The sequence below is a fragment of the Artemia sp. Qi Xiang Cuo genome, chromosome 15, assembly GCF_049724085.1.
Source record: "Artemia sp. Qi Xiang Cuo chromosome 15, ASM4972408v1, whole genome shotgun sequence".
Classification (NCBI taxonomy): domain Eukaryota; kingdom Metazoa; phylum Arthropoda; class Branchiopoda; order Anostraca; family Artemiidae; genus Artemia; species Artemia sp. Qi Xiang Cuo.
Genome location: NC_142808.1, coordinates 47021876 through 47082627, shown reverse-complemented (window position 1 = coordinate 47082627; position 60752 = coordinate 47021876). Strand labels below are relative to the sequence as shown.

The 60752-nt window shown below is 35.6% G+C and overlaps 1 protein-coding gene across 1 annotated transcript; it reads right to left on the bottom strand.

Moving 5' to 3' along the window:
* Positions 1-10798: 10798 nt before the first annotated feature.
* Positions 10799-43086, bottom strand: LOC148943746 (zinc finger MYM-type protein 1-like). The gene is made up of 5 exons (XM_089101225.1): positions 42985-43086; positions 12454-12988; positions 11932-12269; positions 11500-11884; positions 10799-11439 (listed from the first exon to the last, which is right to left on the bottom strand). The coding sequence occupies exons 1-5, from the start codon at positions 43084-43086 to the stop codon at positions 10799-10801; spliced, it is 2001 nt and encodes a 666-aa protein (XP_088957351.1).
* Positions 43087-60752: the final 17666 nt, after the last annotated feature.

Here is a 60752-nt window from a genome sequence, read left to right as displayed (position 1 = left end):
AATCCCTCAGGATTTTAAATTTTAATTTTACAAGAATTTATTCTTATAACAAGCACAAAAATTTTAAACTTGACTTGAATGTTTGATTGAATTTAGGTTTCATTGCAATAGCAATATTAATTTCTCTCTGTTTAAATTTGGTTTATCGTATCAATTAATTACTGCTTATTTCAAGTTATTAGCCCCTCTTTGCTTTTCATTTAAAACATATCAAAAATTCATGTATTTAATCAATCATGTATAATCATGTAATAAAACTAACAACAAATGGACGGACACAAATGAATTTAAGCACTCATAATGTCAATAATTTTCCTACATATTAATTGAAAGCAAAAATAAGTATGTCTCTTGTATATATATCAATTTATATTTTTCTTCAGATTACACACCTAATATATCTTTCTTCAGATTACACACTATGAAACACTTTTAAAATAATCTAAAAGGTTTCACCTGAAATACTATAAGACGTAATTGTGTACGAATTCATCCTCATCTAAGAAAAGGTCTTAGTTGTAAGTTCTTTAACCGAAATTTCATGTTCATTCATTGGGTTATGGAAACAATCTACATATTTACCAATTGAAAAATCGCTGTAGATTTATCAATTTAAATATTTACCTTTCCAAAAAATTACCAAAAATTTACCAATTCAAAAATTGCAACCTAAATGTATTGCTTCAACATTCACCAATTGGCATTTTATAGTTCCATTTAGAAGTTAATTTTGAATAATTTTCAATGAAATACGGCCAAAGGGAGAACAATGGCATAAAAGAGTCGAAGTAATAAAACTTAGGTTGAAAGTCTAAAATGTTTTTAGTGTAAACAAATTTTTGTTCCCTTCGTGTAAACTTTAGCAGTGTCTTATGTTTTTTTTTTACTAAATTTAAAATAAAAATCACCACTCAACGAATTTATTGTATTCAGTGAAGTGTAAGTGACACGCTTGCCTTTAGAGATTTTGAAGGAAAGCCACCGACCAATTTTAGTTTCGTAATTTTTATTCGTTTTAGGTTTAACTTGAAAATTCAATCGAATTTTGTTCGTTTTGGGTTTCATTTATTGATTTGTAGTTCTATCCTTTTTAGCTTTCATGTATTCGTTAATAGTAATTTCTATTTTTTTAAAATCTAAATTATAATATTAATTTACTTCTGCTCATTTTTTGGCATGAAAATTGCTCTTACTTTTTTTGGAATAAATTAAATAATTACCGGAATTTTTTAGTGCTTAAGTTTTCATCAGAAATCCCTTTTTATAGTTTTGATTATTTTCGGAACGAGTCACTCTTTACTTAAATTTCGTTACAACTAACTATTTGATAAAAAGTATATAAAAAATTAAGTGTTATAGACATGATAAATTTTGTCATTGAAACTGATGCCCGGCTCTTAACAGTACCATTAAACTTTCCATCAACTGTATTCCATATATCCAACAGCTTAGTATAAACAAGATCAAACTGTTAATAATTATAAACAGTGATTAAAAAAAAGCTCTTTTCAGTAGTTACCGAAACCCTGAAAAAACATGGAAGCTCCAAAACAATAAGTGCGTCAAGAGAATTCAAATTTGAACCGAATTCAAGTTCGTATGATTCAATATGTTTAAAAGTGCCTTTTAAGAGATGTCAGCACAAAAAAATTCTAATGGTTTTGGAAATGGGAGGATAATATACCCCACTAGGATTAGACTTTCATCAAAATTTTACCATTAAAGTCAGGAAGATGTTCGTAATATTTGAAATTTATCAAAATCATTGACTGAGAAGACACTGGACATTTTAATTTCGTTTGAGATTAGTTGTGGATTCGTCAAGGAGAACTGCTTAAAACATTTTGGTGCAGATTAGCACTATAATTTCGGCCTGTTAAATTCAATGATTTCACTGAATGACTTCACATGACTTCGCAAGAGCCAAAAACTTACATGTTTAAAAAGAAAATGGGTACTTGTATGATATACCCCCGACCTAATATTCTTCTAATATGTGTCTCTGGCGCTAAATCCTAATGAAATATACCTAAGCATGATAAAAATATAATACTTTAGAAAAAAAATTGGGCCATTTATTTGCGCATTAGGGGGATAGGGATAAAGTATGGCGGGTCTGCAGGCCTAATTTGGTGGGTACAATTATTATGTATATTATGTAATACAAATTGTTTTTTAACTTCACACTGTTCAAATACTTCACCCCACACCCACCCCCTAATGTGCAAATATATAGCCCGAATTAAATATTTTCCATCTATTCTGTCACTTCTTTTTGTCTTGTCTCACGCTAAGCTGAAATAAATTAACGAAAAAACCGGTTCTACAATGCCTCAATGAATGAACAACTTGAGTGGTCTGGAGTATATCATACAAGCACGAGAAAATGTAAATGATAACATGCAGTTTTGTAATTTTGTCAATGAGAGCTACTTAAGACCTTTCAGTGTAAAGTAGCAATATAGTTTTAGACCGTTATATTCGCCGACTTCACATGACTTCATTGGAGCCAACGACTGACATGATCAAAGAGAAAATATGAATAATTAGGATGCAATTTTGTCTGAATATTCAGCTTTTTATGAAACAAAATTGAAATATTTTAGAAATTTTTGTTAATTTTTTTGACTTGAAGATTATAATTTTAAGGATTACTAACAGAGCTTAAGTAACTCAATAAAATCTCTGATAATTTAATAACTCGAAATAAAAGAATCAAATAGAAAGGAAAACACGTTTATTTTATTTATTTATTTATTTTATTCAATAAAGGAGGAAGTCATAGGCTTGTCGCATAAAACAAGAAGCCTCAATTTAGAGCGACCGGCGTTAACTGGATCTAAGTATTGAGGCTATTCAAAAATTGTTCAATTTTCAGATCATTAAGTGTCAGATCAAAATGTGGTTATAGACCACATTTTTGAATCGAAAATTAGATTAGCAGAGAAACTTTATTTCCTGTAATTTTTTGTAGCTATTATAAAATATAAAAGAACATATTACGGATGAATAATCAACATGCAATTTTTTTCTGTATATTCAGCTTTTTATGAAACAAAATGAAAATATTTTAGAAATTTTTGTTAAGTTATTTGACTTGAAGATTATGATTTTAGGGATTACTAGCCGAGCTTAAGTAAATCAATCAAATCTCTGATAACTTAATAAGTCGAAATAAAACGATCAAATGAAAGTAAGAATATGTTAAAAGAGCCGATTTGTGAATCGAAAATATGATTCGCAGAGGAACTTGATTTCCTGTAATTTTTATAGTTATTAAAACGTATAGAAAAACGTATTAAATCATGCTATGTAATTATTTTCTGGATAAAAAAAAAAAAAAATCTGCCAAAAACAAAAGAAAAGGAATAGAAAAAGATAATAAAATTGCTATTGACTAAACTTGATTTTAATCACCAAAAGAACAAAAAACTCACCAATAATTGTATTCATTGTTCCAATGACTATTAGGACGTGAAAAGCCATTTATATTGTCCCAGCCTTCAAATTGAACACAAGTCTTGTCACTGGATTGGTATTGAACATGGGTTTCAGTTTCGCAGCACATCCATTCCTCACTAAACTACTGGTACATACCCGTATTTCTTGAATTAACATTAAAAGAGGATTCATAGTCAGATAAAACAAGATGATCAAAATTGGGGAAGCTTGAATCGGGTAAAATTAATTCACCTTTGCTGGCACTTATCTGCCCATGTGCTGTGTCAAAACATTGCCTGATAGAGCCATCTACGTATAAGTTATGTGTATTCCAGTTACTACTTGAGGAACTTATTGTGGAAGCTTCGATTTTGTCAGTAGGTTTAATAGGTGCTGTGATACAAGAAGAATCCGGTATTTCAGCTGGCTCAGAAGCTTCTGACGACATATCTTGGATTAGTTGTCTTTTGTGTTTCATTATTTGATTTTGAAACCAGACTTTTACTTGACGTTCAGTGAGAATTAAACTTGTTGCTATTTCAATTCTTTTTGGCCTGCATAAATATTTATGGAAATGGAATTCTTTTTCTAACTCAAGAAGCTGACTGTTGGTGTAAGCTGTGTGAAGTCTTCGAGGAATTCCGATGCCAATTATACCTGAAAATTTAAACCTTCACTTCTTCTCAAAAAGTAAACTATAGTTGTGCAAAAAAGCTGCATTCAATTATTTTAGACATTATTGAATTACGGGAAAGGACTTAAATCCCCCCTCAAGTGTTTAAAACTTATTATAATTTGGTTTTACCATTTGTTTATTTCTTTTTATTTTTCCTTAAAGATTTCTACTACATACCCATATATAAGGTACCAATTAAATAATAGGTATAAGCCTAGAATTGGAGCTATTGAGATGGAACCATGTTAAGAAAACAATCTTACTTCATAATATGCAAGAAATTGTAGTTAACACATTTTGAAGATGCTCCCACTGTAGTTTACCCAACCCCTAACTCACTAATAAGCACATATGCAACCCAAATTGTATATTTCATGTACTTTTCGTTTTCTTGATTTTGTCAACGTTTATTCAATTTACTGGTATACGAGTTGAAACAAAAATGAAGTATGGCGAAATAAATGGGGAAGACATAATTGGGGCTATATGTTTGCACATTGGGGGGGGGAGTATAGGGGAAGCACGTTCAAAGTGTGTTAACTGCAGTTTTTCTCCTTATTAGGCAGTAAGAATTGTATTATTAACATGTTTCCTTCTTAATATCTCCAATTCTAGGCTTACGCCCAATAATATATAAGGAACTTCCCTTTAACCTGTTGAAGTTGTAAAATTACCCATTCTTGTGCAATATACGTATAACACATATTATCCTTATTCAGACATTATAATTGCAATCTTTTTAAATATCTTCAAATGACAGGAAAGGGCTTAAATTCAATTCCAAGTTATCATTATTGCGCTTTGATTGAACCGTTTGTTTATTTACTTAATTTTCCCTTCAACATATTTACTATATGCCCTTATCTATAAGTTAGTATTTAAATAATATGTATATGTAAAGATATGTATCTTTTATCATGCCTAATATATGAAATTATCCATGATTGCATAATGTGTATAACGCATATTTTTTATATTAAGGTGACAAGTCTCAGCACCATGAGCAGTTGTCTATGTTTTGTTTTTACGCTTGTGAGCAACAATTTGTACCTCAAGAACATTTTGATACATGTTGGACATGTGATTTTCATAGTGCTAAATTAGTTGCCATAATTTAAGTTTGTAATTTAGCTAATAATTAATTTCAAACATATTTCATTTCTTTTCAAAAATTTTTTGTATTCTTCTTTGTCGATCTTCTTTTTCCCGGTTTAATACATGTAGCTCCATTTACTACAATTATTCATACAAAAGTAGATTTACGTTGGTTTCCACTGATGCGATTTCACGCAAAACCGGCCGTTTTGCCGGGATCCGTAATTTTTTTCCCATTTTTGCAGCAAGTTCGCGCGTCAAATTGGTTCAACGGCTGCTTTGGAATGTTTCAATGGACCGTTGAAAATCGCATCTGCTATTCTGAACTGAAATCTTTTGAGCCACAATTATATATAACTGAGAAATTAATCATTGTTTATCAAAATCTTTCTATTAATATTTATTAAAGAACAATAGGGTCATTTTCTTTTAATCCAAGAATTTAATCGGTACTGGTATGAAATACTCCCTACCGCTCAAGTTGTTCATTCATTTGCGCATTGCAGAACCGGTTTTTTGTTAGTTTTTTTCCGCTTAGCATGAGACAAGATAAAGAGAAGTGATAGAATAAATGAAAAATATGTAATTTGGGCTTTATATTTGCACAACAGGGGGGTGGGGGTGAGGGGAAAGTACTTGGACAGTGTGAAGTTAGAAAATAATTCTTATTAGACCCCGGCGCCGCGCCGGCGGATCGACCGAACGCCGCCGACGAGAGGCCCGGTCGAACGCCGCCGAAGTGTCGCAACGACACCGGTGCGCAGCAGGCGCACCACCGCCGGCAAAGGTGGCGGCGCTCGGTCGAATTTAAATTAATTTTGCGGCAATTCTTTATTGTGTCAACCGCAAAGTCAGAGCTTTTCTTTCTCGCGTGGGTTAGTATTTCGATTTTCCTGATTAGAAATCAAGCAGGGCTTACAATATTCCCGAATTTTTGAGTATTTCCCCGAAAATCTATACGTCACCCCGAAAAATAATTTGGTTCCCCGAGTCCCCAAAAATTATGCAATCACGGTGCCACCCCTAGCGATTTATCACCAGTGACTTTCCCCAATATGCCAAATACTGCTTTGCATACCATAATTCTTCACTACTTTCTGGTTCGTTAATTTTCGTCTCTTTTGTTACTTTGCATAAAAACCAGACAGATGCGTTGTCTGGTTTTTATGTTGACAAAAAAGTATCGTCTTTATGAAATGAGTTTAAATCATTTCGAATCCAATTTCCCACTTGCAATTCCTTACATCATTCGTAGTCACGAGTTTTATTTTCAAGTTGAATAAAATTATAGAATGCATTCACTACATTCTACATTCACTACAGTTGGATTTTGAGATTGATAGCAGAAAGACCGTTTCTACAATTGAATTGTAAGTTTGCTGATTTTTTTTTTCCTTTTGCTGTTTTTAGATAAAATTTTCTTAATGTTTAATACTCAATTTTTAATACTCAAATGTTTAATACTCAATTGTTGAACACCTGATAGATTAAAGAAAATACAATCTTCTGCCTGAACATATTTTACCCCCACCCCCCAAAAATAACCTCTATTGAGACAAGATTTATCTAGATAATAAGCTATGAACAAGGCTGGGTAATTAAAGATTGAGACAGAAGTTACCCCAAAAACAAGATTCATAAATAAGTTGTAAATTATTACCTAGAGGGGGGAGGGATAGGGGGCACCCATTTTTAAATGATAATATAAAGATATTTATTTTTTTCATTTAAAGCGGAGATGGAAGAACATACTATCAAATTCCCTGGGAAACCATTGAAATATTTTGATAGACCCAGGGCCCCCATTGGTACTTGTTCATTGTCTTGGGTATTTTGCAATTTCTCATAGGCTACTGGCCTAATTTGGCTTTTGTGTGTGCTCCCATTTAATTAGATTCTTTGGATCTTATTGAATGCCATGGTGAATCTATGACTCAGTTCTCCAATAATATTAGGTATATCTGAATAATTACGACATTTTTGTTGTTGTTATTGTGCCCCTTTACTCATACCCTCAATTGTTTTTCCAATGAAAACTAAGCTGTTTAACGTTATTTCGCGTGTTTGATTGAACCATATAGTTACCTAGTTAATTACTAAGTAAATTATTTTTAAATATAAAGCTGAGACGGTATCTTATCAAGGTGGTATCCAGGGGGGGGGTAGGGAGGAATTACATTTAAATGATAATATCTCGAAATTTTTTTATTGAAAGCAGGGATGCCAAAAAGTTATTTATTTTAATTTAAAACAGAGACGGCATCCTATCAAGGTGGTATCCAGAAGGGGGGGTAGCGAGCTATCATATTTAAGTGATAGTACCTTGATTTTTTTTTATTGAAAGCAGGGATGCCAAAAAGTAATTTTTTTTAATTTAAGGCAGAAACGGTATCCTATCAAGGTGGTATCCAGAGGGGGGGGGGGGGCTAGGGAATTATTATATTTAATTAATAATATATTGAATTTTTTTATTGAAAGCAGGGATGCCAAAAAGTTAATTATTTTTTTTTTAACTTAAAGCAGAGACGGATGTTATAGAACATTATATGGCAGCTTTAAAAAAAATATAAAAGGGAGTGTGAAGGGAGGTGAGATACTTTTACAAGAATATGACAGTTTGATGGCTACCAGTAGATACTAGTTGAAGTATCCTATGAAAGCGTACTGTCAATGAGTAGAGAAAGTTAGCCAAAGCCAACAGTTCTTGTGTATTTATGTTTATTCTATTTTGTCTCATTTATAAGACATCTGTCTTCTATTCTAGCAGCAAACTACCCTAAAATTTCTTATTCTAGGAGCAAAGCATGAAAATTAAAGTATAGAGTAATCATGCCTCTAATCAGAAATATGGTCAGCAGTTAAGGTATTTCTCTTCTCTGTGCTTATTCTACATAACTCCTTAGGGAGAAATTGGCTGTGTCTGTTTATTATCTATTTTGCAGCTCCAGACTACTCGTATCATGTCGTTCTTGAAGAACTATGGTGATACTCTGTGCGAAGAGCTAGCTGTGGACACCAAACAACGATTAAAGCTGAAGCAGTCAAGTACAGTGTGGAAGTTTTTTGGTATCCTATCAAAAGGATCATTAGCACTTGACACAGAAAATAGGTAATGCAAGCTCTGTTTTGCAACACTGGACAGAAAAAAAAACTCCGCTGTGTGTTTTCTTCAATGAAGAAATACTCGTCGTCTAGCACTACAAACCTGAGGATACATTTGACTACATATCATGCTGGGAATGATGAGGTCAAGTCTCTATTCTTGCAAAGGGTCCAGTCAGAGCAGTTGGTTGCTAGCTTTTTCTCCACTTCAGCAGCTGGAAGAGGAAATTTCTCTCTTAGCCACAAGAATAAACATTGCTTTGTCAGAGACGTAGCCCTTTTGTGTGCCAGAGACTGTCTGCCATTTTCGTTCGTCGAAGGACCAGGTTTTGGGGACTTTGCAGTCAAGTATGACATGGTTGCTGACAAAAAGGACCTTCCTAATTCTCGAAATGTTGCCAAGGGTGGTATCGATGACGTGTACACTTCATTGCATTGTGTTTTCCTTGAGGATATAAAAAACAACATGGGGAGGCATGGTAATCTAGCGTTTGACAATTTGACAGATCAGTACCGAAAGTTTTCATATCAAGGACATAGACTACTGTTTTTGACAACTGAGTTTGAGATGAAAGTCTAAACTCTTTCAACTAGATGTTTTGGAACTTACAGGCCTGCAGCTGAAAATATCAGGAAAGAATACAGGCAGGTAATAAAGGCATTCAATCTCTCCAGCAAGACCATTGAGGTGGTCCGAGACAAAGGAGCAAATGTGAAGAAAGCTTGGCAGCTTGAAAGGGTTTCTTCTAGGGACTGTTTAGGCCATGGTTTACACAACCTGCTGATGGTTGACGGCTTTCCAAATGTACAGGAGATTGATTGTTTGATCTCAAGATGCCGTCAGATTACAAGCGTACTGAGATATAGAGGACCAGAACTGGCAAGGGAGTATGAACTCGAGAAAGAAAGATTAGAAGAACAAAACTCTCTGAATGAAATGATAGATGTGGCCACTGAAGTCAATGAGTATCTCAGGGTGGGTTCCGAGCTACCAATTCCGAGCTACCCGTCACTACGAAAGGATATGCCCACCCGCTGGAGTGCGCCTGAAGCTCTCCTGGATAGTGTTATTACCAATAAAGTTGGAATATGCAGAGTTCTGAAAAGAATGGATAAAAGACTGTTGGTCCTAGATGACTCGGAATGGGAGTTGCTTGGTGAACTTACCACATTTCTAAGCGTTTTCAGAGAGACCGTGGAGGTTATGGAAGGGGAACTGTACCCCACACTTGGAGTAGCTCTGCTTTGTAGAGCAGAAATTGAAGAACATCTTGTGGGCAAAGTGTCAGATTCAGCAGCGATCAAGATCCTTAAGCAAAACCTCAAAGAGAAGCTAAACTTCAGGTTTCCTATTGACGATTACATGATCGGTGCTGCATTACTTGACTGTGAAAAATTTCAGTTCACAGCTATTACTCAGTACCTGGAAAAAGAAGGTTACACAGATGGGAATTCAAGAGAATTTTTGGTCAAGCTTATCCAGCTTCATGTCAATAAAAAAGATTCTTTAGTTTTCATGCAACAGCAAGCAAACAGCAATGAAAACTGTGAACTGGAGACCTCCAGTTTGTGTATAACTCCGACAGAAGAGCAACCACATGCTGATATGTACATGAAAGCTGTTGAGACGACTACAACTGATTCAAAGGTTAGTTTTGCCAATATTGAAGTTCTTTTTTCCCGCTCCTAAAGTATTAGCGTAAAAAACCATCATTCTCGATTTACCAACCGCTTTTGTTTTGATTGCTTTCAAAACAAAGCACAACAATCGAAGGGATCCCATGCAGTGGCGTAAATTCAGAAAAAATCTGGGGGGGGGGCAAACTTCAAAGATTTTTGCCACCACACGGAAGAAAATTTGCAAATTTTCACTTTTACTTTGTGAGGAAAGTACAAAACTATGCTGATTATATTCTGTTAAAAAAAAAAGTAAAAAAAGAAAAAAGTTTGAATTGGTGAAAGTTTCTAATTCAGAGCGAGTGGATGGCTTGGAAAGAGCATTTCCTGCCGCTAAGTAGCGGATATTTCTGACACATTATTAAAAACTGTATTATCCCTTATATTGGACCTCTTGGACTCCTTTTTAGGGAAGCAAATTACTTAAAAGCAAATATTGTGCTGTGAAGGGTCTAAGCCAAAAAAGAAAATTTAGAATTAGGAAATGTCATTTTGTTTTGTTAAGAATTGAATTGAGTGAAGGCCTAGAACAGGGTTTTCTGGCGCGAAGCGCAGTGGTGGAAATGAAATAAAAACCTGGGGAGGGGCAAATTCCATGTCTCAATAGGCAGCCTCAAGTGGGTTGAATTAGCAAAAATCCAAGGGAGGGGGAAATCAAGCCAAATTAAGCGGTAGCCAACTTAAAATTCTTTGGATAACAAAGTTTAGAACACAATTAGATATACAAAAACTCAAGTACATAAACATAATGAAGCAAATAAATCTTAAATTTGTTTGCATCACGACTGAAGTATTCAGAGAGAGCCACTATTCTAATGGGAAACGTCGTTGCTTCAGGGAAGCAAACTTGTCGACGGCAATGTTATAATCTATCTTTTTCGCTTTTTCCAGCTGGGTTGCTATAACTAACAAATTGCTAAGTCGCTCATTAGTTATGGTTGTTCTGAGATATGTCTTAACCCTCTTAAGCGTTGAAAAAAATCTCTCGTTAGAGGCAGTTGAAACGGGGAGCGTCAAAGCAGTTTTGAAAGCTTCCGAGATGACAGCAAAGGCGTCTTTGTTCATGTAGAGGTAGGCAAGAGCTTTTGATGGGCATTCTGGTTTCATCCTTTGTAAATAAGATTTTGCCAAGGCTATCTCCGACTCAAACTTCAACTCGTTTACTAATAATGTAGGAAAGTCACGTACAAAGTCTTGTATTAGACGTGCATCCAGGAACTTCGGTGAACTTGGCTCAAACGCTTCTAAGCCTTGGATTACTGAGGAGTTTTCACACAACCTTTGTCTCAGCTCCGAAGTTACTCGGTCGACTATGAAGTATAAAATGTCCGACCTATAAGTTTGAAAAATGTCACGATCCTCTTCTGTTCGATTTCTGGCACCGACAGTGGTCTCAACGTAAAAATCGAGAAGGCCTCTGCTTATAGCAACCGAGCGTCTAGGCTTTTCTATTTAGATTGAGTGCTGCTTGAATAAGATTTTCGTTGCTTCGACCATCTTAAACCAACGCTCTTCAGATCGGAGCTCTAGAACCTGGTGTTGAACTGCTTGAAGCAGAGAATTTACGCCTGAAAGAACGAGGCTCTTGGACTGGAGTTGTCTGGATGCAATATCTATCCGACCAAGGATACTGCTCATTATTTCAAGAATGAGCAAGAATTTGGCATCAATTGTTGCCAGCAACCCAGAAGCTTCAGAACGGTCCTCTGTTGAATTGTCTTCATCCGAAATAATCCTTAGTGTTTCGAGAATAGCACCTAAACGTATCCGGATCTTCTGAATTGAGGAAAACCAATAGCACCATCGAGTGTCGGCTAGCCGCTCGAGCTCAATCTTCTTTTCTCCGCATTCTTGTTGGGTTCGAAGGAAAATTCGTGACGTGGCGCACTTCGGCTGAGAAAGACATATAATGCCTGAATGCAAGAAAAGAAGTTTCTAACCTCCGGACTAGAAGCTATTGACTGCACAAGCACAAGATTTAGGCGATGGGCGTGACAATGAATATACCTAGCTTGTGGTGCAAATCCTTTAAGAATAGCCTGAACACCATTACATGCGCCGCTCATGACGCTTGCACCATCGTAGCATTCAGCCACACAGGTGCTCCAATCCAGTCCGTGCTTTTCAACAAGATCCTTGATTGCATTAGCAAGGGATGCTGCATCTAATTGTTCAAGATGTGTACTTCCGAATGTCTCCTCGCGGATGATAGCATTACTATCAATAAACCGAATAATTAAACCAAGCTGCTCTTTCTTCGACAGATCTTTCGTTTCATCTGCGTAGATTGCCCAATGTCTCTTAATAGAGCATCTTGTTTTGTTCTCGCAAGAGGTCAGCCAGTATGCTTATAAGACTATTTTGGTAGTCGGGACTCAAATAGCTTCCATACTGACGTTTTAGTTTTTGCTGAAAATCCGGGTCTTCCTCTGTCATCATTTCTAGTATTTCTATAAAATTACCTCGATTGTGTGAGTCGTCGTGTTCATCATGACCTCGAAATGGGAGCCCTTGGCGTGCTAGGGCACATGCCACTTTCACAAGTGTGACTATATGCAGGCTATTTTTCGCTATGGCTTCCTTCCGATTTGAATAGAGAGTTGTAGCTATTGACTTAGATGTGCCACACTCAATTGCTTTATATTTGGTCCAGCTGCGATTTGCTTCGTTATGAGCTTCTGAAGCCTCGTGTTTTTCAATCCTTTCAAATAGGTTTTTCCAGTTATTCATTCCTGTGTCGACAAACACTACATTATCAGAAGTATTTCCATGACTTCTTGTTAAGGAAAAGTGCCGACAGCAAAAGCAGTAAATGCCGTCTTCTTTAATAGAATATTCTACCCATGGTTTTTTATCATAGGCTTTAACAGAAAAACGGCGACCGTTTGTTTTGGGGTATTCGGCTGGCTTTGGCTGGTTGGGTGCCTCCCTTTTATGGTCGGAGATGTCAAGATTGCCCCTCAATATCGTATCCGATGCATCGGCTGCACTTCCACCCTAGAAAAAATCCAGTGCTTTCGCTTTTAAACGTTTTAACTTTATTCAGAGACCAATAGCTCTGAAAGAGTTGTTCTCTTAAATAGGTGTCTAGGAGACATAAGGAATAATAGACCTTCTTAGTGAAATATTTCTAGAATTTTCAACGCTCCCCAGCAAAAAATGCTGTTTTCAAGCCATTTACTTCCATTTATACAGAAACTTTCGCCACTCTAAACCTTTTTTCCGTCGGTAGAGTTTTGGTTTTGTTGGAAAACTTTCGTCGTGCTCGCCCCCCCCCCCTATAAAAGAGTGATAGTGACACCCCTGCTCCTAGTTTCTGTTTAGCTTTTCTGCTACCGTTTAGTGTTACGTATTGTAATTTTGCCCTTAATAGTTTTTCGTTTTTGTTATTTCATGATTAATAACGTGGCGGTCTCTTAAGTATGGTGCCTTTTTTCTCACTTATATTAATAGCTTTATTTCCGCCAAAACTGACGATAGCATACAAATATCTTTCGACTGATCATTTAACACGCTCTAGCATCTTCTGCATGTTTAAGCGCCTCCAAATGCTTAAATTCTCAGTTTTTAGAATTCGGTAAAATAGTCTAAGCTAGTCAACTGAAATTTAAAAGGGTTAAAACATATATATCGTTTTTTGTCAGTTTAACTACGAGTAGAATTTCGTAAATTAAACGATAACGTAAATTAAACGATTCGTAAATTAATCCGAATGAGAAACTTAGCAACTCAATACAACAAAATTCTCGTAGTTATCTAGCTTATCAGCAAAATGTAGGAGGGCAAGTCGTAAATTTTGTTTTGGATGAAGCACACTGACGTGAAGCGAATGCCAGTAGGGTGTATCTTTTGAATTCTACAACGCCCCCGTACCAACAGGTTTTTCTGGTAGAACCTTATACTTTGCGTACGCCCCCGTACCAAACAGGTTGGGTATAATCTGTTTTGGTTCAAGTTTTCCTGACACAATTAACTGAATTTCTGGTTCATGATATACAAGTTTTTTTTTTAGGTTAAATCCATGGTCATTCATCTGTAAGTTGATTAGTAGGTTTTTTTTTTTTAAACTTGGCTAATAGGTTTTTAAACCTATTACTACGAACGCTACATGCATTCCATTTTTGGAACTAGGAGCGAGATTGTGTGATGCTATCAGACTGGTTTCGTTTCATGGGTTCATTAATAGAAGGACTAATGTTTTTAAAAAGGGTAATTACATCTTTAGTTTACGAGATTTGCGAATTTTTTGCGAAAAAGTATTTGCGTAAAGGTATTGCGATGGTTAAGAATGCCTCACGGGTAATTAAAGAATGGGATGCTTGCATCAACAATACAAAGAATATGCTCAGATGCTTAATAGATTTGACGCCTACAAGAGACATTGGTAGAATGTATTCAATAGCTTAATTGAAAAGTAACGATAGAATGACATTGTGACTTGACCTAGCTTTACCTCGCCGATGTGGTCTGTATAATACACAAGTGATGATTTGCACAGTGTTGTCAATTTTAAATAGTTTAGAAATACAAAAAAATTAACAAGAAATGGCTGAAAAGTGTTTTGAGGGAGTTGAGTTGCACGAGGGTTCAGTTACATGCGGATTCAATTACACGGGGATTAGTTAAATGGGGTCGAGTAGCACGGAGGTTCAGTTGTACAGGGTTTCGGTTATACAGGGAGTTCAGTTACATGGGGGGTTCAGTTGTACGGGGTTTCGGTTATACAGGGGTTCAGTTACATGGGGGGTTCAGTTATTTTTTCTGATTTTGTGTGTTTTCGGAAGAAAATAACTGGTCTTTTAGCAAACTTAGCCATAGCTACCTGAAACTCTGCATAAATATCTTCATTTTTAATCTAATTGCATAGCTACTAAAGGAACATTGAACATTTTTTCTGATTTTGTGTGACCACCCGGCACCCCAAAGACTCCTGAGCCTCCATTATAATACTTTTTAAGGCTTGATTATATCTTTTCAGAACAAATTATTATTTTAGGGAATTATTTCGGTGAAACAATTAGAGACATTTGAACGGTGTTGTGAGGTCCCTTACCACAACCCCAAAGGGCTCCGATCCCCCCCCCCCCCCCCCCCACGAACCCCCCCGCCCGCAAAGGTTCTCTGGCCCCTCAAAGGACCCCCGGCGCCCCGAGGTCCCGTACCACAACCCTAAAGGGCTCCGATCCCCCCACCCCAACCCCGAAGGAAGCCCCAAGACAGCAAAGGTTCTCTGGACCCCCAAAGGACCCCCGGCACCCCAAAGACTCCTGAACCTCCATTATAATACTTTTTAAGGCTTTATTATATCTTTTCAGAACAAATTATTATTTTAGGGAATTATTTCGGTGAAACAGTTAGAGACATTTTAAGAGGGTTGTGAGGTCCCTTACCACAACCCCAAAGGGCTCCGATCCCCCCACCCCAACCCCGAAGGAAGCCTCCGGACAGCAAAGGTTCTCTTGACCCACAAAGGACCCCCGGCTCCCCGATGCCTCCTGAGTCCCCCATTATAATACTTTTTAAGGCTTTATTATATCTTTTCAGAACAAATTATTATTTTAGGCAATTATTTCGGTGAAACAGTTAGAGACATTTTAAGAGATGATTTTATAAAAGGACATGAGGGTGAAACTCTGTGGTCGTTATAATACACAAGTTCCATTTGAACGGTGTTGTGAGGTCCCTTACCACAACCCCAAAGGGCTCCGATCCCCCCACCCCAACCCCGAAGGAAGCCCCGGACAGCAAAGGTTCTCTGGACCCCCAAAGGACCCCCGGTGCCCCGATGCCTCCTGAGTCCCCCATTATAATACTTTTTAAGGCTTTATTATATCTTTTCAGAACAAATTATTATTTTAGGCAATTATTTCGGTGAAACAGTTAGAGACATTTTAAGAGATGATTTTAGAAAAGGACTTGAGGGTGATACTCTGTGGTCGTTATAATACACAAGTTCCATTTGAACGGTGTTGTGAGGTCCCTTACCACAACCCCAAAGGGCTCCGATCCCCCCACCCCAACCCCGAAGGAAGCTCCCGGACAGCAAAGGTTCTCTGGACCCCCAAAGGACCCCCCGCGCCCCGATGCCTCCTGAGTCCCCCATTATAATACTTTTTAAGGCTTTATTATATCTTTTCAGAACAAATTATTATTTTAGGCAATTATTTCGGTGAAACAGTTAGAGACATTTTAAGAGATGATTTTAGAAAAGGACTTGAGGGTGAAACTCTGTGGTCGTTATAATACACAAGTTCCATTTGAATGATGTTGTGAGGTCCCTTACCAGAACCCTAGCTCTGTTTTTCTAAGCCGTTTGATTTTTTTTTTACATGGTATTCGTTCAAAAAGCGAGGATTTCTGTTAAATAAATAATTCTTATATTTTTTCCGTTCAATTGAAAGCGAGGATTTCTGTTAGATAAATAATTCTTATATTTTTTCCGTTCAATTGAAGGCGAGAATTTCTGTTAAATAAATAATTGTTATACCTTTTAAAATGGCTTTACGGGGTTTGAGGGTCTCTGTTGTTTTAAGCCAGTGTGATTTTTTCTTTACATGGTGTTCGTTCAAAAAGCGAGGATTTCTGTTAAATAAATAATTGTTATACCTTTTAAAATGGCTTTACGGGGTTTGAGGGACTCTGTTGTTTTAAGCCTTGTGATTTTTTCTTTACATGATGTTCGTTCAAAAAGCGAGGATTTCTGTTAAATAAATAATTGTAATACCTTTTAAAATGGCTTTACGGGGTTTGAAGGACTCTGTTGTTTTAAGCCAGTGTGATTTTTTTTTTACATGGTGTTCGTTCAAAAAAGCGAGAATTTCTGTTAAATAAATAATTCTTATATTTTTTCCGTTCAATTGAAGGCGAGGATTTCTGTTAAATAAATAATTGTTATACCTTTTAAAATGACTTTACGGGGTTTGAGGGGGCTCTGTTGTTTTAAGCCGTTTGATTTTTTCTTTACATGGTGTTCGTTCAAAAAGCGAGGATATTCCGGGTGATTTTTTTGGGAAGTTTAATGAATTTATTAGTTACCGAGAGTTCAATGACTCCTCCTCTCAATGAATTCCAGGGGTTTTATGACTCCTCCTCACAATGAATTCAGATGGTTTTAGGACTCATCCCCCTAGTCATAACTCCATTCAACCTTGAGCGAAGATATAAAAGTTTGATGAAGTATTTTTCTGCTTAACAACTACATTAATAACTTCCAAGATGATAGGACTGTATGACACAGAATTTATCAGTTTGAAAAAATCATCTTGTGGTGTTATATTTGAATGTGCACTTTTATTATTGTCTATGGAACTCGAAGAAATTGATTGTTATCATTGGATAGTGAACTATAACATGTTTGAGTATGATAAAAGCTTGTGGAGTACTACAATACGTCATATAAACAGACTGGGATTTTACGATAGAGTAATTACACCATTTAATAATGCTGGTCGGGAACTGAGATATGTTCAGGAGGAAGTCAGTGAAATTTGCAGCTTTTTCGGGGTTGAAGCGCTCTACGTAAAGGGCAATGTACCTACAGATAAAGTTTTAATTCAAAAGTGTGACCCTAGGATTCCACTTTTCAATCTAGAAGAGTTTAAGTGTCCTAAATTTGAAGGGCGTTATCACCGTCCTGAAGACGAGGTTAGGTTTTTCGCACAGTGGATACCTAAGAACATACCTGATCGTGATAAATCCATAAGACATGGTAAAAACTATTCTATATCATGGGACCATCGTTTGTGGATGTTTAAGAGTGAACTCTAAGTACTATTTTTTTTTTATGTAAACATTTGTTGTTGTGTTTTTTTTTTCTCAAAAAAAAATCTGTTAATACGTTTAAGCAATAAATATCCTTAAGCTTAACCCGTCTTTATTCTTTAGAATAGTTCTATTGTAAGCAAGTACAATTTCTTTCTTGAAATCAACTATTGGATACACAATACTGAAATTTCATTCAAGAAATTATGAAGGAATTGTAAATAGGTAACACACTCATTCTTGAGGTCACCTCTTAGACACACAATACAGAAATTTCATTAAAGAAATAGTGAAAAAATTGTAAGTAAGTAGCAAATTCTTTCTTGAATTCACCTGCTGGATAAACAAAAAAAGACATTTCGTTCAAGAAATTATGAGAAAATTCTAAGTAAGTAACAAACTCTTAATTGTTTTCATGACTTAGATATAGGATGTAGAAATTTAATTCAAGAAATTTTGAAAATATTTGTAAGTAAGTAAAAAACTCTTTATTGATTTCACCTCTTGGATATACAGTACAGATACTTCATTCAATAAATTATCAGTCGTTTTATTCCGTGTGATTTTTTTTTTACATGGTGTTCGTTCAAAAAGCGAGGATTTCTGTTAAATAAATAATTCTTATATTTTTTCAGTTAAATTGAAAACGATGATTTCTGTTAAATAAATAATTGTTATTACTTTTAAAATATCTTTACGGGTTTCGAGCTCAATCGTTTTATTCCGTATGATTTTTTCTTTACATGGTGTTCTTTCAAAAAGCGAGGATAATAAATAATTGTTATACCTTTTAAAATAGCCTTACGGGGTTTGAGGGGCTCTGTCGTTTTATTACGTGTGATATTTTACTTACATGGTGTTCGTTCAAAAAGCGAGGATTTCTGTTAAATAAATAATTAGTATATTTTTTTTCCGTTCGATTGAAAGCGAGGATTTCTGTTAAATAAATAATTGATATACTTTGATTTTGTCAATGCTATCCCAAATATCTGTCAATAGATGTCGATAGAGAATTCATTCATTTTTATACCTAAATTTCCTCTCTGTTAACCTATCTATCCAAAATATGATGGATTTAAATCCTTTTCTTACATCTCCGATGTTTTAAGACATTCTAAACGTTCGATATGCTAGCTTACTCTAAAAATAATGAACACATAACAATGTAAGGTATAATATATTTTTAATGAAATAATGTCATATAGAATTGAACAACTTTGGACATTTTGAATCTGTTCCATAAAATGGTTCACCATGAACTCTCTTGATAGTATAGCTATTGTCTTCTCTTAGTTCGTAGTCAGCAGAATAATCATTATTCCATTTTGATTCATAAACAATTTTTATACGTGTTTCATCGACAGAGTCAATATACTTTTCGTCTTTGTTATTATTTGATTCATTGACTGTTTGATCAATTTCAGTAACGTTTGTTGGTACTTTGTTTTTCATTGATTCATCTTTATATTCCTTAGTGATATTTTCTGCTAATGCCCTTTTTATTTTTCTAGCAATTTCACTGTCTATTATCACACTATTATTACACAAGCAACAGTTCGGGCACATAGACAGGATCTGGTTTATGATATTAGCAGAAGAGTAGGCCTTTCTTTTCGTCTTTGCTTTCATTTGAATGCTAATACCCGACAGCTGACGATATGGTTTAACACTGGGTAACATGTTACCACAAGCACTAGCAAGAAGATGCCCCTCTTTATCAACTATTATTTTTTATGTTGGCATTCTATTTGAGTGTAATCATCTCCGGAGATCTCAATCTCGCATATCCACCATCATAAGAGTTGAATTTTGTTGGTACTCCAAAGAAATTCAATTCCTTACTGTCATGACAACGCACGCATACGTTTCTACGTTTCCGATAATACTACCACTTGTACTTATTTCATAGTTTAAATACTTCTCCTTGTCAGCATTCAATGCTACAATAACACTATCATGTGAACACACTTTCTTAAAATGCTTCATCTTCACTTTTTAGAGATATTAGTTATGTGTTTATCGTTCGACTATGTAAAAAATACTGATTTAATACATGCAATAAACTAGGTAATGTCGATAACCGCCCAAAGAGCAATAGGGGAAAAGCCAAATCGTGTCTCAGGGACAAGCATAGAGTACAATTCATTCAAGAAATTATGAAAATATTTTTAAGTAAGTAATAAACACGGTTTGAAACTACATGGTATTTGCTTGCCTTTCCTTGGCACCTTTCCAAAAACGAGCGGGGATCCCCTACTGGCTCCTACACATTGCAAAAAGTGAGCAGTACGAAAACTTGGCACCTTTCCAAACGAGCGGGGATTCCCCACTGGTTCCTACACATTGCAAAAAGTGAGCAGTACGAAAACTCCACGTTTTCAACCAGACTGGTTTTTTAGGGACCAGTCAGGAGAGACAGGCAAAGTCGACATAGCTTTATTTCATTTTTTTAAGGTTAATTTAGACGAGGTTACGTGCGCGCGCCACTTAACCTGATGTAAGTTAACCTAGAAATGTTAGGTAACTTAACCTAATCTAACCTAACCTGACCTTGGTGGTGAGGGTCCTACCCGTGTCAGGCTTTCGGTCCCGTGGCCCCGGGGTTGGGGGGGGGGTCACCGTGAAATGTTAGGTACCTTAACCTTGGTGGTGGGGGTCCCCCTCGTGGGAGACTTTCCGGCCCCGTGGCCCCAGGGGGTGGGGGGGGCCACCTAGAAATGTTAGGTAGCCTAACCTTGGTGGTGGGGGTCCCACCCGTGGTTTTTTTTTTTTTTATCCACTACAGCTTTTAGTCTTCGTGATTTTTGTATTAACCAGGAGTTTTGTAACAGCATGCGAGTAAGCAATTAATTGGCTTTTAGAGTTTCGGTTACTATTGAGCCGTGTCGCTCCTTACTTACAGTTCGAATCAAAGGTAAATCTAGACCAGAATTTGGTAAGAAAAATGTACAGTTTCTGTAAAAATGAAATCTAGACCCGAATTCGGTAACAAAAAATGTACAGTTTCTGTAAAAGTGACTGAATTACATAATCAAGAATTTCCATAGGTTTAATAATTTGAATCAGACATCTTAAGGGTATCGAGTGTTTCCTACGAAATTGATCCTAAGACTTAAATTACTTGATCAGATATGTTAGCGTTTTAAGGTGAAATTTGACTCTTTTAATCACCAAGATGTAGAGTTATTGCAGAATAATGTTAAGAAGAGACTTAATCCAAGATACGTATAAAATCCCTTAAAAACAGTATGATGTATATTCAGTTCCTTCTTACAATTTGAAGCATGAAGTGGAACACGAATAGAAGAATTTACTTCGCCAAACTTGGTGAGCAAATTTTTTTTTTTAAGAGATAGTTTCTGCTCTTTTCGTACCATAGTCAATTCTATCGCATATGCTGAATGCAATAAAAAAATAGCCTGTGCTTTTCTAACCTACGATTTTGATATTTCGGTGCAATAATGTGGAATTTGGTAACATGTTAACTTAACTTTATAGAAGTTTAAACGAAATAATTTCAAATTTTTTATAGAAAGTGCATGTAGTAAATATAGTAGTTTTATAGTAGTAAATGCAATTTAATTTTTATTTTGTAATTCAACCTTTTTTATAGAAACTGCAGTTTTACGAGCTCTTTTCGTACCATAGTCAATTCTATCACATATGCTGCATGCAATTACAAACCGGTTTTCCTCAGATCTTACAGATCAAAATTCTTGAGTGGGGTTGGAGATATTGAACAAGTACCTAAATTAAAATAATTCGAAAGAAGGTAAATGTGTTTCTGCTATTGTTAGCAAATAGTATAGATCTGTTTCTGAACTTTTAATACAGTTTTAAATCATTCTGTAGTTCTACATGGTAACAATTGTAACAATACCACTAACAATTGTTAGTTAAGATCTAGTTCTATCCATCTACCAGATTATTCAATTTGAATTGTTTTTTTTTAAATACGTCGAAAATCAATTCTATTGCATATGCTGAATGCAATAAAAAAATAGCCTGTGCTTTTCTAACCTACGATTCTGATATTTCTGTGCAATAATTTGGAATTTGGTAGCATGTTAACTTAACTTTATAGAAGTTTAAACGAAATAATTTCAAATTTTTTATAGAAATTGCATTAGTTTAAATGAAAAGTAGTAAATGCAATTTAATTTTGATTTTGTAATTCAGCCTTTTTTTATAGAAACTGCAGTTTTACGAGCTCTTTTCGTACCATAGTCAATTCTATCGCATATGCTGAATGCAATTACAAACCGGTTTTTCTCAGATCTTACAGATCAAAATTCTTGAGTGGGGATTGGAGATATTGAACAAGTACCTACATTAAAATAATTCGAAAGAAGGTAAATGTGTTTCTGCTATTTTAATACAGTTTTAAATCATTCTGTAGTTCAACATGGTAACAATTGTAACAATACCACTAACAATTTTGATATTTCTGTGCAATAATGTGGAATTTGGTAACATGTTAACTTAACTTTATAGAAGTTTAAACGAAATAATTTCAAATTTTTTATAGAAACTGCATTAGTTTAAATAAAAATTAGTAAATGCAATTTAATTTTGATTTTGTAATTCAGCCTTTTTTATAGAAACTGCAGTTTTACGAGCTCTTTTCGTTCCATAGTCAATTCTATCGCATATGCTGAATGCAATTACAAACCGGTTTTTCTCAGATCTTACAGATCAAAATTCTTGAGTGGGGTTGGAGATATTGAACAAGTATCTAAATTAAAACAATTCGAAAGAAGGTAAATGTGTTTCTGCTATTGTTAGCAAATAGTATAGATGTGTTTCTGAACTTTTAATACAGTTTTAAATCATTTTGTAGTTCTACATGGTAACAATTGTAACAATACCACTAACAATTTTGATATTTCTCTGCAATAATGTGGAATTTGGTAACATGTTAACTTAACTTTATAGAAGTTTAAACGAAATAATTTCAAATTTTTTATAGAAACTGCATTAGTTTAAATGAAAAGTAGTAAATGCAATTTAATTTTGATTTTGTAATTCAGCCTTTTTTATAGAAACTGCAGTTTTACTAGCTCTTTTCGTACCATAGTCAATTCTATCGCATATGCTGAATGCAATTACAAACCGGTTTTTCTCAGATCTTAGAGATCAAAATTCTTGAGTGGGGTTGGAGATATTGAACAAGTACCTAAATTAAAATAATTTGAAAGAAGGTAAATGTGTTTCTGCTATTGTTAGCAAATAGTATAGATGTGTTTGTGAACTTTTAATACAGTTTTAAATCATTCTGTAGTTCTACATGGTAACAATTGTAACAATATCACTAACAATTGTTAGTTAGGATCTAGTTCTATCCATCTACCAGATTATTAAATTTGAATTATGTTTTTTTAAATTACGTCGAAAATAAATTCTATTGCATATGCTGAATGCAATAAAAAAATAGCCTGTGCTTTTCTAACCTACGATTTTGATATTTATGTGCAATAATGTGGAGTTTGGTAACATGTTAACTTAACTTTATAGAAGTTTAAACGAAATAATTTCAAATTTTTTATAGAAACTGCATTAGTTTAAATGAAAAGTAGTAAATACAATTTAATTTTGATTTTGTAATTCAGCCTTTTTTTATAGAAACTGCAGTTTCACGAGCTCTGTTCGTACAATGGTCAATTCTATCGCATATGCTGAATGGAATTACAAACCGGTTTTTCTTAGATCTTACAGATCAAAATTCTTGAGTGGGGTTTGGAGATAAACATGTTAACTTAACTTTATAGAAGTTTAAACGAAATAATTTCAAATTTTTTATAGAAACTGCATTAGTTTAAATGAAAAGTAGTAAATGCAATTTAATTTTGATTTTGTAATTCAGCCTTTTTTATAGAAACTGCAGTTTTACGAGCTCTTTTCGTACCATAGTCAATTCTATCGCATATGCTGAATGCAATTACAAACCGGTTTTTCTCAGATCTTACAGATCAAAATTCTTGAGTGGGGATTGGAGATATTGAACAAGTACCTAAATTAAAATAATTCGAAAGAAGGTAAATGTGTTTCTGCTATTGTTAGCAAATAGTATAGATATGTTTCTGAACTTTTAATACAGTTTTAAATCATTCTGTAGTTCTACATGGTAACAATTGTAACAATACCACTAACAATTTTGATATTTCTGTGCAATAATGTGGAATTTGGTAACAAGTTAACTTAACTTTATAGAAGTTTAAACGAAATAACTTCAAATTTTTTATAGAAACTCCATTAGTTTAAATGAAAAGTAGTAAATGCAATTTAATTTTGATTTTGTAATTCAGCCTTTTTTATAGAAACTGCAGTTTTACGAGCTCTTTTCGTACCATAGTCAATTCTATCGCATATGCTGAATACAATTACAAACCGGTTTTTCTCAGATCTTAGAGATCAAAATTCTTGAGTGGGGTTGGAGATATTGAACAAGTATCTAAATTAAAATAATTCGAAAGAAGGTAAATGTGTTTCTGCTATTGTTAGCAAATAGTATAGATGTGTTTCTGAACTTTTAATACAGTTTTAAATCATTCTGTAGTTCTACATGGTAACAATTGTAACAATACCACTAACAATTTTGATATTTCTGTGCAATAATGTGGGATTTGGTAACATGTTAACTTAACTTTATAGAAGTTTAAACGAAATAATTTCAAATTTTTTATAGAAACTGCATTAGTTTAAATGAAAAGTAGTAAATGGAATTTAATTTTGATTTTGTAATTCAGCCTTTTTTATAGAAACTACAGTTTTACGAGCTCTTTTCGTACCATAGTCAATTCTATCGCATATGCTGAATGCAATTACAAACCGGTTTTTCTCAGATCTTACAGATCAAAATTCTTGAGTGGGGTTGGAGATATTGAACAAGTACCTAAATTAAAATAATTTGAAAGAAGGTAAATGTGTTTCTCCTATTGTTAGCAAATAGTATAGATGTGCTTCTGAACTTTTAATACAGTTTTAAATCATTCTGTGCTTTTAAATGGTAACAATTGGAACAATACCACTAACAATTGTTATTTAGGATCTAGTTCTATCCATCTACCAGATTATTCAATTTGAATTGTTTTTTTTTTTAAATACGTCCAAAATAAATTATATTGCATATGATGAATGCAATAAAAAAATAGCCTGTGCTTTTCTAACCTACGATTTTGATATTTCTGTGCAATAATGTGGAATTTGGTAACATGTTAACTTAACTTTATATAAGTTTAAACGAAATAATTTCAATTTTTTTATAGAAACTGCATTAGTTTAAATGAAAAGTAGTAGATGCAATTTAATTTTGATTTTTTAATTCAGCCTTTTTTATAGAAACTGCAGTTTTACGAGTTCTTTTCGTACCATAGTCAATTCTGTCGCATATGCTGAATGCAATTACAAACCAGTTTTTCTCAGATCTTACAGATCAAAATTCTTGAGTGGGGATTGGAGATATTGAACAAGTACCTGAATTAAAATAATTCGAAAGAAGGTAAATGTGTTTCTGCTATTGTTAGCAAATAGTATAGATGTGTTTCTGGACTTTTAATACAGTTTTAAATCATTCTGTAGTTCTACATGGTAACAATTGTAACAATACCACTAACAATTGTTAGTTAAGATCTAGTTCTATCCATCTACCAGATTATTCAATTTGAATTGTTTTTTTTTTTTTTTTATATCAGGAGCCTAGAATGGATGATCATCAATACATAGCACATGATGGGTATTATTAAGTATGGCGATGGCGTAATCATTTCTATCGTATACTAAGAAGAAAACTACGTGAAGGCGAGATAGAGACGTTAGCACCTGGATGGAAGAACAAGGAAAAATAATAGTCTTTTTTTGTGCACTAATATACTTTAAATAAAGCTGATTTACTTGTTTGAATGAAGTCCTATTCCTACAAGTTAAGTTAGATTGAAAATCAAGAATTTATGCGCAGTTTTAACTAGCTAAGGCTATATTTGTTAAAGATGGGGCCATTTTCTTTTATTTTGAAAATCATTCATTTTTTATAGAAAACTTCAATAGTTTCACGGGAATCATCTTTTAGCATATTTTTAAACAATTTCTCTGATTATAATGTATATCTTCAGTCAGAAAAGCGTAGTTTTGGTTCAAAAATGAACCATTTCCATAAAAATAGCTCTTAATAGAACTTTTTAAGTGTGAACTCCTATTTTTCAGACTAAATTATAGAAAATACAGTCAAAACACACTTTTCTGTTTTAGATGTGTACATTTTCACCTTTTCTGATTCAATTGTGTATCTTCAGTCAGAAAAGCATAGTTTTGGTTCAAAAATGAACCATTTCCATAAAAATAGCTCTTAATAGAACTTTTTTAAGTGTGAACTCCTATTTTTCAGACGAAAATTTAACTAAACCCCCGTGTAACTGTATCCCCTTTAACTGAACTCTCGTGCAACTCAACCCTCCATGCAATCCATCTCCATCAAAACACTTTTCAGCCATTTCTTGTTAATTTTTTTTTATTTCTAAGTTATTTTAAATTGTCAATACTCCCCAAAACATCACTTGTGCATTATACAGTACACTATCATCCCATCTTCCTCAATTCGCAAATCCCCCCTCGTATAACTGAACCCTCCATGTAACTGAATCGCTGTATAACTGAAACCCTGTACAACTGAACCACCGTGCTACTGAACTCTCGTGCTACTGAACCCTCGTGCAACTCAACCCAATTTAACTAAACCCCCGTGTAACTGTATCCCCTTTAACTGAACTCTCGTGCAACTCAACCCTCCATGCAACCCATCCCCCTCAAAACACTTTTCAGCCATTTCTTTTTAAATTGACAATACTTTTCAAACGTTACTTATGTATTATACAGACCACATCGGCGAGGTAAAGCTAGGTCAAGTCACAATGTCGTTCTATCGTTACTTTTCAATTAAGCTATTGAATACCTTCTACCAATGTCTCTTGTAGGCGTCAAATCTATTAAGTATCTGAGCATATTCTTTGTATTGTTGATGCAAGCATCCCATTCTTTAATTACCCGTGAGGCATTCTCGTGCTACTGAACCCTCATGCAACTCGACCTCATTTAACTAAACCTCCGTGCAACTGAGCCCCCCATGTAACTAAAATCAAAGTGAACTTTGAAAGATCAAGAGAATGTAACTGTGACAAGCTAAACCACGACAAAGCACTACTCTCGTGGAACTCAATTCCCATTTAACTCAACCCCCGTGCAACTGCCTCCCCCTTGTAACTGAACTCCTGTATAACCGAAACCCCCGTGCAACTGTATCCCAATTAACTGAACCCTCGTGCAACTCAACCCTCCATGCAACCCATCCCCCTCAAAACACTTTTCAGCCATTTCTTTTTAAATTGACAATATTTTTCAAACGTTACTTATGTATTATACAGACCACATCGGCGAGGTAAAGCTAGGTCAAGTCACAATGTCATTCTATCGTTACTTTTCAATTAAGCTATTGAATACCTTCTACCAATGTCTCTTGTAGGCGTCAAATCTATTAAGTATCTGAGCATATTCTTTGTATTGTTGATGCAACCATCCCATTCTTTAATTACCCGTGAGGCATTCTTAACCATCGCAATACCTTTACGCAAATACCTTTTCGCAAAAAATTCGCAAATCTCATAAACTAAAGAAGTAATTACCCTTTTCAAAAACATTAGTCCTTCTATTAATGAACCCATGAAACGAAACCAGTCTGATAGCATCACACAATCTCGCTCTTAGTTCCAAAAATGGAATGCATGTAGCGTTCGTAGTAATAGGTTTAAAAACCTATTAGCCAAGTTTAAAAAAAAACCCTACTAATCAACTTACAGATGAATGATCACGGATTTAACCTAAAAAAAAACTTGTATATCATGAAATAGAAATTCAGTTAATTGTGTCAGAAAAACTTGAACCAAAACAGATTATACCCAACCTGTTTGGTACGGGGGCGTTGTAGAATTCAAAAGATACACCCTACTAATGCCTCGCAATAACAGCCGATTTAACTTTAAAAAGTAGAATTTTGTCACGAAGCAGCAATTTTTATTTATACTAAAACTGTCAATTCAAATGTATTTTAGCTCTTTTTCATTCCCTTTTTGTGCCATACCCAGTTTCTAGGCTGAGAATATAATAAGAGGTATAAATAATGGTGAGCGGCCGTCTAGCTAAAATGGCTGGGCCTTAGGAAAGCATTTAATGCTCTTTCATTCTCTTAAGCTTTTCCAAAACTCTTTGTCATAAATTTAGTCTGATAAATCAGGCTGTAGTCCCTGTAGTCATCTCTGAAGTCCTACCCTGCCCCCCCCCCTCCTTAAATGACACCTCTATATCCATAATTGTTTGTTATATGCTCGGTTATATGATTTTCCCCACAAAATTTGCGATTTCCAACAGTCATTAACAAGGAAAAAAAACCTAGCCAATCACTGGGCTTATGTATTTAGATATAGTTAGAATTGCCACTATTTTGAGAAAATAACCTTTTATAAATTATCACCGAGTCACTAGAAAGCATGAAAAATACTAATAACTGCTAATTTATTCGTATTTAAACAACAATTTGTCACTTTAAGAAAAAAAAGTCATTTCAAATATTTATTTATATAATTTATCGTGTTAAAGTTTATTTATTTTTATCTGAACCTGGAGGTGTCCCAGTTTGGAGAAAAATAGGACTTACTTCAACGCCCAGCAATTTCTAGCCTAGAATAGACAACACTCATAAACTTACTAAATCAGAGTGGTAATTTATTTAGATTTAAACCGGAAGTTGCCACTGTTCTAGTAAAAATATCTCCAGACATATTGTCCTCCAATATTAGAATAGAACAAAAACTGCGCTGAAATCAGCTAAATCACAACGTTGAACCACTACAGGAGAATCAATATAAATCTAGTATATAACTACAGGAGAATCTAGTATAATATTATCTCTGGCTACGTATGTCCAAAATACTACTTTAGGCTAACTATAAAAGGCAAATAAATGATAAATCTCCTGTGCGAGTCTAGTAACATTGTTTGCCATTTTCGAATTATTTTAAGCTTCTAAGAGTCATAATGTTCACCTAATCATTTTTATTTTCATTAAGAAAAAATCATCTTAAACATCGAAAAAATCAAAGATGGAGGGATATAATCAAAAATCTGTTGCGGAGGAGGATAATTGTGTTTAAATAGTTTAGGCTATAAGAATAGCATTTGCTTGAGCTTAAAGTCGAAAAAGAGTTATCCAAGACTATAGTCAGCCAATCCCAACTAGGCAAGACAGTAGAGTGGGGTCATGAGGTCGTCACCCCACCACGTGGTTTATGGTTTTCTCAGTGAGAATGAAAAAACAGTATTTTTCTCACTTGAAAAACCAAGAATTTTGTCACATTTATGGATGCTTTCATGGATGGATATGTGTGTTGTTCGATTTATTTGATGTTTTTCTCGGATGTCAACATCAAATTATGGATATTTTATGGTTTTTGTCAGTGGGAATTTGAAAAACAGGAACTATGTCACATATATGTCTGTTTTCATGGATGGTTATGTGTGTTGTTCGATTTATTTGATGTTTTTCTCGGATGTCAACATCAAATTATGGATATTTTATGGTTTTTGTCAGTGAGAATTTGAAAAACAGGAACTATGTCACATATATGTCTGTTTTCATGGATGGTTATGTGTGTTGTTCGATTTATTTGATGTTTTTCATGTCTGTTTTATGTATGATCCAGAAATAGTATTTAATGTTTTTGTTCAATTCAAATTTTATGACATTCCCGGAAACAGTTAGATCACGTGTTTCCTTTTCAGCCAATCAGCGAGTCGGTTACATCCTCCTTCTCAGCCAATCAGAGGGCTGGTTACATATTCACGACGGTGGGACTATAAAGAATGGGTTTTTTGCTATAGTTTTATTAGTCTGTGAATATAATTCAAAGGAATGAGAAGAAGAACTGTTCTGACTTTACTCATTTGGATATATATTTGTGTTGATTGGCGATGAGTGGAATGTTTACCCTATTAGAAGTTGATAGTGGAGTTGATGATAATAGTACAAGAGTACCAAACATTGCGGTGGAAATTACGAAAGGATCAAGGCTTTGTCTGGAATGGGATGCAGTATATGCAAGATATGTAATATCCTTGAGCAAATTTAAAATTGAGGATCAATTATGTTTCGCCGCTAAAGTTGATATAGCACATGTGAATAGACTTCAATGTGCTTTAAGTGCATTGGTGAAACATATTGAGGATAATAAACAGTATCGTTAATTGTACATGCTATATATTGTTGATGTTGTTGTTCTAATTATTCAATAAAATTGTTTTGAAATCGAAAATGTTCCCTTTCTTTTCTGGTTAGGGCTAACGAATCAGGGTCAGTCTAGAGTCAGCAGTCGAAGTGTAGGGATTGAAAAATGAATAAATTTGAGAAAGAGAGAATAAGATCAAATCTAGTGTTTATAGAAAAACATTTGATTTTGGATGATGATTTTCTCGAGTTATCTCTTAAACGCAGGATATTCTCTTGTCAGGGAACACTTGACAATATAATGAGGAGTGATTCTCCCCCATTGGACTATTGTATGAAACTTTCAAAATGTGATTCAAATGCTTATAGTCAATTTTTTGATATATTAATCGGAACAAGACAGAATCATATTGTGGATATACTTTTGAAAACAGTGCCAATGGATTCAATGTAGATGGCTCCCCCCCACCATTCGAAAGAGGTAACGTCACAGAGCTACTCCTCTCTCCCCCATGTCCCTCTCACTGAATTTATCGAACGAAGAGGATCAGTTTCGATTTAGCTGTGAGTGAGTTCACATCGGAAACCAAAAAATGTTCTATATATGTCCATTGTGCATGTATACTCTTGGCAGTTGGAATCAATGTGAGAATTGTACAATTATTGATGACTATAGTGAAAAGTGTAAATTATGTAATCCTTGTAAATTACATAGAGGCTATGCAGAACAAATTAAAGGATGTAATTCATGTCTTGAGGAGGTGTGTGACTCTCATCCTAGAGGGCACCTGTGCTCCAATTGTCACTATGATAAAATGTGATCAGTGGGAGAATACTTACCCCGCTATGATTGGAAAGAATCCCAAACGTGATTTCAGTTTATTTCTACGAGATTGGTATCGTCGCGGATTTAAATTATTCCGGGAAGAGGAAGCTGGTCTACGATTCAACTGTTGGGATAACTAGACAATCTGGTTTCTACGTCATCGCTGTGATGACACCACCTACTATGACTATAAACCAAGTGATTTTTATTTGGCAGTTACCGAATGTGATTCACCACTTGAAAACACTGTTTGTAATATTGCTTCAAATAGACAGATTGAAACTCTTGAATTTCATAATATGAATGCAAATAGTATAATTGACTATACAAAGAGATATGACAAGAGTGAAGTTACATTGTACTGTAGAAAATGTGACCCTGACTTTGCAGTCAATCAAGATCTATATACAGTGAATCCAAATGATTTATCGGCATTAGTGGTTCGTGATAGTTGCCTATACATAGAAGATTAAGAAATATAAAGTGTAGATTGAAAGACATTGTTGTATATATATACATTTTATTAATAAACAAATTCACATACATTTTTTAAGCACTTTACTCTTAGGGCACTGAAATCAATACTATATAGGTCGGAGAGGATATTTTCCACTAGAAAGTCATTGAGACGTGGATTGTCAATATAAATATGGAGAAACTGCTTGTAAGTATAGTCACGACATCGGAACACAAAATATAGTAGCGCATAGAAGCCACAGCTTTTAGTCGTTAGATCCTGTACCCTATTCAGATTTTGAATAATAGTTTTCCAAGTGCTCTCAATATAGTTGCTGATGTGGGGTGCGTAGAATGTATAGGGTAGACCAAGAGGATCAAAAAATTCAATCGTCTTCATTGTTTGAAAGATGCACAGCCAATGACCCGTCAGCACAGTCGACGGACTGCTATTAACAATAATCAAGATATTGTTGACACTTTGAATTTTTCCAAGAAAGTCCGAGGGCAGACAATAGGATTTGTACTAGGACATGTAGGGGTCCATATTAAATACATTGATTATTTGACTGGTGTTCATGGCGCTAAGTCTAGTAGAACACTGCCTTCGGGAGTGATTTCCCAATAGGCTTCATATTGATTTAGTGAGATTAGGGCAATACTCTCAGCCAATGGGTCGGTAAATGTACAATCTAAACGCACACTCCCCGTACGTACTATACTCATATCCTGTTTGCCCGACAAATCCAGTACAATGAGACCATGTGTTTTAGCAAACATATCTTCGGTTATACCATTTTCAAATAGTTGAGAGTCGTGATCTAGGGTTTGCATGGTCAACTCGTACAATGTTCTATAGGATTTATCAAAAGATAGATTGTAGAGTGGGATGCCGTTTACTTTGCACACAAGAGATGAAAGTCCAAACATCTCGAATTTATGTGGGCATTCAGTCGATGATCCTATTGCACTGGCACTTTTTACAAATGCCAACGCAAGTTTTGATGGGATTTCACCATTGATAAAGGTTGAATCGGTGAAGGTGCGCGAGCCCATTGCAATATGACGCTGAGTGGTGATTGTATGAGGAACAAGTAGTTTAATATTGTTACAATTGGCTCTCAGTTTTTCCATGGCTAAAGCAACAGAACTCATAACCTGTTGTTTGCGTACATGAAGTATTGCCGAGGTGAGGGAGAGACTTATATCGGGATTGGCAGCAAGTTCTTTTCTCAATATGAAATTGGATGATGCAAGCGTTAATTTTATATCCACTTTAATAGTGGGCGGCAGCCATTGGGGTATATTAAATATTTCATGATATATTTTTTCAACTAGATGTAATTCAATAGTTGTAGCATTTTTGAGTACATGTGTACTTTCAGTATTAGTAATATATTTATATCCATTGGAGCTGCATCTCAATTCCTTGTATGACTTGGGTGTCATCAGCATGAATTGCATATAGCTTGTATAATTTGAGAGATTGTTGCTTGTGCTCACCAGCGTGCCATTGATGTAGACACTGATTTGACGAAATAAATTATGTAATATACAATTTTCATAGGATAGTCCATCGGCCCGAATCGGCATTGAATTATCGGATTTCCGGACTTTCATTAGCAAATCTATAAATTTTGAAGACATGTCCATAAAGTAGTCTTCATTGGACTAAATTTGAAAGTGGATATTATCGGAGAGGGGTTGTTGTGGATAAAATTTTTCATAGTATCCATGCTTTACACTCAAATCAACATTTTCAGCATTGAATAGATTCAATGAGGCGGTGATTGAGGGTTGAGAATCCTTTTGCGGTAGGTAGGACATCTTAGGAGAAGAAATTTAGTTTCGATCTGACAATTTTCTTCCTGGGGCTTCTGGTTACACTACGTGTCGGCTTTTTCTTCTTTTCTTTGACAAAAGGGATGTCTTACGTTTCCGTCCTGAGTAGAGACTGATGAGTGATGCGTTGTTTCTTGACCTTTTTAAACCTTTACCATTCTGTTTTAATCTCTCGCCAAGGGTTCGCGCACTGGACCTAAGATTTTCCAAAGCACTTTTTTTTAAAATCCTTGCCAGAGCCCCAATCGTATAGTGTAGAGGATGCAAAATCTGTCACAGCCGGTACAAGATATTTTCTAGCCAGTGGTAGCGAAGAGCAAAACAGCTTAGCACACCAGCTGCCAAGACCATAGCCAGACATTGACGAGCAACCCTCATAATAGTCCATTCCATTGCCCTGTTGTCTTGGGCCAAGAGTATTAACATAGCAGTCAATATCAGGACAAGTGAATACCACTTTTCTATTAGACATCTTGCAGTTGAAAGATGGGTCGAAAATGACATGTAATCACAGCCAAACCTTTTGAAATTGCTATTGGATCACCCAATTCAGTTCTTAGTGTTAACTGACAGAGTTCCAAATAGGAAATGTTTACTGTGATATACTGAAGAGGCTTTATATTGTAGTGATGAATATGTTCCTGAGTGGTTTTTCGTTCGAGAACTCGTAGGAGGGGGATATTTGAATTACCGCCTCGAGATGTTTCCACAACTAAAGCGTAGAGAAATATACAAGTGTACGTGGAGAAGAAAGGCGGGTAGTCAGCAAAAATGAAATTAGTGTTTCCCGCATTTTTGCAGTTGATTATATTGAGCTTAAAACCAATAACATCCTTTAGATTATCGGTGAGAATAACCTGTTCACTGGCACTGGGTGAACTAAGGTAGATCTTGCTCTCATCCTTTGAAGAGTTGAAATGAAAAGCTCATTTTTTACGAGCGGAATTTATTTTATAGATAGTATGACATAAATAATTCATGCAATTGAGTTCCTCATATTGCAATTCAATGTATGGATAATCCATCAAATTGATCTTTTGAATTTGATATTGATCACCTGAGGGTGGTGGCGGCCACTAATATGGTCTGATTTTAAATTAATATTTACTATCATTTCTCAGGATGTCCTAGTTATTTTTGAGAATAAAGTAGACAAGATATACTTCATACATTCCGTCAAAATTGAAGTTGGGGGAGAGTTTTGTCCAAAAATAACTTGTTCTATTCAATTCATTGTAGAGAGGATCAGAAACATTGGACATGAAAGTCACATAGAAATCACTGGGCATTGTTAATATCTTCAGCACTGACCCAAGAATCAAAATCCGAGTTGTATCCTAGCCAGCTAACAAGCAACTGTTTCTTACCATGGCGTGTACGACTCTTTAATATCTTTTCAATTTGATAAATTTCACTAGTGTTTCTAACTTTTTGCAGTTCATATTCATAAAAACCGCCGAGAATCTCATCATCTTTGGTGTCTCGCAGTCGATAAGTTATGGGTATGGTGTCTAGGATTTTGGACACATTAAAAAGTTCGGTGCTCCATAAATAATTCCCTTTTTCAAAAATATTGGTGGTTCTATTAATTCGAACAGTATCACCAACATTAAATTTCTTCTTTTTTCTCTTTTTCACCCTTGGAGTATTGCTTTAGAAAAGTATCAAATGTATTTTCACTATAATGAACATCCGATGGTGTAGAGTTGGACAGAGATCGATGGGGACGATGGTTGTATATCTGCATGATTTTATCTAAATCATGAATAAAAGACGATGTATTTTTCAAAGTGTAATATCTTGAAATTAATAGTCGAATCGTTCTTATCAATCGTTCGGCCAATGCAGCCTTTATAGGGCTGTGACTATGATAAAGTGTTGTATTATATTTAAAAAGAACCTTTTGAACATGGGGATTAACAAATTCACTGCCGCGATCAGATTGAATTTTTCTATACGAATCCTGTTCTAGAATACTTTCAATGGCCCGAGCAACTTCAACACCTCTCTTTGACCGCAGTGGAATGGCATAGGCATAGCGACTAAAGATACTGATTGCCACTAGAATATATTTGTAGGACACATTGTGACGCCGTTGAACCGTATCTAGATTTAAAAGATCCATTTGCATTACATTCAGAGGAGAAAATGCTTTAGTTTGACGATATTGTTTAATGAGATGCATGTAATTTCGATGCAGTGTGTACCTCGGTTCATTTTCTAGATAATATTTTGAATTTTTTACTGTGGTGATGTCAGACACAGCTCTAAAAAGCTTTTTGGGGGAATTTAAACTTCCCACTTTACCAATATTTTTATTGACACTTTTCAGAAATTCATCTATTTCGAGAGTAAACATGTACTGTAATGTCCACTCCCCTTTTGCACACTGGCGGGCGAATCAATTCGTCTTCGCTTTTGACTAGCAGCCACAGGTGTTGTAAAATCATTGCTGCTGCTGATAGTATCTTCAAATATTGAATCTTCTTCTTTTTTAAATGGTGTTGTTGTTGGAGGGCTATATTCTCTTAGTTTCTTTAGAATTTGCTTATTGCCAATAAGACTTTTGGGAAAGTTTGATACACACAGAAAGGTGTATAGATTATCGTCAAAGGATAAGAGTCCTTTACGATTCGTCACCATATCACAAATTAAATCAACTAGATTATAACTTTTTCCCTGAATTATAATTCGTTTCCCTGCGCTCTCGACTTGAACTTAATCACCGCCAGTTTCCAACATGAGATAAGATAATACTCTTTTACTCTGTTCTCGATAGGTGAGTGGCAATAGGTTTCCAATTTTCAATACAATCGAATTCAATTCCTTCTCCTTTGATTGCAGTGCTGCAGAATCTTGAGGAGATTTTTCCTGTTTAGAGGGACTTGCGACGAGTCTCTCACGATATGGTTTATGTTTTTCCACACGTCGCAATACATCTTGAAGTAAAAGCATTTTTTTGTCATCGGAAATATTCTCGTCGTTAATGAATGGGCTTAGATGGTCCTCAAAATGTTCGATGGGCGAGAGGACAAGTTCAAATGGTGTCAATTTATAGGGTTTGACCGTTCTCTCTCACTAGAGAAAACTGTTTACAAGTCCTGCAATTATCGGAGTAAAAGTGTGAAAAAGCTACCGCCTGCTTGAAGGAGCCGTTTTCTTTTAATATTTTTCCCCTTTTTTTTTAAAGACCAGGCGCGGTCAGTTGCAACAGTTTTGGTTTTCTGTTTTCTAAAACCATATTGCAGTTTAAAAATTCCCTCAGTTAAATTTAAAAAAATTTAAGATATTTTATTAATTAAATCATTGTCAACACCGTGTTTGAGTATAGCCTTCCTAAGCAAGGGTTTTGAAGTGCTTAAACCGGAAAACAGATGCCTTTGTTCGTGTAGTTTCTTCAGTGTCATAATGGTGACTAATAGTCTTTTCTACTGTTCACTGGTAGATATACTGTAATTTTTTTGTTGAAAATGTCGGTGACTACACATAGATCCTCAGGCATGCTCTTATTAAGATCAAACAAATTTTACCCATAGGGCTTGCTTGTCGCTTGAGTGTACGCTTACAACAGAATTTTAGGGGCGCGGGGTTATATCTGCTTATTGAGAGTTATGAGTGAGATATAATCACGAACGACTCGATAGATAATATAGACAGTGCAATTCAAAGCAAGGGTTCGCATACATTTGCTCTGATGAAACAGATTGTGTAGAACCAGAGTAACGGAAATGTGTTCATGATGGGAGCAAATAGTGAACAGTTGTAGCATTTCCTGTGAGAACTCTTCAATGGATTCAGCCAAATCATCGATAATCAACCACGAGTTCGATTCAATACTATTGAAAACATCAAGTCCTCGTATGAATTGTATTGGTATGGTTGTGGCAATAGCTTTTATTTTATCATAGGACTCCTGCCAAATACTATAGCAATAGTAGATTTTTTTCGGCTTCTTCAAAAACATTTTATCGCAATTTTGAATTATTTTAGTTAAAAGTGTTGTTTTCCCCGACATTGAGGGACCACACAGAAACGATCTGAAGGGTGTTTTAAATTGATACATGCTGTTGACAACAGTCGGACTACAACTAACTGTAAATCATATGTGCTCAATGAATAAGTAGCAATAATTTTCTCCCCATGGATCTATCTATTCAAGAACAACAAAAAAAAACAATATTTCATGGCAGCATTTATTTCGGCACTGCATGAAAACAAATATTTGCAGTCAACATGAACAATAATAAAAATAACACTTGTTCAACATGACAAAATTTCATGGTGGTCAACATGTAAACTCTATTTGTTCAACATGAACACAGGGCAATGATAACACTATATAAATATGCACTTTTTGTTTTTAAACACTTTTCTGTACAACACTTTATGTACAATAAAAACACTTTTTGTCCATCATCAACAACACTTTTCTGTACAACACTTTTTGCCAACTTAAACACTTTTCAATACAACACTTTTTGTACAACAGAAAATACACACTCAGGGAACAATAGCACAGTTGAACATGATTATGGTGAATTTAAAGGTGTGTGGGTCCCCCCTCCCCCCGGGGGCTGCGGGGCCGAAGGCCGGCCGGCCGGGGGCGGGGATCCCCCCCCCCCCTGGTTGGCCGCGGGAAGGGACCCCCCCCCCGGAGCCGCGGTGGAAAAAGAATAGTTGTCGTCACTGCTACAGGTTAGTGGATGGGTTAGTGGTGATGGTTAGTGCTTGGGCTAGATGAGGTTGAGTTAAGGTAGTGAAAGGTTGAGTGGTTAGTCAGATTAGGTTAATTTATCCAGACCAAGTTGATTGCGATAGTCTATGCATTCAACTCGATCCGAAATACGGTAGTGACCGTGGGGTAGGACAGTCACACCATTCTCGAGCACATAGACTTTGTCAGATATACACGACATTGCATTCTTCTCCACTCTCACAGTATAATTTTTATACTGTAGAGAGCGAATTGCAAGCACTTGTGTTCTCGGCACTACGCTACTTTCTAAACAGTCTCTGTACACACTCATGTTGAAATTGCTCTTTGCAAAATGTTTAGGCACCCCTTTACATGCATTCTTTTCATCCCCACTATGAGTTTCAACACAATAAACTTTGGGGCGCGGGAACACCCCCCTGGATATCAAATCACTCCCCGTCTCTGATTTTAATTTTAATAGTTGGTTGGGGGCTTGACGTTTCACCAACCCCCTTTTCTAAATCACCCAATAAATCTTCAGTCCCATTTACCTTTAACAGCAGAGAATCTGTATCCCCATAGTAAACTTGAACCTCCCCCTCCCGTGGCCATTGCACCTTGCACACATTGTAAAAGAACAACAACGTGAGCTTTTTGGAAATTTCTAGTACTGAACTGCCTCCTGTGATATTCTTGTTCAGTACCACATTTCGCTTTCGCCTGTGTAGAAGAACCATGCCGGCCTCTATGCTCGTGAACGATGTAAAATTGGGGTCGGCAATAATTCGTGCACACTCTAGAGGGTCAGTCACAACATCGCATCGAGATCTATTACGAACGCTTCCACACATTTTGCCAAACGCTGAATTTAGAATGAGCTTGTACATTTCCTTCTCCAGCTTTGACTTTGCCCGAGAGCGTTTATCGACAAAGGTGACGATAAACGATTTCAAGTAGGGTCGCTGATTGAACTGCAGGATCCTGTGTATTTTAGTGATCTTGAAGCCGTTGCTCACCCTCCAGTGCAAAAGCACATGGTGAACAACGATATTCTCTTTAGGGTCCAAATCATCAATCAGTTTCTGTTTAGAGGGAGTCCAATGCATCCCCATATCCTCAACCAATGAACGATTGTATGGGCTCAGCGAGCCCCTGCTCATCGGCCGAGTGATACAGGGAAAAACATCTAACTGTTTCCGGGAATGTCATAACATTTGGCTTGAACAACAACATCAAATACTATTTCTGGATCATCCATAAAACAGACATGAAAAACATCAAATAAATCGAACAACACACATAACCATCCATGAAAACAGACATATATGTGACATAGTTCCTGTTTTTCAAATTCTCACTGACAAAAACCATGGCGCATCCCCCCGGCGCTTCCCTAACCTTGCCCCCACAGCACTCCCCGGACCCATCGGCGCATGTCGGGCTCCGCGGCGCCCAGCCGTTTACCTAATGCCCCCAAAAACCGTATTGTTAGGCGGCATAAGTCGTTTCGCCTACTCCCCGTACAGGTTGTCTATGACTCCAAATGAGCCTAGATTATTTTTAATCTCGTGTATGCTCTGTTTACAAGCGTATTCTCTGGGAAACAGTACAATTAAATTCGAGAACCGTTAATTCTTATTCAGGAATGTCTCTCCATGCAAAATCATGGCAAGTTGATCTAGACAATCGTTACGCAAATTAGAATTAGGCCTATGTGTAAGAGATTGCAATGCTATAATCTCTGTCCAACACAAATTGAGTGGGGGAAAAACATCTTTTTAAAATCTATGAAATTTTAATTTTAAAGTGTTGAAAAAAAGCGAAAAGCTAAAAGATGGAGGAAATTGGTAGAAAATAATAATCTTTTGAAAAAACCGTGGTCTTTACTTGATAGCCTCCTCATAGAAAATTGTGTTTAAATAAAACGGCAGTTTATAACGCAAAGGCAGTTTTCTATGAGGAAATAATGTCAGGGATATAGTATCCCTTTTCGGCTTCACTACGAGCCGATTCAGCAGACTGCTGAATGTATGTGATAACAGCGACCTGATTTGAAAGGGGGGGGGGGCAATCTCCTTTAAAATAACGGACATAATTTTAATGTGATTAAAAAAATTTTTTAATTAAATGCCACTTAAAAATATAATATTAAAGTAAAAATAGCATTTTTTTAGAAAAAGGTTTTCAAACAGTAAACTAGAAAATTAGCTAAAAATATTATTATGAGATAGCGGCGAAGAGATAGCAAAGATTAGAAAAGAGTAGTTTCTTTGCAAAAAATTATATTTAGATATGTAATATGGGGTTAATATCTCACAGAGATAAGTTTATATTGGGATTGAAAAGGACTAAAAATTGGAAGAAATAGAAAGGTAGGAAAAAAATGCTTACATTTGCATATCCCGGCTGCACTTGGGCATCCAAAGGACCAGGTAGTGCATGCTGGAGGACCACTTCCTGACCTTCATAAGTGGGGCAGCTCTTGAATGCCCAGGCACCGTATGATGAAAGTTGGAAGGACCAGTTGCACTACTTTCTTTTACAGATGATTGCACTTGTTTTGGAGGCTTCGACCAGCTACCATATTGTCGGACAGTAGCTATCGCAGGGCCCACATTATTAACCCTCGCTTTATTGGAAGAAGGGGGCACGCATTCTTCACAATTTGCCTTAAAAAGAAGAGAAAAAATTAGTATCTAAATAATTTGCCCCTTTTTTACAGAAAGAAAGTTAGTATCATCATCCATATAATTTTGTCTAGAAAAGGCATTTATCACTAAGAAAGCACAATGTAAAAAATTTTGTGAAATATACTAATTGCATCCTTTTTTGAATCTGAGAATTACGGCTCACTGAGCCCTTCAAAAGCCTGCCTATATAAATCGGCCTAATTTCTTATTTTTAGGCGTTTCTGTTCTTTTCTGCTTTTAATCTGCATTGTGCACACCTTGTTTGATGCATTTAAAGTATTAACGGTATTTTTTATCTTTCCATATCATTTTACGATAGCTGGTATTTATCACACACCCAGAAAAAACAGCCCACGGAAAATAACCCCCACGGAAAATATCCCTGAGAAAAGGCATGGGAAAATACCCCCTCCCTCCACCGAAAGATATGGTAAAAATGCTATTCAATTTACGCATAATAAAGCAATGTATCTTTTTCTTAAACTCACCCCCCTTACTTTTCACGCGAAGAAACAGTTTGTTTTCACCTTACAATGGAGGTGTTAGAATTGAGGCATGGCCCCCTCCCCCTTTCGCCAATGTCCTAAATATATTGTTAGATCTTAATTTGAAAATAACGAGATTTCACCGGTTCTCCAAAAAGAGGTTGTATATGCATGCGCTTAATAAATTGCAATTGTCTGCATGAAAGCGTTTTAATTTGACAGGAGAAAAACATCCGATTTTGATCTGAGAAACCTTTTACAGGAAGTGATTTAAAAAAGGGGTGACATCTAATTTTACCCTAGCGTAGAGCAGTATGTCAAAACCAGGTTTGGTTAATAACAACAGTGAAGGAAGTCAATGGTTACTGTTAGCTAGTATATAGACACTTAAAATTGCATAAATTTAACGAAAGGAAATTATTTCTTTTTGCTAGAATTAATGTCGTAAACAGAGGGGGAAGGAAGGATGGGGTTTACGTAACGAAAAAAGAGCGTATTTTACACTTTTTATCGAGTATAAACATCATATAGGGACGTTTGTATAGGGGGGGGTTTACCCGAATAGAGTAGAGGGTGACCACGGAAAACAATTTTATTTTGAAAATAAAAAATGAAAACAGAACTTACATTGCTAATTGTGGCTGCCAAGGCTTCAAGTTCATCAATAATTTCATACGTTCTATCCATTGTGTCACAATACTTTCTGATAATTTAATCACATTGCATGCCCATTATATACGAAATCTCAATGGCGAATTGTTATGTAACGGGGAAATCATATGTAACCAGCCCTCTGATTGGCTGAGAAGGAGGATGTATCCGACTCGCTGATTGGCTGAGAAGGAAACACGTGATCGAACTGTTTCCGTGAAAGTAATAACATTTGGATTGAACAACAACATCAAATACTATTTCTGGATCATCCATTAAACAGACATTAAAAACATCAAATAAATCGACCAACAAACATAACGATCCATGAAAACAGACATAAATGTGAGAAAGTTCCTGTTTTTCAAATTCTCACTGACAAAAACCATAAAATATCCATAATTTGATGTTGACATCCGAGAAAAACATCAAATAAATCGAACAACACACATATCTCTCCATGAAAACAACCATAAATGTGACAAAATTCATGGTTTTTCAAGTGAGAAAATTCCTGTTTTTTCATTCTCACTGAGAAAACCATAAACCACGTGGTGGGGTCACGAGCTCATGAGCCCTCTCTACTGAAGACTCGTCTAAAACAACCGACGTTATGTCCAAGATTAGTTTTAAATAGTCTATGTTTAGCAAGCTTCATTTTAATCAAATATTTTATCCTTAAAGATTTGACAGTTTTCTTAAAGTTCGGGTTTTACCCCATAAACTTCATCAGGTTTGTCAGAGGTCTTGTCATAATCATGTATTAATGGTCATTTACCTGTTTCTTATGAATAAGCTATTAATAATAATAATATACTAAATATTATAATATATTATTAATACAATATATGTAATATTTTATAATATTAATTATATCATTAATAAGTTTTTGATAATGCTAGACTGATGCTCCAAAACCACTAAAAGGTTCAGAAGCCCGCTAAAGGACTCATAATCACCATAAGGAATAACTTGGTTGGACTCGCCAGTGCGTTTATTACCCAATTTTGAGACCCCCCTCCCCCTAATGGGACCATACGCTAGACTTCAACAAATTAAAAATAATTGTCCCTAATTAATTACTTGCCCAGTTTCTAGTACCGAGAGTTACAGTAAATCACTTGTCTTTTATTTTACTCGGCATTTATTTTTTATTTTTAATTGAAATCTTTTTGTCATTTACTTTTCTCTGTCACGACGTAACTTCGCTAGCGTTTGCTATTTTGTTTAATAATAGATCTTATTTTAGAAGTATTTTATTTCATTCTAAAAGTAATTTATATTCATTTATATGTATAATTGATGTAGTCTTCTATAATACATGGTCACTCTTGTAAACTAATAACCCCTTGAAATCTCTTGACCTTGAGGTATCACTTGCTACTTTATATTTTTGATACTGCTTATTATCCATCACATGCATTGCTCGATGAGTTTTAATAAGAGTTAGAATACGTGGCGTAAGAATAAATATAATATGAACGGATCCTTTGGGTCCAGTCAAAATTGAATTTTCAAATTTTGACCATAATTACGAAAATAGGGTTTAACATTAGATTTCAGTTTAAGAAAATGTCTAAAAAGAGAAGGAAATAAACAGAAAATTAGAAAAGTGACAGCAAAAAAAGTAAAAAAAAAATATTCTTAAACATGCTCAAGCAAAAGAAATGATTTGTTTTTGCTCAGAACGTATAGAGACTTGTAAGAGTTTACATTCTCCGCTGCTAAGAATATAATTTATAAGATGAGCTTCAGTTACCTCAAGGAGATTAGTCGGATTGCTAATAAGCTCGAGTTATTGAGGTTCAGCAATTTATACCAGTATAATTTTGTTTTGTTACTAAGTTTCAAAATTTATTTTTCAGATAAGTGGTGTTATTACTCACCAATCCCGACTCATGAACAAGCTGAGGAGCAAGAAAAGAAAGTCCTCTAAAGAAAGTAAGTTTTCTTGCGTAGCTTTAATGTAGCAAGGACAGTGAAAATCCTATTGCTTAATTGGATACTACCTTAACATATATATCTTCAAACATCAGCAAAAATCGTCAATTTAATAATTAATGAAAAAATCCTCCAGATGCAGTTCAGCAGTTTACGGTAGTAGAGGCTGCTAAATTCAAAAACATAAATATGAATAAATTTATAAATAAAAATAAATTTACAAATATGAGGGAAAATTAACCAAAAATAAGCTAAAAGAAGTGGTATCAAATGCCTTAAGAAGGTGTAACTTCCATTTGAAGATGTAGTTGTCTTCAGGAATCAACCGAATGTTTTTAAATTTTCGGACGAAAGGCGTTGTCAAATTTAAATAATTAGTTTTAATTAATTTCACGGTTAAACCTGTCAGCACTGACAAAAATATGATACTTTAGCTTCAACTTTATATTTTTAATCTGAATCAAGCTTATATTGGTGTTTCAAAAAAGTAAAATAAAATGGACAGTTCGACTCTCAAATTACTCCTGCGAGATTGTACACTGTCTTGGCCCATTTAGCAAAACTTTGTACGATAACGGGAAACCAGTGAACTGTAAGGATTAGGCATTTAGTCTCCATTTTTTTTTTTTTTTTAGCAACTAATCTCTTGGAACCCTAATGTGAAAAAATGCAAATGAAGGGTATAATGCGCTGAGGGTGTACCTTAAAGGCCACAAGTTGAAACTCGAATAAAATTGACAACACTTTCGCCCTAAAGAAAACCTATAAGGCTTCGAGGTCGTGCGAAAGTCTACGCGAAAGTATGGTCGTACCAAGGCCGTACCCAGGGCGGGGGGGTAGGGGGTTTGAACCCCCCCCCCCCGAAATGTTCGTTTGACTCGTAAAAACGTAACAAAAATGGATTTAAACAAATTTTGTATGCATTTTCTTAGGCTTTTTTTGTGTACCCCCCCCCCCCCCGAAAAAAATCCTGGGTACGGCCTTGGATAGGACTGCCCTAAAAACTTCATAATTTTGAAAACAAAAACTTATAAAACCTGGGTTGTCAGGTATGAAACGAGTAGAAGTGACCCTAAAGCTCGTGTCACCCACCCCTGCTGCCACCTACAACTTTTTTTAACATCATATATTGGCACGAGAACCACGTGGTTTATGGTTTTTTGTCAATGTGAATTTGAAAAAACAGGAATTTTGTCACATTTATGTATGTTTTCATGGATGGTTATGTGTGTTGGTCGATTTATTTGAGGTTTTTAATGGATGTTTAATGGTTTTTGTCAGTGAGAATTTGAAAAACAGGGACTTTGTCACATTTATGGATGTCAACAGCAATTCATGTCTGTTATATGGTTTTCTGAGTGAGAATGAAAAAACAGGAATTTGCCAAATGTTATGACTTTCCCGGAAACAGTTAGATCACGTGTTTCCTTCTCAGCCAATCATCGAGTCGGATACATCCCCCTTCTCAACCAATCAGAGGGCTTGTTACATCTTATCGGTGGTGGGACTATAAGGAACGGGTTTTTTTGCTATAGTTTCATTAGTGTGTGAATACAATTCAAAGGAGTGAGAAGAAGAAGAACAGTTTTGACTTTACTCATTTGGATATATATTTGTGTGTGTTGATGGCGATGATTGGAATGTTTACACTATTAGAAGTTGATAGTGGAGTTGATGATAATAGTACAAGAGCACCAAACATTGCGATGGAAATCACGAAAGGATTGCGGCTTTGTCTGGAATGGGATGCAGTATATGCAAGATATGTAATATCCTTGAACAAATTTAAAATTGAGGATCAATTATGTTTCGCCGCTAAAGTTGATATAGCACATGTGAATAGACTTCAATGTGCTTTAAGTGCATTGGTGAAACATATTGAAGACAATAAACAGTATCGCTGATTGTACATGCTCTGTATTATTGATGTTGTTGTTGTAATTATTCAATAAAATTGTTTCGAAATCGAAATGTTTTTTTTCTTTTCTGGTTAGGGCTAGCGAATCAGGGTCAGTCTAGAGTCAGCAGTCAGAGTGAAAGGATTGAAAAATGAATAAATTTGAGAAAGAGAGAATTAGATCAAATCTAGTGTTTATGGAAAAACATTTGATTTTGGATGATAATTTTCTCGAGTTATCTCTTAAACGCAGGATATTCTCTTGTCAGGAAACACTTGACAATATAATGAGGAGTGATTCTCACCCATTGGACTATTGTATGCAACTTTTAAAATGTGACTCAAATGCTTATAGTCAATTTATTGATATATTAATTGGAACAACACAGAATCATATTGTAGATATACTTTTGAAAACATTGCCAATGGATTCAATGTAGATGGCTCCCTCATCATTCGAAAGAGGTAACGTCACAGAGCTACTCCTCTCTCCCCCATTTCCCACTCGTTGAATTTATCGAACGAAGAGGATCAGTTTCGTTTTAGCTGTGAGTGAGTTGAAATCTGAAACAGAAAAATTTTATATATCTTTACATTTTTCATTTACACTATATTATGTTTTTATAAATTTGATAATTTTTATAACATAGATTAATAGATTTAAAATTGTTAATTATGTAATAATTTTAAATTACATAGAGTCTATGCAGTACAAATTAAAGGATGTAATTCATGTCTTGAGGAGGTGTGTGACTCACATCCTAGAGGGCACCTGTGCTCCAATTGTCACAATGATAAATGTGATCAGTGGGAGAATACTTACCCCGCTATGATTGGAAAGAATCCCAAACGTGATTTCAGTTTATTTCTACGAGATTCGTATCGTCGCGGATTTAAATTATTCTGGGAAGAGGAAGCTGGTCTACGATTCAACTGTTGGGGTAACAAGACAATCTGGTTTCTACGTCATCACTGTGATGACACTGCCTACTATGACTATAAACCAAGTGATTTTTATTTGGCAGTTACCGAATGTGATTCACCACTTGAAAACACTGTATGTGATATTGCTTCAAATAGACAGATTGAAACTCTTGAATTTCATAATATGAATGCAAATAGTATAATTGACTTTACAAAGAGATATGACAAGAGTGAAGTTACATTGTACTGTAGAAAATGTGACCCCGACTTTGCAGTCAATCAAGATCAATATACAGTGAATCCAAATGATTTACCAGCATTAGTGGTTCACGATAGTTGCCTATACATCGAAGATGAAGAAATCTAAAGTGATGATTGAAAGACATTGTTGTATATATATACATTTTATTAATAAACAAATTCACAAACATTTTTTAAGTACTTTACTCTTAGGGCACTGAAATCAATACTATATAGGTCTGAGAGGATATTTTCCACTAGAAAGTCGTTCAGACGGGGATTGTCACTATAAATGTAGAGAAACTGCTTGTAAGTATAGCCGCGACATTGGAACACAAAATATAGTAGTGCATGGAAGCCACAGCTTTTAGTCGTTAGATCCTGCACCCTCTTTCGATTTTGAATAATAGTTTTCCCACTGTTCTCGATATAGTTGCTGATGTGGGGTGTGTAGAATGTATAGGGTAGACCAAGAGGATCAAAAAATTCAATCGTCTTCATTGTTTGAAAGATACACAGCCAATGACCCGTCAGCAGAGTCGACGGACTGCTATTAACAATAATCAAGGTATTGTTGACACTTTGAATTTTTCCAAGATAGTCCGAGGGTAGACAATAGGATTTGTACTGTGACATGTAGGTGTCCATATTAAATACATTGATTATTTGACTGGTGTTCATGGCGCTAAGTCTAGTAGAACACTACCTTCGGGAGTGATTTTCCAATAGGTTTCATATTGATTTAGTGAGATTAGGGCAATACTCTCAGCCAATGGGTCGGTAAATGTACACTCTAAACGCACACTCCCCGTACGTACTATACTCATATCTTGTGTACCCGACAAATCCAGTACAATGATACAATGTGTTTTAGCAAACATATCTTCGGTTATACCATTTTCGAATAGTTGCGAATCATGATCTAGGGTTTGCATGGTCAACTCATACAATGTTCTATAGGATTTATCAAAAGATAGATTGTAGAGTGGGATGCCGTTTCTTTGCACACAAGAGATGAAAGTCCAAACATCTCGAATTTATGTGGGCATTCAGTCCATGATCCTATTGCACTGGCGCTTCTTACAAATGCCAAAGCCAATTTCGAGGGGATTTCACCATTGATAAAGGATGAATCGGTGAAGGTGCGTGACCCCATGGCAATATGTCGCTGATTGGTGATTGTATGAGGAACAAGTAGTTTAATATTGTTGCCATTGGCTCTCAGTTTTTCCACGGCCAATGCAACAGAACTCATGACATGCTGTTTGCGCACATGTAGTCTTGCCGAGGTGAGGGAGAGATTTACATTAGGATTGACAGCAAGTTCTTTTCTCAATATGAAATTGGATGGTTCAAGCGTCAATTTTTTATCCACTTTAACATTGGGCGGCAGCCATTGGGGTATATTAAATATTTCATTATATATTTTTCCAACTATATGTAATTCACTAGTTGTAGCATTTTTAAGTGCATCTGTACTATCAGTATTAGTAATATATTCATATCCATTGGAGGTGCCTCTCAATTCCTTGTAAGACTTGGGTGTCATCAACTTGAATTGCATATAGCTCCTATAATTTGAGAGATTATTGCTTGTGCTCAGCAGTGTGCCATTGATGTAGACACTGATTTGACGAAATAAATTATGTAATATACAATTTTCATAGGATATTCCATCGGTTCGAATCGGCATTGTATTATCGGATTTCCGGACTTTCATTTGCAAATCTATAAATGTTGAAAACATGTCCATAAAGTAGTCTTCATTGGAATAAATTTGAAAGTGGATATTATCGGAGGGGGGTTGTAGTGGATGAAATTGTTCATAGTATCCATGCTTGACACTCATATCAACATTTTCAGCATTGAATAGATTCAATGAGGCGGTGATTGAATGTTGAGAATCCTTATGTGGTAGGTAGGACATCTTAGGAGAAGAAATCTAGTTTCGATCTGACAATTTTCCTCCTGGGACTTTTGGTTACACTACGTGTCGGCTTTTTCCTTCTTTTCTTTGACAAAAGGGATGTCTTACGTTTCCAACCTGAGTAGAGACTGATGAGTGAAGCGTTGTTTCTTGACCCTTTTAAAACTTTACCATTCTGTTTTAATCTCTCGCCAAGGGTTCGCGCACTGGACCTAAGATTTTCCGAAGCACTTTTTTTAAAATCCTTGCCAGAGCCCCACTCGTATAGTGTAGAGGATGCAAAATCTGACGCAGCCGGTCCAAGATATTTTCTAGCCAGTGGTAGCGAAGAGCGAAACAGCTTAGCAAACCAGCTGCCAAGACCGTAGCCAGACATTGACGAGCGGCCCTTGTAGTAGTCCATTCCATTGCCCTGTTGTCTGGGACCAAGAGTATTAACATAGCAGTCAATATCAGGACAAGTGAATACCACTTTTTTATTAGACATCTTGTAGTTGAATGATGGGTCGAAAATGGCATGTAATCACAGCCAAACACTTTGAAATTGCTATGGGATCACCCAATTTGGTTCTTAGTGTTAACTGACATAGTTCCAAATAGCAAGTGTTTACGGTAATATACTGAAGATGATTTATATTGTAATGATGATTATGTTCCTGATTGTTTTTCGTTCAAGAACTCGTAGGAGGGGAACATTTGAATTACCAACTCGAGATGTTTCCACAAATGAAGCATAGGGAAATATACAAGTGTCTGTGGAGAAGGCAGGCGGGTAGTCAGCGAAAATGAAATTAGTGTTTCCGGCACTTTTACCATTGATTATATTGAGCTTAAAGCCAAGAACATCCTTTAGATTATCATTGAGAATAACCTTTTCACTGGAAATAGGTGAACTAATGTAGATCTTGCCCTCCTCCTTTGAATAGTTGAAATGAAAAGCTCCTTTTTTACGAGCGGAAATTCTTTTAATGATAGTACGACATAAATCATTCATACAAGTGAGTTCCTCGTAGGGTAATTTAATGTATGGATAATCCAACCAAGTGATTTTTTGAACTTGTTCTTGATCACCTGGTGGTGGCGGCCAATCATATGGTCTGATTTTTATTTCATATTTACGATCCTTTCTCAGGATGTCATAGGTATTTTTGAGAATACAATCGACAAGAGCCACTTCATACTTTCCGTCGAATTTGATGGGGGGGGAGAGTTTCGTCCAAAAATCACTTGTTCTATTCAGATCATTGTAGAGAGGATCATAAACATTGGACATGAAAGTCAAATATAAATCATTGTTCATTTTTAATGTATTCAGAACTGAACAAATAATAAAAATCTGAGTTGTATCATATACAGCGAACAAGCAACTGTTTCTTACCATGGCGTTTACGAATATTTAATATATTTTCAATTTGATAACTTTCACTAGTGTTTATAAATTTTTGCAGTTAATAATCATAAAAACCGCCGAGAATCTCATCATCTTTGGTGTCTCTCAGTCGATAAGTTATGGGTATGGTGTCTAGGATTTTGGACACTTTAAAAAGGTCGGTGCTCCATAAATAATTCCCCTTTTCAAAAATATTGGTGGTTCTATTAACTCAAACAGCATCACCAACATTGAATTTCTTCTTTTTTTTCTCTTTTTCACCATTGGAGTATTGCCTTAGAAAAGTATCAAATGTAATTTCACTGCAGTCAACATCCGATGGTGTAGAGTTGGACAGAAATCGATGGGGACGTTGATTATATATCTGCATGATTTTATCTAAATCGTGAATAAAAGCCGATGTATTTTTCAAAGTGCAATATCTTGAAATTAATAGACGAATCGTTCTTATTAATCGTTCAGCCAAGGCAGCCTTTATCGGACTGTGACTATGATAAAGTGTTGTATTATATTTCAAAAGAACCTTTTGCACATGGGGATTAACATATTCACTGCCACGATCCGATTGAATTTTTCTATATGAATCCTGTTCTAGAATACTTTCGATGGCCCGAGCAACTTCAACACCTCTCTTTGACCGTAGTGGAATGGCATAGGCATAGCGACTAAAGATACTGATTGCCACTAGAATATATTTGTAGGGCGCATTGTGACGCTGTTGAAGTGCGTATAGAGTTACAAGATCCGTTTACATTATATGCAGAGTGAAAAAGGCTTTAGTTTGTCGATATTGTTTACTGTGAAGCCTGTGATTCTGATGCAGTGTGTAACTCGGCTCATTTTCTATATACTCTTTTGCATTTTTCAATGTGGTGGTGCCGGAGACAGCTTTGGAAAGCGTTTTGGGAGAACTTAAACTTCCCGCCTCACCAATATTTTCATAGACACCTTTCAAAACTTCAACCATTTTTAGCGTAAAGATGTAGTGTAATGTCCACTCCCTTTTTGCACACTGGTGGACGAATCAATTCGTCCTCACTTTTGACCAGCAGCCACAGGTGTTATAAAATCATTGCTGCTGCTGCTAGTATCTTCAAATATTGACTCTTCTTCCGATTTATATGGTGTCGTTGTTGGAGGACTATATTCTATTAGTTTGTTTAGAATTTTTTTATTGCCAATAAGACTTTTGGGAAAGTTTGATACATACAGAAAGGTGTATAGATTATCGTCAAAGGATAAAAGTCCTTTACGATTCGTCACCATATCACAAATTAAATCAACTAGATTATAACTTTTTCCCTGAATTATAATTCGTTTCCCTGTGCTCTCGACTTGAACTTGATCGCCAGTTTCTAACATGAGATAAGATAATACTCTTTTACTCTGTTCTCGGTTGGTCAATGGCAATAGGTTTCCAATTTTCAATACAATCGAATTCAATTCCTTCTCCTTTGATTGCACTGCAGAATCTTGAGGAGATGTTTCCTGTTTAGAGGGATCGGCGACGGTGGGTCTCTCACGATATGGTTTATGTTTGTCCACACGTCGTATTGCATCTTGAAGTAAAAGCAGTTTTTTGTCATCGGCAATATTCACATCGTTAATAAATTTGCATAGATTGTCCTCAAAATGTTCAATGGGCGAGAGGACGAGTTCAAATGGTGTCAATTTATAGGGTTTTGCCATTCTCTCTCTAAAGAAAACTGTTTACAAGTCCTGCAATTATTGGTAATAAAAGTGTGAAAAAGGTACCGCCCGCCTGAAGGAGCCATGTTCTTTTAAATTTTTTTACCTTGTTTTTAAAATCCAAGGCGCGTACTCGGGTACGATGTTGCTTTGTATGTTGTCTAAAAACTTCTGGCAGTTGAACATTGCCCGCAGTTAAATTTAAACAAAGTTCAGATATTAGATTAATGAAATCATTGTCAACCCCATGTTTGAGTATAGCCTTCCTAAGCAATGGTTTTGAAGTGCTTAAAACGGAAAACAGATGCCGTTGTTCGTGTAGTTTCTTCAGTGTCATAATGGCGACTAAAAGTCTTTTCTACTGTTCACCGGAAGATATACTGTAATTTCATTGTTGAAAAAGTCGGTGACTACACGTAGATCCTCGGGCGTGCTCTGATTAAGATCCAGCAAAATGTAACCGTTGGGATTGATAGTCGCCTGAGTGTACGCTGAAAATAGAATTTTAGGGGCGCGGGGTTATATCTGCTTTTTGAGTGTTATGCGTAAGATATAAACACTAACGACTTGATAGATAATATAGACGGTGCAATTCAAAGCAAGGGCTTGCATGCATTTGCTTTGATGAAACAGATTGTGTAGAGCCAGATTTATGAAAATGTGTTCATGGTGGGACCGAACAGTGAACAATTGTAGCATTTCCAGTGAGAACTGTTCAATGGATTTAGCCAAATCATCAATAATCAACCCCGAGTTCAGTTCAATACTATTGAAAACATCGAGTCCCCGTATGACTTGTATTGGTATGGTTGTGTCAATAGCTTTTATTTTATCATAGGACTCCTGCCAAATACTATAGCGCTAGTAGATTTTTTTTTCGGTTTCTACAAAAACATTTTATCACAATTTTGAATTATTGTAGTTAAAAGTGTTGTTTTCCCCGACATTGAGGGACCACACAGAAACGATCTGAAGGGTGTTTTAAATTGATACATGCTGCTGCTGACAACAGTCGGACTACAACTAACTGTAAATCATATGTGTCCATTGAATAAGTAGTAATTTCCCCATATATCTATCTATTCAAGAACAATAAAAACAATATTTCATGACAGCATTTATTTCGACACTGCATGAAAACACTTGGTCAACATGAACAACAATAAAAATAACACTTGTTCAACGGGAAAATATTTCATGGTCAACATTAAAACTCTATTTGTTAAACATGAACACAGGGCACTGATAAAAATAGATAAATAAGCTATATTTGTCTTTAAACACTTGTATGTAAAATACTTTATGTACAATAAAAAACACTTTTGTCCATCATCAACAACACTTTTTTGTGCGTCACTTTTTGCCAACTTACACAATTTTCTATACCAAACACTTTCTATACAACAGAAAATACACACACGGGAACATGAACTAGCACAGTTGAACTTGATTATGAATTTAAAGGTGGGTGGGTCCCCCTCCCCCGGGGACCGCGGGGCCGAAGGCCGGCCGGCCGCGGGAAGGGACCCCCCCCCCCCCTGGGCGGCCGCGGGGAAGGGACCCCCCGCTCCGGGGGGCCGCGGTTATATAGTATATATATATATATATATATATATATTATATATATATTATATATATATATATATATATATATATATATATAATATATATATATATTATATTATATATATAAAGCCTTATTCCCTCTGCATATAATGCAAATGGATCTTTTAACTCTAGACGCACTTCAACAGCGTCACAATGCGCCATAAAAATATATTCTAGTGGCAATCAGTATCTTTAGTCGCTATGCCTATGCGATTCCACTGCGATCAAAGAGAGGTGTTGAAGTTGCTCGGGGCATTGAAAGTATTCTAGAACAGGATTCATATAGAAAAATTCAATAGGATCGTGGCAGTGAATTTTTTAATCCTCCGGTTCAAAAGGTTATATTTATATATAATACAATGATTTATCATAGTCACAGCCCGATAAAGGCTGCATTGGCTGAACGATTAATAAGAAAGATTCGTCTATTACTTTCAATATATTGCACATTGAAAAATACATCGGCTTTTATTCATGATTTAGATAAAATCATGCATATATATAATCAACGTCCCCATCGATTTCTGTCCAACTCTACACCATCGGATGTTGACTACAGTGAAAATAAATTTGATACTTTTCTAAAGCAATACTCCAATGGTGAAAAAGAGAAAAAGAAGAAGAAATTCAATGTTGGTGATACTGTTCTAATTAATAGAACCACCAATATTTTTGAAAAGGGGAATTATTTATGGAGCACCGAACTTTTTAAAGTGTCCAAAATCCTGGACACCATACTTATAACTTATCGACTGCGAGACACCAAAGATGATGAGATTCTCGGCGGTTTTTATGAATATGAACTGCAAAAAGTTAGAAACAATAGTGAAATTTATCAAATTTAAAAGATATTAAAGAGTAGTACATGCCATGGTAAGAAACACTTGCTTGTTCGCTGGATAGGATACAACTCGGATTTTGATTCTTGGATCAGTTCTGAATACATTAACAATGCCCAATAATTTCTATGTGACTTTCACGTCCAATGTATCTGATCCTCTCTACAATGATCTGGATAGAACAAGTGATTTTTGGACAAAACTCTCCCCCACCATCAATTTCGATGGAAAGTATGAAGTGGCTCTTGTCTACTGTATTCTCAAAAATAACTATGACATCCTGAGAAAAGATAGTAAATATGAAATAAAAATTAGACACTATGATTGGCAGCCACCACCAGGTGATCAAGAACGAATTCAAAAAATAAATTGGATGGATTATCCATATATTGAATTACCCTACGAGGAACTCACATGTATGAATGATTTATGTCGTACTATTAATAAAAGAAGTTCCGCTCGTAAAAAGGGAGCTTTTCATTTCAACTATTCAAAGGAGGAGGGCAAGATCTACATTAGTTCACCCATTTCCAGCGAAAATGTTATTCTCAATGATAATCTAAAGGATGTTCTTGGCTTTAAACTCAATATAATCAATGGTAGAAGTGCGGAAAACATTAATTTCATTTTCGCCGACTTCACACCTGCTTTATCAACGGACACCTTTACATGTCTCTACGCTTCATTTGTGTAAACATCTCGAGTTGGTAATTCAAACGTCCCCCTCCTAAGAGCTCTTGTACGAAAAACAAATCAGGAACATATTTATCACTACAATATAAAGCATCTTCAGTATATTCCAGTAAGCACTTCCTATTTGGAACTCTGTCAGTTAACACTAAGAACCGAATTGGGTGATCCAAGAGCAATTTCTAAAGGTTTGGCTGTGATTACATGCCATTTTCGACCCATCGTTCAACAGCAAGATGTCTAATAAAAAAGTGGTATTCACTTGTCCTGATATTGACTGCTATGTTAATACTCTTGGCCCAAGACAACAGGGCAATGGAATGGACTACTACAAGGGTCGCTCTTCAATGTCTCGCTACGGTCTTGGCAGTTGGTTTGCTAAGCTGTTTCGCTCTTCACTACCACTGGCTAGAAAATATCTTGTACCGGCTGCGACAGATTTTGCATCCTCTACACTATACGATTGGGGCTCTGGCAAGGATTTAAAAAAAAGTGCTTCGGAAAATCTTAGGTCCAGTGGGCGAACCCTTGGCGAGAGATTAAAACAGACTGGTAAAGGTTTAAAAAGGTCAAGAAACAACGCATCACTCATCAGTCTCTACTCAGGTTGGAAACTTAAGACATCCCTTTTGTCAAAGAATAGAAGGAAAAAGCCGACACGTAGTGTAAACAGGAGCCCCAGGAAGAAAATTGTCAGATCGAAACTAGATTTCTTCTCCTAAGATGTCCTACCTGCCGCATAAGGATTCTCAACCTTCAATCACCGCCTGATTGAATCTATTCAATGCAGAAAATGTTGATGTGAGTGTCAAGCATGGATATTATGAACAATTATATCCACAACAACCCCTCTCCGATAATATCCACTTTCAAATTTATTCCAATGAAGACTACTTTATGGACATGTCTTCAACATTTATAGATTTGCAAATGAAAGTCCAGAAATCCGATAATACAATGCCGATTCGGGCCGGTGGAATATCCTATGAAAATTGTATATTACATATTCTATTTAGTCAAATCAGTGTCTACATCAATGGCTCGCTTGTGAGCAAAATCAACAATCTCTCAAATTATACGAGCTATATGCAATTCATGCTGATGACACCCATGTCATACAAGGAATTAAGAGGCACCTCAAATGGATATGAATATATTACTAATACTGATAGTACAAATGCACTTAAAAATGCTGCAGCTAGTGAATTACATCTAGTTGGAAAAATATATAATGAAATATTTAATATACCCCAATGGCTGCCGCCCAATATTAAAGTGGATAAAAAACTAACGCTTGTACCCTCCAATTTCATATTGAGAAAAGAACTTGCTGCCAATCCAGATGTAAGTCTCTCACTCACCTCAGCAATACTTCATGTACGCAAACAACAGGTCATGAGTTCTGTTGCTTTGGCTGTGGAAAAACTGAGAGCCATTGGCAACAATATTAAACTACTTGTTCCTCATACAATCACCAATCAACGTCATATTGCAATGGGCTCACGCACCTTCACCGATTCATCATTTATCAATGGAGAAATCCCCTCTAAATTGGCTTTGGCATTTGTAAAAGGTGCCAGTGCAATAGGATCACGGACTGAATGCCCACATAAATTCGAGATGTTTAGACTTTCATCTCTTGTCTTCAAAGTAAACGGCATCCCACTCTATAATCTATCTTTTGATAGATCTTGTAGGACATTATATAAGTTGACAATGCAATCCCTAGATCATGATTCACAACTATTCGAAAATGGTATGACCGAAGAAATGTTTGATAAAACACATGGTGTCATTGTACTGGATTTGTTGGGTACACAGGATATGAGTATAGTACGCACGGGGAGTGTGCGTTTAGAGTGTACATTTGCCGACCCATTGGCTGAGAGTATTGCCCTAATCTCACTAAATCAATATGAAACCTATTGGGAAATCACTCCCGAAGGTAGTGTTCTACTATACTTGGCGCCATGAACACCAGTCAAATAATCAATATATTTAATATGGACCCCTACATGTCTCATTACAAATCCTATTGTCTACCCTCAGACTTTCTTGGAAAAATTCAAAGTGTCAACAATACCTTGATTATTTTTAATATCAGTCCGTCGACTGTGCTGACGGGTCATTGGCTGTGCATCTTTCAAACAATGAAGACGATTGCATTTTTTTATCCTCTTGGTCTACCCTATGCATTCTACACATACCCCATCAGCAAGTATATCGAGAGCAGTGGGAAAACTAAAATTCAAAATCGAAAGAGGGTGCAGGATCTAACGACTAAAAGCTGTGGCTTCCATGCACTACTATATTTTGTGTTCCGATGTAGTGGCTATACTTACAAGCAGTTTCTCCACATTTATAGTGACAATCCCCGTCTGAACGACTTTCTAGTGGAAAATATCCACTCAGACCTATATAGTATTGATTTCAGTGCCCTAAGAGTAAAGTGCTTAAAAAATGTTTGTGAATTTGTTTATTAATAAAATGTATATATATACAACAATGTCTTTAAATCTTCACTTTTAGATTTCTTCATCTTCGATGTATAGGCAACTGTCGTGAACCACTAATACTGGTAAATCATTTGGATTCACTGTATATTGATCTTGATTGACTGCAAAGTCAGGGTCACATTTTCTACAATACAATGTAACTTCACTCTTGTCATATCTCTTTGTATAGTTAATAATACTATTTGCATTCATATTATGAAATTCAAGAGTTTCAATCTGTCTATTTGAAGCACAATCACATACAGTGTTTTCAAATGGTGAATCACATTCGGTCACTGCCAAATAAAAATCACTTGGTTTATAGTCATAGTAGGCAGTGTCATCACAGCGATGACGTAGAAACCAGATTGTCTTGTTACCCCAACAGTTGAATCGTAGACCAGATTGCTCTTCCCAGAATAATTTAAATCCGCGACGATACCATTCTCGTAGAAATAAACTGAAATCACGTTTGGGATTCTTTCCAATCATAGCGGGGTAAGTATTCTCCCACTGATCACATTTATCATAGTGACAATTGGAGCACAGGTGCCCTCTAGGATGAGAGTCAAACACCTCCTCAAGACATGAATTACATCCTTTAATTTGTACTGCATAGCCTCTATGTAATTTACAAGGATTACATAATTTACACTTTTCACTATAGTCATCAATAATTGTACAAGTCTCACATTGATTCCAACTGCCAAGAGTGTACTTTCACAATGGACATATATAGAACATTTTTCGGTTTCCGATGTCAACTCACTCACAGCTAAAACGAAACTGATCCTCTTCGTTCGATAAATTCAACGAGTGTGAAATGGGGGAGAGAGGAGTAGCTCTGTGACGTTACCTCTTTCGAATGATGAGGGAGCCATCTACATTGAATCCATTGACAATGTTTTCAAAAGTATATCCACAATATGATTCTGCTTTGTTCCAATTAATATATCAATAAATTGACTATAAGCATTTGAATCACATTTTAAAAGTTTCATACAATAGTCAAATGGGGGAGAATCACTCCTCATTATATTGTCAAGTGTTCCCTGACAAGAGAATATCCTGCGTTTAAGAGATAACTCGAGAAAATCATCATCCAAAATCAAATGTTTTTCCATAAACACTAGATTTGATATAATTCTCTCTTTCTCAAATTTATTCATTTTTCAATCCTTTCACTCCGACTGCTGACTCTAGACTGACCCTGATTCATTAGCCCTAACCAGAAAAGAAAGAGAACATTTCGATTTCGAAACAATTTTATTGAATAATTACAACAACAACATCAATAATACAGAGCATGTACAATCAGCGATACTGTTTATTGTCTTCAATATGTTTCACCAATGCACTTAAAGCACATTGAAGTCTATTCACATGTGCTATATCAACTTTAGTGGCGAAACATAATTGATCCTCCATTTTAAATTTGCTCAAGGATATTACATATCTTGCATATACTGCATCCCATTCCAGACAAAGTCACGATCCTTTCGTGATTTCCACCGCAATGTTTGGTGCTCTTGTACTATTATCATCAACTCCACTATCAACTTCTAATAGTGTAAACATTCCACTCATCGCCATCAACACACACAAATATATATCCAAATGAGTAAAGTCAAAACTGTTCTTCTTCTTCTCACTCCTTTGAATTCTATTCACAGACTAATAAAACTATAGCAAAAAAACCCGTTCCTTATATTCCCACCACCGCTAATATGTAAAAAGCCCTCTGATTGGCTGAGAAGGAGGATGTATCCGACTCGCTGATTGGCTGAGAAGGAAACACGTGATCTAACTGTTTTCGGGAATGTCATAACATTTGGCAAATTCCTGTTTTTTCATTCTCACTGAGAAAAACATATAACAGACATGAATTGCTGTTGACATCCATAAATGTGACAAAGTTCCTGTTTTTCAAATTCTCACTGACAAAAACCATTAAACATCCATGAAAAACATCAAATAAATCGACCAACACACATAACCATCCAAGAAAACATACATAAATGTGACAAAATTCCTGTTTTTCAAATTCTCATTGACAAAAAACCATAAACCACGTGGTTCTCGTGCCAATATATGGTGTTAAAAAAAGTTGTAGGTGGCAGCAGGGGTGGGTGACACGAGCTTTAGGGTCACTTCTACTGAAACGATGGTTTCGTGGGGAAAAATGACTCTTATTTTTGTCTCTTTGGTCCTTTAAAAAAAGATTGCATATATAGGTTCATTTATGTGCGTTTCATGTTTTAACAACAAGAGAAATTACTTTTTGGAAATTCCGGGCAAAAGATGTGCTTTAATTTTATTGGTTCACGCTTTTGACATATGTTGTTTTTTTTTCTTCTAACTTTCCTTTACTTTCATTTGAAAAAACTTTTTTTTGTAATGAACAAGCGTTACCGCTTGTGCAATTTACGCCAGACCTCCCACTTATGCTGCTAAATTAAGATAAACATCAGGTATTGATCATTTGAACAGTTCTATTCAATTCCCCCTCCTTCCTTAAATTTTGAATTTGTCTCCGTGTTTCATTCACCAGGGGGGGAGGAGGTCCACTTTTTAAAAGGACTTAATTTCCATACCTCTTGTCTTTATTCTTATTCCTCTAAATTCTTTGTATTCATTCTATCCTCATTAGGGAGGGGGGGCACTTTCTGAAAGGGCTTTATTTTCAAACTTGATACAAGTACATTGTAAATAAGAACAAATGAAATCTTATTCAATCAAGTTTTTGCCCTTGAAAATGGATGATTTCTATGATATTGAATGTCAAAATTATTAGAAGAAAAAAACATACATTTCACTACATAGCTTGTCTTAATTTTTCCCTTAATTTTATGCTGATTAATTCTAGTTTATGTTGCTTAAACAAAATTTTAAAATATTGAGTTTAAAAAATCTTTAATTTTTGGAGTTGAATAAGTCTCGGAAATTTTCCCTACATCTCTATAGTTTTTTTTTTCACTTTTCCCTCATTATGAATAGGGGGTTCCATTTATGCACCTCTTCTTTAAAATTTTCTAAATAAAACAAATAAAATCATACTAATTCACATTTTGGCCCTTGAAAATGGGTTAATGTGAAATGTCATAGGTACTAGAAAAAAAAATACTCTAGTTATGTAGTTTGATTCATTTATCATTCAATCTTTTTTGTCTTTTCTTTTTTTCCGATGAATTCCAGTTTCGTTTGCTCTTAAAAAAAATAATTAAATATTGAGAGTAATAAATCTTCTGATTCTTGAAATGGGACAGCTTCCTTGTAATCTATTTTTTCACTTTTTCGTCATCCGTATGGGGTCCAGTTTTTAAAAGCACTCAATACCTCTTCCAAGAATTTCCCGAACAAATCAAATCTTACTCGATCAAGTTTTTGGCTCTTGGAAATAGGCTATAGTGGAATATAATAACTGTTTACCCTAACTACCCTATTTTACC

Excerpts from the sequence above, each read along its gene's own strand:
- LOC148943746 (XM_089101225.1), bottom strand. The coding sequence starts at position 43,086 with ATGCATGTGATGGATAATAAGCAGTATCAAAAATATAAAGTAGCAAGT. Across the intron at positions 12,270-12,453 it reads CGACGACTCACACAATCGAG|ATGAAACGAAAGATCTGTCG; the intron begins GTAATTTTATAG and ends CAATCTACGCAG. Across the intron at positions 11,885-11,931 it reads CAATAGCTTCTAGTCCGGAG|CCGAAGTGCGCCACGTCACG; the intron begins GTTAGAAACTTC and ends TGTCTTTCTCAG.